We start from the raw sequence: 65,754 nt of genomic DNA, 5'->3' as shown, positions 1-65,754 counted from the left end.
TGGACAAGGTGGCGAGGAGCGGGGCTGTCAGCCTCTGCGCTCGGCTCCTGGCAGCCTGTTAGACCTGCATGACCCACGGCCTGTCGGTGAAACGCATCTAGGATTTTATCAGTCCTATGGAAATCCCGGTTCATCGAACTGAAGGGAAAGCGGTAGCCGCAAGCGTGTGACATGGGTTACACCCCTCGGGGCAGGTAGCACTTGCCGGCTTGAGGCTCAGCTCGGGGTTGAGCCCTGTTTCACGCACCCCTGTCTTAGGCGTGGCTGATTCTGCACAACATACCGCTGTTTGTACGTGTTTCCAAAGGAATAACAGGGTAAGGGTGAGGTGATGGAGCCATCCTGGAAAAAAGATGACTCAAGAAGCGTTGAAGGAATTCCAAGGTACTCTGGTTTCGTGATGCTTTGGATTTGTGACTTGTCTTGTTGCCTCTTGGCTTATCAATGGCTTCTGGAACAGTCTTTTCTCATTTTGCCTCTAGCTTTGCCCTCAGGGAAGGCACCAGTACAGGCTGGGGGTTGACCTGGTGGAAAGCAGCTCTGCAGAGAAGGACCTGGGAGTCCTGGTGGACAACAAGTTAAACATGAGCCAGCAATGTGCCGTTGTGGCCAAGAAGGCCAATGGTGTGCTGGGGTGCATTAGGCAGAGCGTTGCCAGCAGGTGGAGGGAGGTGATCCTGCCCCTCTCCTCAGCTCTGGTGAGGCCACATCTGGAGTACTGTGTCCAGTTCTGGGCTCCCCAGTACAAGAGAGACGTGGCACTCCTGGAGAGAGTCCAGCGGAGGGCTACCAAGATGATGAGGGGACTGGAGCATCTCTCCTCTGAAGAAAGGCCGAGAGAGCTGGGCCTGTTTAGCCTGGAGAAGAGAAGACTGAGAGGCGATCCCATCAATGTGTACAAGTATCTGAAGGGAGGGTGTCGAGAGGATGGGGCCGGACTCTTCTCCGTGGTGCCCAGCGACAGGACAAGAGGCAGTGGGCACAAACTGAACCACAGGCAGTTCCACCTGAACCTGAGGAAAAACTTCTTGACTGTGAGGGTGACAGAGCACTGGAACAGGTTGCCCAGAGAGGTGGTGGAGTCTCCTTCGCTGCAGATATTCAAAAGCTATCTGGACGCAATCCTGGATAACAGGCTCTAGAGGACCCTGCTGGAGCAAGGAGGTTGGACTAGATGATCTCCAGAGGTCCCTTCCAACCTCAACCATTCTGTGATTCTGTGAGTGAGGATAAAACAGCGTCAGTGGCCTTATTAAAGGATAGGTGCTTTGGGCCTTGTGCAGAAAACTCCCTTGGAAATGACGAGCGGGGAGCTCTCCTGTCTGAGGGCCACAGAATTATCCCGTCAATGGGAAGAATGGGGAAGAAGTAGCAATTACATCAGGTAGCATTTCAAGAGAGTGTAAAGCAACCCTGGAAAACTTTGGAGCAGGGCTCCATTTTAGCTTGAAAGTTTCTGACCACAGACTTGCCCTGGTCTTTGTTTCTTGTTATATTGGCTTTCACCTCTTTAGCAGGTGTGTACAAAGAGTCCTTTGTCTCTCGTTTCCTCTTGGTGTTACAGAAATCCTCTTGTTGTTGTTGTTACCATTTAAAACAAAGGGGCAGCTAAAAGGGAAAAAAAGAACACAACAGTCTGTGCCAGATTTCCCGAGTTTGTGTTTATAATATGTAGTAATAATACCTTGCATTTACACAGTGCTTGCACTTAGCAATCTAAATGTGCTTTACACACATGCTGAAATTAAACTTCACCTTTCCACTGAGAGATAATTGGGTGCATTACCTTCATTGTACAGGGGAGAAAACTGAGTCACTGAAATCAAAGTCTGTAGTGATCAGTCATTAACTAAGCAGCAGAGCAAAAAAACAACCCAGGTTTCTTGACTCCTCATTCTATATCATTGTATTTTTTCCACTGCCTTTCACCAACAGCTATTTTGAAATATATCCAAAATGTTTTCTTTTGGTTCTGGTACAACCTAACCTACTATAGATATGGTCAGACTACATGATAGAATATAATTTTTATGTTTTTGCAAGATCTGTAGGTAATGTGTTGTTATGAGACTGTACTTTCCATATGTCTATAAATAGAGTACTTGTGAAGGTTTGGGTGCCTTTGAATGTGATTAGGTTACATATATGCCCCCTTCAGTTAAGGAATTTCTTTAACAGGCTGTGCAATAGAAAGGGGGCAATGTCCACTTAACCATTTTTTTCCTCTGAGAAAAATGAGCACATTAGCCTGGGAGGAATCACTCTGCTGAACGGAATGCTTGCAAATAGCAGCCAAAATGAATTTTCAAATGAGATGGTATTTTATGTTCTTTCCGTTTCAATAGACGTATATGCAAGGGGCCTCAGTGCTTGCAATTTAACATGTCTGGTTTCCTGCATCTGCAAAGCTTTGGAGTAGAAGGTACAAATTGCAAGGAGGGAGATAAACAGTGTTCCACATGTTCAGCTTTGCATTTGCGGTGGGAGAGCGGAGGCTGCATACTTAAAACAGAAAGCCAAGCACTCTGGAGGCAGAAGTGGGGCATTGTCCCTCCATGCTCTCTGTACATACGCATACCGCTTGAGGTACATAACTTTCATCTTTAGGCACACAGGATTTTAGCTGAGAAAATGTGTCCCAATGTGGAAACTTATCTTTTTCTCTAATGAGCAGTGTAGGAATATTTGAGCTAATATTTCAACAATGATACTGTAGCTTCCATCTTATTTGCTCTATAACCTTGTTTCTCAGAGTTTCCGTTCAATCAAGGAATTACCGCTTATGCATTTTTAGAAGAACTTCATTAAAATTTTGACCTTGCGTGGCTTCGGCAGCACTGGCAATCATCTTTCAATTTTGCAGCATTTGCAGATTTGATTGCAGTAGCTGATTTATTCTGATCCTTTAAAGACTGTCCTTTTTTGCATTGTCCCTGGAGATGAATGAATAATTTAATTTTGCAGTCACTGCTTCTGTCCTTCTAGTTTTCATGTGGTATTTTCTGGCAAATCTTTCGGAAATGTTTTGGGCCAAATCATTAATTGGTGCATATTGTCATTATGAGATGAAAATCAGTAGAGCCATGCCACTTTATGTAATTGGAGATTTTAGGAGTTTTATACTATGCGTCTTAGTCTAAGAAATATCCCAATGTTCCAGTGATTCAGCCAAAATTAGTCAACTAGAAGCACTTGAAGGGTAATACAGCTGCAAAAAATGCCAGCTGAGAAAATACGTAAGCTACTGGTATATCTGAGGAGGGTATGCTATAGGAAAAAGCACCTACCCATGATATGTGTCTTACCCCTTTTCCCAAAGTAACTGATGCTACACACTGTAGATACTGTACTTACTGGACCTCAGTTTCTGATCCTGTATAGCAGTTTTTATATTCCAGTTCAAAAAAAAAAACAGCCCTCAAATTTTATGTGGAGCTACAGACCTTAACTGCTTTGATTTCCAAAGTACCTAGCAGTAAAATGTTCATGTGTGTTCAACTTCATTTGTGTAGGAATCTTAATGAGTTAGGGCTAAAATAAGAAACCAGGGAAATCAGATGCATCTGTATGTTTATGTCTGTACCTAGGATTTTGAAAAATTAAGAAAGAGTATTTGAAAATGATCTAAATCCAAAAGCGTAAGGCGTGTATTGTGACAGATTATAGGGGGTTTCCTGTGGTGAATGTAACTGCCATGGCTGATGGAAAGAAAATTGGTGGCACGAAAATTGCTGTAGCCATCCAACCTTCTTTCCAAATGGGCTTTAACAGTGCATTCTCGTTTATTACTCTCCTGCTGGGACAAGTACCAGCAACAGTCTGTGTCACTAATACATCTACACTCTGAGGACCTCATTTTTCAGTCTTGGCTCAAGTTGGCTTGTGTTTATGTGGGTGAATAATTCCTTAGATGTGAGGTTATCAAACAATATTGCTTAATGCAAGAGATGCAGAATCAAGCCCTTAGTTTGTCCTTGCTCTAGTATTTTTGTTAATTGAATGGGGGAATGGAAAGCATCCCTATTCCATTTGTAAGCGTTGCTGGAGGACGTGTTAGAGGACAAGCATAGAATTCAAGTGATCTTGACAAACTAGAGTTATAGTCCTGAAAAAAATCTAAATGAAGAGAAATAGGGACAAGTGTAAGACAAGACATTTAGGTAGGATAATTAGCTGCAGAAATACGGGACAGAGAACAGCTTGCTAAGCAGCAGATACAGCAGAAAAAACTTCTGGGACATTAGAAGCTGAGCATGAGTCAACAGTGTCATGGTATCATGAAAAGGGAAGCACCCTCCCCAAAAGCATGGGTAGCCTGTTAGACGTAGAGCAATCCTTCTGCTCAGCTCTGCAAGGATAAGGCACCAGCAGGACCGCTGTTAGGGCACTGCACTTGAAGATATAAACCAACTGGAGAGGGTCTAAAGGAAATCAAGAAGAAGAATGAGAAGATTAATGTGAGGAAAGAATGAAGAACTGGGATTTTTTAGCTTAAAGAAGAGACAACTGAAGGGTGATAATCTGCTTGCTCTGACTTCAGTAGACACCTAAGATCACTGGAACACTGGAGGTGTGTGGCTGATCTGAGCGTCTGATCACAGGGCAGGGGAAGGCAGTGCATGAAGTCTCTTCCAGCTCTGTGTTTCTGTAATTCAACGATTCTTGCTGGTGATTTTTGGGACTATTGGCCAAAACAAATGTTATTCAGTGCAAGGATTGCAAAATTGCCTTCTAAATTTAGATAGAGCATACTAAGCGGTGTCAAATGAGTTTGAGGGAAGGCCACGTGTGACCTTGGGTAGGAAAAGTTTGCTGCTTCAGTGCATGACACCAATGCCCTATCTTAGCTCCTCCTTCGCCATATAATAGTTTTTATAAGGACAGAAGTCCAATTTGTATGGAAAGGAGAAAAGTCAGAAAGAACAAGCCATTGCAAACACTGGATATGCAATGTGTGTCATAATGTAATCCGTGTGGAAAAAGTTCAACTCCTTTCCTGTCTGTAATCCTGTGCATGGAATTACCCACTGTTCTCATTTAATAGAATAACACCTAAATTTTACCTTAGTGTGCATATTCTCCATAACATCCAAATTTTAGTTATTACTGGGAGCAAAATAAGGGAGATAAGTCTGTTCTCGCCATATGTCATCTTTTCAGTGTTTATGTATCTACTTACTTGTTCTTTAGCTTTCCTTCATATGAGCAGAAGCTCTCTGAGGTGGAAACAGTGATTGTATTTGTGTGTGTCTGGTACATTAAGCACATTGAAGATGGTAAACAAATAATGATAAATAATAAAAATTAAGCTCTTTGGCCAAATTTGCAAAAGTGACTGCCTGAACAGCATGTGTAAAAGCTGCATCTGTGTATCTAGACTGAGGTGCTTTGTATTTAAGTGCTCACTGCACGTGTAAATGTCTAATGTTGTCACCATTAGTTATTTGTATTACCACAGTGCCCAGCGGCTAAACAGAGACAACAGTAAGAGCCTAAGAGCCTAAATCAAGGCCAAAATTTGTTGTGGGATTTGTGGAGTAGCTGGCTAGTTTTTAAAGTGGTTTTCTAGTATTTGCTTCTGTCTGATCTTGCTCTGATTTGAAGTAGTGCATCCCTTTCCCCCCTCCCCCCCAAAAGACTAAGGTGAATCAGCTTAATCAATTTTCTGAAGGTACAAATCCCATTACACTGAGTTATTGTATAAATGCTGCATTGGCTGCTCAGATTCTAGCATTTCCCTTTGCCTTACAGCACAACCTGGGAATTCTTACTGAATCGTTGCTAAACTATCCAGAATTTTGATGTGATTACTGACAATGGCACCAAGTAATACAAGTCCAACTAACTAAGTACTGATACAGTAATCCTTATCACTCCTAATACCAAACAATTTAATCTTATCATCATGTGTGATGAGATAATATATTCCAGCAGTGTCTTTTTATGAATATTGTATTGTTCCAAGTGGTGTTGGGATAAAACACCCTTGTGAAGAGATATGGTATTATGCTAACAGCACTGTGCATCTGACTGAGAGGACATTTTTTTGAAGACTCTTTTCTGATTAGCATATGACTTTACTCAAATCTATGTAATCTGAAAATCCTTCTGATGGTTCCCTGCCTGAAAGTGAGTGTTTATGGGAAATTTGAGAATGCAGAATAATTTTTCAGTTATCTGAGCATGATAATAATAACATTTCTCACTAATAACTTGACGCTGCTCAGACATTTTCCCCTCTAACAGCTCAAAGGTGACTTCTTTTGAAAGATCAGTTTTCAAAGACGTCTCCTTGGATGAAAAGGGAGAACAGACAGTCCTGCCATTTTGCATTATGTGCAAAGCTTCTCGTAAAGCAGAGGAGGATCTCTAATAACTGCCTTAATGCTTTTGGAAAAGCAGCCACAATAAAGAGCACGTTGTAGCTAGGATGAGGAAGGTTCTTAGTGCAAGAATAGAAGTGACTGAAATCTTTGCTTTCCTAAGTTGGTTTATGACGGTTGCTGGAGGTCAGGTAGAACCTCCTTCTACACCAAGAACAACATTTGTTAGGAACAACTCCTGCTTTCCAAGCTCCATGTGGACCTTTTGCTTCATATTGCCACCACCTTCTCCGAGATTTCTTGGCACACCGAGGCTTAATAACCTTGTTGCATTGTCTTTATTCCCTGTGCAGCTTCAGTGCATACAATGTGCTGCCTTTTGCCTGGCCATTCCCATGCCAAAGGAAAGTGAACTCCAGCCAGAGTGAACACTCACTGGCTGTTAAACTACCCCACTGACAAGGGCGGAAAGCAGGAAATTGCCAGTTTTTCAGCAGCAGCAGCAACAATCTGCCAAAACTCAAAAGTGCACTAATGATTTTATTAATGCAGTTAAGAGCTGGAATTACTTTAATCCAAATTTCAGCTTCCTGCAGTATTTTGGGGTTTACGTACCTGAAAACCTCTCCTTTATGCCAATGCCATCTTGCTGCAGTTCCAAGCAGCTTGTAAGGAGACCCTTCCGCTACACATGGGAGTGGGCACTAGCAAGGTGTGTTTTAGGACGGCTGCATAAGTAGCCGATTTCCTTTACTTTCTGTCAGAGGCCAAAGATGCTCTTGGTGTGATATGGATGCTGCTAGGTCTACGCAGTAAAAGACCATGTGTATCTGGCACAGATAGGTACTGACTGCATTCGTAGTGTCGAGAAACTACGGTTCCCTTTCTTGTATGGGAGCTACAATCTGTTTATTCTGTTGTTGAATCTGCCTCTCCCCATTCAACTAATCCAACCTAATCAAGTTCCATATGGGGGTAGAAGCTATGGGTCCTATTTGGTTGTATTAAGAAAGAATTTAGCTCATGGTTCCCTTTAGTCGCTTTTTAAAGAGCAATTACATACTGAAATAACACTTAGGCGAACATGGAGGAGTTCCTCTTTGTAAGAAAAAGTATTTAGAGACGAAGCTGAAGTGGTACGTCTACAGCGTTCCTTCCTGTTTTGGCTTGGAGTTTGCTGCTTTGGCAATTCCCAATAGCTTCTTACATGGCTTGGAAAGACCCATGTCTCACAGGCTGCTTTTCCATAGACCCTACCTTGTCCTCACATGAAATGGGCCCTCTACTCTCGGCCAGCTGAGCAGGCTGAAGCGGCACCCTGCAGATGAACTCAGCAAGGACAGAGGGAAGCCTCTTCCACAGTTTTAGACTGTAACACTGTGAAGCTCCTGTATTCCAGCATAAAAAGAGGGCAAGGATATAAATGACTCTGATGCTTGTTTGTTTTGCCTAAAGAAGCTTCTTTGTGAGTGTATTCCATACAAGTATTCTTTTCTCCACGTAAAATAGATCCCTTGTGTTCGAATTTAAGTCTCTATATATTTTGCTACTTGTGCAATAGCTTAAAAATACTTCAGAGGCATTATCTAGGAGCTTTTATAACTTCTATCACATATTTCCTCTGGCTCCCTGCACCCACACATCCATGCACACAAAGTGAGGGATGCAGGGTCAAATTCTGATCAGACCTATGCTTATTTTATACAAACAAAACTCCCTTTTTACATAGTTCCCCCCCCCCCCCCACCCAAAAAATTAAACCCAAAAGTCAGATTTGGACCCATCATACAGCAGTTAGTCAATACCGTAGCCCAGCAAAAGCTGTGCTACTGAGGAAGTCAGGACCTCAGATTCTAGAAGGAGTGGTAAGCAGCTAGATTTGGAGCCAAGAGAGTGTTAAAACACAAGCTTGAACCCATCTGTGGCTGATTTCCTGGCCTGGTAGGATTGTTTGGAGAATTCATTGTTACAGAATCACAGAAGTGCCATTTGTTCTTGAAACTGTGGACTGCATTGCAGGGGCAGCCATAACGAATCATTAGGACCCGTCATAAGCAGGTTTCATGGTTTCCCATTTGGACAGCTCTTCACTTAAGGGTCTGAATGGAGTTATGGAGCTGGAAGAGAAAGGCCAGATGTTTCTCCTTAGGCATTTTCTAATTGCCCCCAGAATTAGCCATCCCATGATTCCTTTGGCTTCACATCTGGTTTTAACTTCAGTTTTGGGAAGTCTTCAAGATTAACATGTAAAGAAAGCATTTAGGCTTCGAAGCAGTAATAGCAAGGAGTGCTTTGCTGTTTGACTTAGGAATCACTGTGCTCTGGGGAATGTGAATGCAGAGTTTTCCCAGCAGAGCACGTTTTCAAAATACTGCCGTGAGCTGCTACAGAATTGCAAATCTTGAAGTAGGCTTTCCACCACAGAGAGAGGACACGTGGTCCATTCACCAAAAAGGAAATTCTTTAATCAAAATTAATATTATAAAATGACCAGCTCTTAACAGGCAGGCAACAAGATGTCTCTGATGGAACCATGCGAGGGTAGCATCTGTGAAGCTGTCTACTGTAGCTAGAGTTTACTAGGCGAGAGATACAAACCACGCACACACTGAAAATATGCCAATTATATTTTGCATGCACAAGCAATCGGTTATCACACCCTCCTCTAATATAATCAATGGCATACTCTGCAATTAGGCCTGCAGCGTAGCTGTCTGTAATGAGCACTGGCTGAGTTCTTCATGGCATGTGAACGCAAAATAACAGGTAAGGGCATCACGACGCGTAAACCAATGCTGTAGGCAATGGTTTCACCACCATGGAGAATTGGAGCCCCTCAAGTAATCCACTCTGTCCAGTCTGTTACCTTCTAGCTTTGCACTTATTTACATCTTTGCCAAGGACAGCCAGATTTATTTCTTCTGGAAATTTAAGTGCCAAACCAGGAAGGCATTTAAATCTTTCTGAAATAAATGAGACATAGGAACAGCACGTGGAAATTCTTTAGAAGTATTTCATGGCAATACTAGGTGACGGTATAAATGACATCAACTCCAGAAGAACCCTCCAGAGCACCCACCGTTGTTCTCTTCCATACGCTCACTGTCATGGGTGGCATCAGCCACTGACCAGCCGAACACCCAGCAACTGATGAAACAACCTCAGTAAAGTGGTCGAGCACATGCTCTAGTGAGCTTTTGAGAACAACCTCTTCAGTTCTGGTACTCTCCAACCCTTGTACCCTGCCAATAGAAACCTCTAGGGCTCTTGTTTTCTGGGAGGTAAGGGCTTTCAGTATGACTGCTGCTAGCGCAGGTCATAGAGTTGCTAATAGAGTTTCTACTAGTTTATTTGCCAGGATTTCTGCTTTCACGTGTGAAAATTTGTGGCTCGAGTCAACAGTGGTGAGCCCTAAGTGGTTTGAAATCCTTCTGTGGTAAGCGGCCTAGTATAAATTACTGTGAACAGTGTGATAATACCCATATGCAAATAAACCCTGCTGCAAGCATGTTGTTGAGGTTGCATGGTTTAACCAGGGAAGAAGGAAAACGGAGAGAAATTTGAAAAGGTCTGAGGATTCTCCTTAGCCTTACTGTGGTGATGCAGCGCCTGCTTTGGTCTATGAGATTCCCTGTTTCAAGGCCTTTTAACACTGGATCAAAGCAGGCAACTCACAGAGAGGCCCTTTGAAGCTTGCTCTGCTACAGGAAATGAAAAAGAAAGAAGTGCCTAGTGCCCCAGTCTGAGATCTGAGTGCGTAGTGCTTTCACGCCACCAGACCTACTGGCTATTCTTCTTTTCATGAGAACAACCCATGCAGCCTGCCAGGTTTGGAGCGTTGTGTGCTTTCAGGGGATTCCCGGCGGCATGATTTTCAGACAGCCTGCACTTTGCTGACTCAAGCCAGTATCAGGGCTGCTCGATTCCTGTGAAAAGAAGTTGTGACATACACTGCAATAGCAGCACTTCGGCTGTGCAACTTTTGCTGGCGAGTGGGTGGAACAATGTATGGGGGTGGGGGGGGTTCCATTTACAATTTCAATTTAAATACTATTTAAATACTATTTGCCAGTTATTACTGCGCAGTGACATCTGAGCAAACTCAATTATTTTGCTATCCCACACCTGGAAAAATAGCTACTGTAGTTCAGACCTCAGGGTAAGAAGTGTTGTCTGCTATTTACTTTTTAGTGGCAATTCCTTATCTACTTAAAAGCAATGCTGTGCACTTCAGTTAGTTAGTGGTTATACAGTGCTTTGAATTTACAAAACACTGTCTACCTTCTAAGTATTACAGTCTTTCTATTACATATTGTAATGAGTTACATGCTTCAATATAAACCAGAACACTCAGCTGTAGGCCAGAAATGCGACATAAGTGAAATAATCCAGGACTTTATGTTCCAAACACACAAACCCTTTCCACAAATTCAAGGAAAATCTTCATTTATTCTAAACTTACTGTGAAAACCCAAGGTGCTGTATGTACTCTGAGTACATGGAAAGCTCAGCTAAGGTGGTCAAGCATAGTACAAACAGCTTTCAGATATTGCAGTGGTGAGTGTCTATACAATCTAGTCAGACAGCACAGTGCTCTGCTGGAGAGGGACCAGGAGGAGGATGGGACAGATATAGCATAATCTATTTCCATTTATTTCCATCAGTGTCCAGCCCTGGGGTTTATGGGTGCTCTTAGCATGACTGTGCAGCACTACTGTTGATGGGTTTGTTTCCTCTATTTTGAAACATGGGCGTCCGGGCTGAATCTTGCTTCCTTATTTTGCTCTTCAGCCAATGCTGCCAGCGGTGAATAAAATGTGTTGCTAAATTAATAAGTCATAACATTTTTGGGCCCAGGCCACGAGGCTGTCTCCCTCTCCTTTGCACGTGAGTATGGGAGATATGTTAGCCTGGGGATAGAGTAACAGCTCGAAAAGGCTGCACTGAAATGTAATCCTGGGTCTGACACAATGCAGTGAGTCAGGCCATCTGTGTGAAGGAGCACCCAAAAAGGTAACTGGCAAAGACCGATAATCCTCAGTTGAGCCTTGAAAACTTAAAGCCCTGGAGTTAACTGTGGGAGAATTTACCATTTGGAAATTTGAGAATTGTGACTGTGGCACTGAAGTGTTGCAGTGACTGCAAGTGGTTAGGAATGAGGATATTTTGTTTATAGTTCTTGACCAAGATCCACTTTAGCCCTGGGTCTCACTGGTTCACCAAGTTACTGTGGGCATGTAGGTTAGCCTAGAGCTGTGATGGAGCAGCACAGCCGCATCCGGCTCAGACCTCCGCTTGAAAAGGAAAGAGCGGCCTGGCCCTCTGTTCCCACTGCATCTCTCCTGCAAGTACCAGTGCTTTGCTGTCCTTGCGGTGAGCCAGACTGAATCGCCAGAAAACATACGCTGCAAAGAGGAATGTTTTCTTGAGGGTATAGCTTCCTGCAACAGCAGCCTGGGGCAAGGCTGGGCGAGTGGTGCAAGGTACCGGTGTGACTGCACGGGGTAGGGGACCGGCTAGCAACACCCCCTCCCTGCGCGCAGCAAGCCCTGAGCTTGGCTTAGCTGTAATCTCATACTCCTGCCGCTGGCTCCTGTACAGCCTGCCCCTGCCTGGGGCTATCGATGCCTCACACCTCCTCGAGGTGGCACGCCAGCTCCCACCACGACCCCTGCCACAGCAAGAGTTGATGGGGGAAGTGCTGACCAGCTGGGGCTGGTACTTGGGTCTTGGAGCTGGAGAGAGGCCATGTGCTGCGCAGACACTGAGGGTGTGCAGCTGAGCACGGTATTTAGCTATGAGAGGCTCTGTGCAGCACAGCACGACTGTCTTACCTCTGAATGTCCCTATAATGTGGTTTCCCTGGCTGTGTTTGTGTGCCTTATACTCCCTAGGTAGCTATCCAAGAGGGAAGACCGTGCAGTTTCATCGTTCCTTCCCCCTTAGTTCCTCCCCTTGGTTAATGTCAGTGTGAAGTTTTGATCCCCATCACTCTAGATGGAAAAGCTATTCAGAATAGGTTTCACCGTGAGACTTTTCCAACTGCTGGCTGACACATCCCAACCATGCAAGGCTGCAGGGTTCATCAGAGGGTACTCGTGGTGAACACCACACAGGAGCAGAGAAGAGGAACAAGGTCCAGGAAAAAGAATCTTGAAACGGGGAAAATATTAAGATTTTGTAAAATTAAATGAGGCACATGAGGTTGTAAAATGACCAGAAATCCTGTAAATAGGAGGGGGGAGTGGCACAGAACAGAGATGGGATCCAGTCTTCCTTCTGTTGGCATCAAAGACAAAATTCCCATTGCCTTCAGTAGTATGAGATAGTGGGCTTCACACTAGGGAAGGGAGGAAGAGTGGGAGAAATGGGGCTGTCTGCTGGCCCACAACATGAGACCCCTTGCAAGAAGAAGGAAATTCCTGTGCACAGGAGGAACTGGCTGAGCTAGGATCTCTGCTGTGGTCAGGATGGAAGGAGCAACTTCATTTCCCCTAGAAGGAATATTTAAAAGAATATGTATTTGCAGCTTGCCCTTAAAATACGTATTTTTTAGGGTCTTTAGCCAAGTTTGCCTATTTTCTGTTCCCATGTGAGGGAGAGGAAACTCCTGAAAATGTTATTGATGATCCTTAGATGCTAGTGGAAGAAGTGTTGCATCACCACTGTGAGCGGTGGCTAATGTTGCCGCCACTGTCCAGGGACTAGGATCAAAACAAACCCTATCGCTTTACCTATGCGCTGTTCTAGACTATAGCTTATGATATGGAGAGGGCTGGTAGAATAGCACAGAGAGCAACTTTTAGTTATTCCAAATAGCTTTAAAAAAACAAATATGTCTCAGAACTAAATGCTTGGAGCCACCTGCAGAAATAAAGAGAGAACTACTCGTGCCTGCTCACTGGCTTAAGACAAATAGCTCACTTCCACAGAGAAGTGGTACAAGCTTAAAGCAGTATTCCTCATTCAGATTTCATCCTGCTCTCATGGGACAATTTTCCTTAAAAACCTTGGAGGTAGTAGAGCCCGTTAAGATCCCGTTCATACGAACACACTGCATGGTTTGACACTAGAAGTGAAATAAGATGCATGCATGTGAGGAGTGACTAAATGTAGGACACAGCACAGAAGGATGCTTTGTAGCATTTGGTTTTATCTCCACTCCAGCAAGCTGTGGCAGAATAGAATAATTCAGGAATTATGATTGTGATGGAAGGTGCATCAACTGCAGACTTGGCTAAAGCTGATGATTCACTTACTGCTGCTCTTTGAAACTGAATCGAAAAAGCAGTTACAACCTATTTCTGTAATGACAGCTAAGAGTCAATATTTCGCTTTGGTTTCCTATCTAGAGCAGTGGGCTGTTTCCCAGCCAGAGCGATGGGCTGCATGTCAAAGCTTGTGCCTGCAAATGTAAAGGCTAGAGGACTTGAGGCAAGCCAGCGTGTCAGTGAGAGAAGCCGTCATCTAATGGGCTCACGAAATAACAGCACCGACTGTCTTGGGGATAGGCCTTGCTAATGGCCCTTATTTGGAAAAAGTGAACAGGGGAAAACCTGGTTCATTTTTTTCTACTGTGTTCAAGGAAACAAGACTATGTGCACGTTGTTATAAACATCTGACTTGTGTTTTCGGTCTCTTTTCCTAATGGGAATAACCCAGTGAGGCTCTGATTATTAACTATAATAAATCGGCTCAACACAGGCACTTCCGACTCAAGCAGAGTCACCTCCCATTCAATTATGACCCCTTCTAATGTAAAAATCTTAAAGCAAAATTGAATTAGAAATGAGCTGGGAGAACACAATTAAAAGCTGGCTCCGGCTCCCAGGTTCCCTGAACACTGGAGGCATAACGCTCTTCAGGCTTCCTTTGGTCCTCGCAAAGATAAATCCATTCAGCAGAAGTCAAATCTAGATGATTTAAATTTAAACATCTCTGGGATCTGTGAGGCTTAGATGCCCTTTTGGGCTGTGGCTCACTTTTACCCAGAGCAGTGCCAGGCTGTATGGGGCGTTCCTGGAAGAGACGCTTGCTTACAAGTACGGGAGGGTAGGTGAGACCCAGGGACTCAGCGCAGCCGGGGATTCTGCTGGCACCAATGGCTGTCCTTGAAATACCTGACTGTTTCCTGGTTTCAGAAAGCACATTTAACTGGACTTGCAGTGAAGTCTCAGATCTGAGCCTTATTCTGCATAGCCTGAGCGAGGCCCTTGCCCTGAAATGGGTACAGGATCACCTTTGGGAATGCAGACGATCGTCTGCTGTGTGTGGCAGAGGCTATATGTGATGTGAGTGTACAGCACCTTGCGCATCGGCTGACAGGCCAGGATCTCTGGGTAATGGTGAACATAATCATGATGACAAAAATAAATGATAATTCTCAGTGCCTTTTTTTTTTTTCCCCAAGCAATGCTACTGCAGCTAGTAAATCCTAAGCTCTTTACCTAAAACCAGGGCTAATATTTTGTTGAAATGATCTGGATTGGCACAGTACCGCATGTTCTACTGAGCAGGTATGGGGGTTTTGGCTTTAATGTATTTGAACTTTAGTACCTCTTTACAACACAAAATTAGTTCTGCATTAGGACAGTTCTGGGTGATAATTGATGTGAACTAGTACAGAAGACTGCATTAAAGATATATATATCCTCTAGGTATCTGGTGAAAATACATAGATGACAGTAAAGCCTTTGTCTCTAAAGTCTGTTTTTTCTCTTCTGGTGAGTTTGTTAATATCAGTACTACTTCAGAAATATTTGAAAACATCTACCTGACTTATACTGAAGAAGTTTACATGCTAATAAAGAAAAAAAATTTAGGAGCTACTAAAATGCATCCTTTTTCTTGCCTCAAGTCTTAACAGTAATCATACAACTGAAAATTGAGTGATTCTGAGAAAGAGCTTGAGAAGATCTCTGAGGTGGTAGTATTGATTTTATGGACACATACTGCAGTCCTGTTGCTATTTTTAACTGCCTCTCTCCGCTAAAAAAGGGAAAATATCAGAAGATGTAGAAAATGTGAGGAGGAAGTAATGCAGAGCGAACCCAGGGGATTGCTCGGAAAGGAAATGAGTCAGGCAGTTGCTAAGTAAAGAGAGTTGCCTATTTACAGAGGCATTAAAAGAGTTAAAGGGATGGCTTACAAAATTCCCAGCCACGGTTTTCTGAACAAAGTGCGGCTGCCATGAGGATGCACTCAGAATAAGCGTGTCTGGGTCAAACCACTGAATCACCTGAGGTTTGCCAAGTGCATGCACAGATAAAACAAGACAGTCAACCACAGTCATGGACAGGAGTCTGCAGCCGCAGCGAGAACCCTGCTTTGACCCTCAGCAGACCCCAGTGATGTGGGTGCTGTTGCCACTGTGCTCTGGCTGTTGTGCGGGGGAAGGAAGCCCTCGGGCTGACGAGCCCACAGCCCTGTGCCCCTCTCCACTGCACGACGGTGAGGGTGGGTTGAGATCTCAGTTAAGAACAACTGACCCCTCTGGCCTTCTCCATTGGTCCTGTAACAAGGCACCATTTTTTCTCCCTTTGCAGATCTCCCTTCACTCCAACCTGGAGGGACTTCTGGTGGGAAAAGAAAGGCACAACCCATTTTCTCAGCAGCGGAAAGGGGGAGTCCCTGAGGTCTGCGGGGAGAGTTTGTGTACGTGTGACATGAACTCCCGGTATGGGAGCTGCACCGAAACCACCAGCTTCTTCAAGGCAGGCCACAGAGCAACATTTCCATCCCCTACCAGCCTGACCGGGGTTTCCAGAGCGCTTTACCCCACATGACTGCTTTTCCTCCTCTCCTCACCAGGTTCGAGCAGTTAACTAGCTGAAAGGGAGAGAAAACAAAAGCTCATCCTCCCACTCACATCTAGCGCCCATAATTAATGACTAAAATACATTTCTATTTGGCAAACAAGAGACTAAGTAAAAAGACTCCTGGCTGTGCTTCGTAATAAAATAACATTAGTAATAAAATGTAGCCTATAAGAAATGGCTTCTGGATCAAAAAGACCTTTAAATATATCTAGACAGCAGAACTGGAGGCAATGGTAATATGGATGCTGGAGTTAGTTACACAACTGCTTCCCTGTTGTAGAGAAGGGGTATTGCTTGGTCTGCCTGTCTGTCCTGGGCAAACCAAAAGCCGATGTGACAAGCGTCGTGTGCTGTTAGCTAATAACAAGTCCCTGCATTTTGGGCCCCCAACCATACAACCTGGGCTAAATTAGAAGGAGAAATTCATGTCCGCTTACAAAAGAAGTGTATCTCGCTATGTTAAATTTAGCTCCAAAGCTTTTATAGGGTTTTGGTCATGTCTAGTGAAAAATGTTATTATCGCTTTAAGAAATTCCTCCGCCAAAGGAATGAGAAAAGCAGCAATGATATGACACACTGAATTCAGGCTTTGGAAAAAATCTTGGCTATGGCACTTGTCTATTTGAGTTTCCGTGTCATCTGTATTTTCCTAGCAGAATAGTTCACATACTTCAGGCAGTCCTAACTTCCCAGCTGGAAATAACGGCTACTGAGGAAACCCTACCACTGGTCAGAGACTTTTAGTGTTAGCCGTGATGTGCTCTCTCTTCCAGAGCTGCAGTCAGGTGTCCACCGGACTGTTGCGGAACAAGATTTCTTTCTATCGCTTCTGTCTGTTCCTGGCTCCAGCTGACTCTCTGAAATGTTTAGCCCACTGTGACTACTGAACTGTCCAATTTTAGTGGCTCTCAGAGTAACTGGCGCTTTCCTATTTTTGACCAGCATCATCATAACCACGTAGAAGTCCTCCAGTTATGAACATACAGTTTCCAGGCTACTTGGAAATAACAAGATTAGCAAAACCATAGGTAAACTCTTCTAAATGTAGATATATGTACCAGGAAACTTGTGACTGGGATTTTCCTCTGTTTGCATGCACTGAGGAAGGCTGCAAATGTGGGAGAATTTAAGGATTCCAGCATGAGCCCTGTTTGGAAATGTCACTGACCAAAAATGCCCTTCTAAATAATTCATTGGCTAGACTGAAAGAAAAGGGCAGGAGGGAAGGCCTGGTTGCAGGTGGGGAGGAATTGGCAAAGAGCGGTCCAATGCATGACTGGAAATTCAGAACAGAGGATCTTTTTACTGAAACCACAACCGTTAAGAATGAAGAAGCCAAAGAGAAGAATCAGACCTCAGTAACTTGGAGGAAGCTCCCTTTACGGGGTGTTACAGAGGTCCCTGTCTTCCTGAACTCCTGTCTGGATGGTTGTGTTCAGATGAGAACCGTTATTCCATCATATTTACAAGGATATAACTAAGATTTTACTAGGGAAGGGGGGACTTAAAGTGTAAATCGGCAAATGTGAAAGACACTTGGCTGAATTTCTGATTTGTAATTTTTGTGGTCTCATGCCAAAAAGGACTCTGTCTCGTTGGTACAAATGATTCCAGAGATAACTTTAAGAAAGAAATTTCTGAGGCCAGCTTACGTCAACGGTTGTTGCTCTTCTTCTAGAAGGTGTTTCCAGCTTCAGAAGAATGGCAGTGGAAATTATTAGCCACTGGAAGAGAGTCACTCTTGTTGTGGGTATTTTTCTGTTCTTGTTGCTGTAACATACACGTGCCCAGGAGGACCTGGAGAGGAGCATGTTTAAAAATGGGCTGAACCCAGTGGAGGAGATGAGGAGGGCTGTAGTGATGCTGCGGGGACCAAATGGGTTGATCGGCTCTCCTGCTCTGCAGATGGATTACAGTGCGCTGTGAGCCATGCTTAACAGCTTTTTCTGTCTCTCGGGTTCATACACGAAGCGCTAATGCGCCGCTAACAGGGATGCAATCCATGTCTCTCTCCAGCGCGTGTCAGCTTGGCACATTACGTTCGACAGGGCAGTACGTAAGTGTGTGGCTGGGCTCTGATCTCACACCGCCATAAGCCCCGAGGAAGTGAGCTTACGTCACTCTCAGTGGGCAGCGATGAGCTGTAAGCAAAATTCACTCCCTGTTTCTTGCAGTTCTGTTCTTTCTTTTAAATACCACTTGTGAAAAATAAGCAGCTTGCTTTTCCTTTTTATGCTGCATTTACTCTTCCTTCAATGCCAGCATTTTCTTTGCAAGAGCCATCTGCTGTGTGCCCATCAGCAAAACTTGCATGGGGCAACAGTGACATCCAGCGGTCCCAAGTCAGCCCATAATTCATAAACATGTGCACGCCTCAGTCTGCCAGGGTTCACCTCTATGTGGTGAGTAACCCGGGTCTCCAATGAAGTCAGTGGATGTTTGTCACTTGTTTACTAGAGTCAAGATTTCACCCAGTGTAATTACAGCCTGGCGTGCCTTGTCCTAGCTGTAACATGGTTACAGCTTTGACAAAGGAAAGATATGAAGTTGCTCAGAATAACACACAAATGAAATTCCACAAGCAATATTTCCTCCCACGTGGCCCGAATACCTTATTAAAAAAAAAGCCCTGTTCCCTTCGATCCGCTCCCAAGACTAATCTGTGCATGTGTGTCTACAAGCACCTCCTTTTACTGGGACAGCAGGGAAAGTAGCCAAAGCAAAGCTGGCTGCATCAAGGGCAGCTTAATGCGATTGAGCACTTCGTGGTGGTGCACACTGCTGAGAAAAGGGTGGTGGGATTTGATCACAGCAGATGTGTCCTATTAGGGACTCACATGAGTCTTTGGATAGGCTTGGGATTTTTAATGTTTTGTGCACCAGCAAGAGGTGTGGTGAATTCCTATGCGAAGCATCTGAGCTGACTCTTTCAGAACAAACCAGTTGCCTTTAATGGCACTGCACTATGGAGACAAGCCAGGTTTAAAGAGGTCGTTTGAGAATGTGATTTTTCATTTCACCCAAGTCTTGCTACAGCTCCATCGCCAAGGCTTTTTAACTCCTACCACAGCCGCTCATAGCCACCTCAGCTTTCTTTCTCTTTCCCTTTCATTACTTAAATGTCCCTCGAGGTGAGTCTAATACCATATTAACCACTCAAGCCATAAAGGTCTTGTTCCAAAGTCTCATAACAGCAAATTACTTTCAAGGCAATTTTCATAATCCGTAATTCCAGGAACCATGAAGAGACGCTACTAATAAAATCAGTTATGAGATTGACATTGTAATTCATGTAAGCCTCCATGCGGCAGTCACTCTGGGGCCATTAAGGCAGGGAGTGGAATGTAGGCGAGTTGCACGGAAGTAGCATTTTCTGTCCCAGCAATTAAGAGATTATGTGATGTGGTTGCAATAGCAGTAGCAGTGGATTGGATCAATGAACGACAAACTCCTGTTAGGCACTGCAGTTTTGAGAGACTCATGGGTTGCGTACAAGGTTGTCTGTTTAGTTTGCGGGAGAGAACTGCTGGTGAGGCTTGATCCTTAGGGCTAATGCACTGTTTATGAGAGGCAAAAGGCCAGGGCTGGACCACTCCAGCTGACAGGGAGCCATGGGGAATCTTCCACTAGATGCAGGGTGCCATGGCCATGCCCCTGGCACAACCCTCTGGAAACACGTTTGGACTGAGGGAGAGGAATAGCCCCGAGTTTGCTGCCTCGACACCAGCCGGAGATCCCACATGCTGGGGATCTATGAGGATTTCAGAGATGGAGCAAGATCAAGAATCTGGTCCTGATTGTTGTAAAAGAGAAGTCCAGGTGCACTTTCTGCAGCTATGCTTTTGTAGCCATAGAGGACGAAATTAAGGTTTTCCCAGGGCATGTGAACAGATAATGCTCTTGTGTGGTTACAGAGGCAGTATGTCCAGGCAGCTGCATGCTGGATCCAGTGCTCCAGCCACTATATCGGGTGAGTAGAGCGATAGCAGCATCTTAGCCGAATGCAAGTGAATAACCAAGAGGGGCAGATTTTACCCGGGGAGGGACGCACAGACACACACGTAGAAGCCCATGCCCAAGGAACCATGCCGAAACAGCAGCGCTGTGTAAAAAGAAAGCGGCAGTGACTCTGTTGAACATCGTGTTCTGGAAGCTGACCCAGTGCTTCTGCCATGTAGAAAGGCAATGCGAGGTGATGACACAGAAATCTGCAGTAAACGCGGTGCAGGATGTTTGCTGATAGCTAGTTTCTTTCAGGGGCCATTAGCAACTAGTCCAGGACAGGATTCTTATTTTATTAAAAATTCCTCTACTTCTGGTGCTGAAACATAACCAAGGGGAAAAAAAAAGGAAAATACAAATCATAACAAATTTGTTTGGGTCCCTCAAAAACGTTCATTCCAATTTTGGATTTAAAAAGTGTAATTTAAAAAAAATTAAGAATGAATGTAGAAAATGTGAAATTTTCCTTCTAAAAATAGATGCTTAGGTTATTTGACAGTATCAAAAAAGTATGTCATCCTAAAATCAGCCTGTAACAAATGACCCAAATAAATCTGAAGGTTTAGATGTATTCTTAAAGTTGTATTTCTTAAATTCCTAGAACTTCACAAGAATTTTACCCAGATCTCTAAAATAGGTACTACAGAATTCAAAAACTCTTAGCCAAAAAGATTTTCTCATAGCATTGAAATGAAAAAAGAATGAATAAATCTGTTTTGTGCTAAAAGCAATTTGTAACCTAAAAGTTTGTACAGCATTGCTGTTCACTGTCTCCAAAAAATACTTGTAATATTTACATCCTTCAGGGTTTTTGAGAAAGATTAACACACTGCTAATCTTTTCCTGCCTCCGCCCCACACTTCATTTAGTGAACTAATCTGATCTTTTACAATAGAAGTTGAAGGATAATGGTTTATGATCAAGTATGTTATTTATAGCCTGTATTTCTGCAGTCGTCAAACACTTTGAAGGTTAGTGTTCAGAGGTCAGTTCCAATTAGGCCTCTGCTCTGTGCACAGGCCCCGATCCAGCAAGGTGCTGAGCCACTTCCTCAAACACACGAGCACTCCCATCGCCCTGGGGAGAGAGATCTTTGGTCTGGGAATGAACGTTGCCTGCAGCTAAGCCGTTTCAGTCCTGCGGGTAATCGATCACCATTGCCGAGTATGGCATAGCTCTTGGAGTCAGGGTCTCCGACCTGTGGGAATGCCCGGAGCGGAGGATGTCTGGGTTTGGAGTGACTGTTGACTCTGCATACATGCAAGTTGGGGGAGGAACTTGAGCTCCGACTCATCTGAGCTGGGCCCTTCTCATTTCATTAGGCATTGACTGGAACAGCTCCCCAGCGAAGGATCTGAACTGGTGTCAGAAGAGAACAAAATATCTGGTGCGCAAGGAGTCTTCTGAGCTGGAGGTGGAGGGTGAGTGAGAGTATGGGGTCACGGAGCTCTCTAGGTCCTTGTAATGTGACCACACAAGCTCTTCTGATGCTTCTGTTCTGAAGAAAAACAGTATTAATAACAACTGTTTGTTGAAACTTAACACCAAATCCCCTTTCCGTTACTATTTTCTTGTCTTTATCTGAATGACAATGGTCGGAATGTTTCTGATTTAAGGGATATATATTTTATGCTTTAACTCTTGTTTAATGATGCATTTTCTCAGGGGAATTGTGTATAACTGTGCAGGTCGGTTGACTAGACAATACGGATAATATTTGCACAGCCCCCGTGCTTTCAGCATTCAATCAGTGACAGCTGAAGTAAATAACAGAAGAGGAGGAAATGTGAAAATACTTCTCCCATCATTATGCAGATTTTAATTTAGGAACCAAATGTAAATGTCCAGTGGTATAAAAGTGGTATAAAGAAAACTCAGTCCAACTGGGAGCTAAACATCCTCTGAATAACCTTAGCTGATGCATAACGCAGGACCAAAGCGTTCTGAAATGGGAGCCTTTTAGTTAAAAATCATTTAAGAAGGTCTTGGGAGGATGACGGTCAATGAGGCCAGAAGGTCTAATAGGAACTGTAAGCAGCTATAAAGGGCACAAGCACATGAATCTTTTTAGTTTGCATTATAATAAAAATGGCTGGCTGAAAAAGACCCTGAAAAGTCAGCCACCCACATTCTTCATCCAAAGAATCAAAGATTCCCAGCTCACAGACTTGAAGATGTAATTACAGTACACAGAGGGTTGGAATAGCTGAAAAGTCACCATAGCAACCTCCTGGCAAAAATCTTTGCGTATCCAAAGAAAAGCAAAATTCCTTTTTGTCTGAGCAGCCCTAGTGAGTCGAACATGTTCTGTGCTCGTGGTCATTTTCTCTTCATTTCACTGTACTATTTAATCACCAAGTTTTTCTCTGCCCTGAGTCTTAAGTATCCTCTTCTAAAACTTCCCAGGAAATTTTCAGCCAGAAAGCTTAAGGTTTTGCCAGTGACTTAACATTAAAAGAGGGTGCCCTCACATGGCATTCAAGGCCCTCTGCAATAATCTCTAGCAAAGTCACTCATGCAGGATATTTTTAAAAACTCAACTAAACTAGAGATAGGAAAACAGAGTAAGACAGAGGAAGGAGAGAAAGGGAACAGCTAGGCTTTCTCAGTAATTGCTCTGGTGTTGCAGTAAAAGCTCCTTCCACACCATGATGCCATAGTACTAGTTTGACAGATACAAAACATAGGTGACTTTTAAAACCTGCATACTTGCTAAGCCCAGTTCAGTCCCATGCTTGAGGAAAGCCAGAAACAGACTCTCCATAGAAGAGGGTATGGGAATTACTTGAAACTATGCAGTATGGAAACAAACTGCATGCCTAGAAATTTCAGTGAATATGCCCTGCCCAAACTGGAACAGGACAAAACCTCCTGGCTGAGGCGAGCGGATGGGTGCTGAGTTGTGCCGGAGAGGAGCAGGGTGCTTGGCAATGGCTGCTGGGCTGTGAGTGGGTCTGTGCTGGTGCACAGTGAGAAGCCTGGAGTTTGGGGGTGTTTATAGAGGGGTAGCCAAGAGGAGGAGACAGACGGGTCAGGAAAAAGGTGAAGATGGATGACTAAATTATTTAGGAGAGGGGAAGATACGGACACTTCAGTCCTGTTTAGAGACCAGCGTGTCTGTTTTGATGAGCAGGATGTCTGCAGTGTTTGACAGCCTTGTGAGGTTCAGGCTCTCTCCAGTTTCTCTGATGTCCCTAACCAGATTCAACTGAGGAGCTGAACTGCTGGGAGCCACTGCCAGAACATGCAGGGTCACACACACTCCTGCAGGAGACAGGAGCAAGCCCTCCAGGCCTCTGCGCAAACCATTTCCTTCCTCCAAAACGAACTTGCAAAATTCAGGACTTAACCTGCAGACAGCCAAAGTACAGTCATCCAGGACCCTCCTTTCATGGTGCCTCTCACTCCTTGGTCTCACTACACTAAAGTCTTTCTGAGTAGCTGGCAGTATTTAGCATTTTTAGAACTAGGCAGTGATTGATTAATGTAGTTGCAGGAGGGAAGAAAGATACAGGATGATCTCCCCATTACACAATTATCCACTACAAACAGAGGCTAGAAAGCTGTTGTGGGAAAATTAAAACTAAGGTTCATTACTGCAGTCACTTCTCAAACAGGAACAAGGAGAGCGGTTCAGCTATTTCTTTCTAATTTATGTTTTATAATGCTACGCGTTCTGAACTTTGCTCTGGACAAAACTTAATACAGCCCCATGACGTACCACAGGCTGCAAACATAATGGTTTGTTTCTTAAATGTCATTGCAAAAGTCAACAAATAATTGCAGAAGTAATACAGGAGAAGGTTGAGAGTAGAGATTTGTTGTCACAGCAGGTTTTCCAGTAAGCTAAGGAGTGAGACCTCAGAATGGAAATCACCTGCTCTTCATTACCTGACCCACTGAAAACATCACAACATGCCACCTGGTTTTCTCTTTGTCCCCAGGAGGTATTTTGCCATCTGACAGAAGGAACAGTGTAGTGCACATAGCAAAAACCTACCTTGACTTCTGTGCCACCCAGGGAGGTGAGTTTTTGAGCAGCACCTTTTAGCGACTGTGGTATTTTTAGAAGTGGATATGAATCACCTGACAAATAGAAGAATTCCTGTTTAGGTAAGACAGCACATGGAAAATTGGATGAAGCTTCCTAACTTTTTAATAAATTTTGTAAAGTGCACTTTTAAAAGGAAATGGAGAAAGTCTCCATTAGTTCAGGTTTTTAACATTTTTGCAATGTTTATTTTGTATGTCTGCATGCAAAGGGACAAATCCCATCTTGCCAGTGATCAGATAGCAGTACGCCTTAGTGGAGAGTCCCAGGCAAGGGCTGTGTTAGATGTGAAGCTGGGCAACTCCCCTGAAGGAGCTTGGCCCCCTTAGACAATTTGAGGATCTAGTCCATCCGTTGCAGTCAATCTAAATACATCGTTATTAATTGAAGACTTAATCCCTTGTGGTCCAAGACCCTGATATGCACATGCATTTGCTTCCCAGTAAAGTGAATAGTGAAAACCACCTCAGGGGAGTATGCAGGACACCAGGACTAAGTCCTGGACTCTTGGGAATCTAGGCTGTTTGTCCACTCACTTGCTTTAGTTTAACTGAGTCCTCTTTTAAAGCAATTTAGTGAAAACTGAAGCACAAAACTGGATGAACTTCTTCCAATGTAGAGTGGCATAATCTAATTTTGCTTTAAGTGCTGAACGTATGTTGACAGCCCATGACTATTTGTTCTCCAGTGAAGTGCCTGTCTCCAGGAATTAATTAAACTGATGAAAGTTTGTAGGTAGACAAAGCCCAACAGTGAGAAAAAACATCTTGTTTGACTGTGTTGTCCGTGAGCTGTGGGTCTGAGGCAGCCCTGCTTCTCCGTGCGCCTCTTGCCCTGTCTGCTGCCCTCCTGTCTCCCTTCCTGCAGGGAGATAGGCATATATGTCAATAAATATGTCAATATTCTGTGACATAAAACAGCGGGTGAGCACATTAGACTTTATCTCCCCGATAGGGTTTTCTCTTTCTGGCCACTTGTTTTTCCCGCGTTTGTAGGAACTTCACTACCTCAGACATTGACTCCTTTGTCAAAGTGGATTGAAATTTGCCGACAGGTTTGAAGTTCAGTGACAGACAGACAAACATACACAGTGTGACTGCATAAACCTCATCTCTTTCAGAGACTACACCAAAAAACCCTCAAAAAGACTGTATATTTTTAACCTTTCTAGAGACTGCTGATCTAGTGACTCAGCTTGGTCACAGTGAGTGAGACTCCTGGCTTCCTCCGCTGTGAATGCCATTTCAGCAATCTCTGCTTCATTTTTTTCCAAAGTGAATGGAAGGCTTCTTTTCCTCCCCCGGCTGCACAAAGCAATTTAAATTTCTCAGCTGAGTGTGTGGTGAATGGGTGATTGTAATTTTTTTTTTCTTTTTTTTTTCCCCAGAACATGCCTAGAGAATGAAGAAGTCCATGTGGAGCCCTGGACAGCGATCTCCTGACAAGGCTCTTTGCATCTTGATGGCCGCTGCTGGCCTTTTCCTCCTTGCCGGTACAGTAATTCCCCTCAGGAATAACCACAGGGATGGTGCTGTCAGGTGCCCCTGGCTGCCAGTGGGCTCTGGGCATGCCCTGCAGCCCAGAGGATATCTACGGGTTTCCTGGATTGTGAATGCCCAGTACCTCTAGGAACCCGTTTTCCTCCTGCTCTGCCACGGTGTGGATATTCCTCTTGCTCTGAACCTTGCCCTTCTCACTGCAACTGGTGCTGGGCTCCTTGTGTATCCTGCATCCTTGAGTATATGATGGCCTGCAGTCCTACAGGTCTGTGCACCCTGCTCTGGGGTGCTGGTTGTTCTGGTACACAGTTGGGCTAGCACAGACAAGAAAACATGGCAAGGAGTAAAATGCCAGGCTTTTGTTGCATCACAGCTGTTGTCCAGGTTTGGAGGTTAAAAAGCCTCTTGGTTTTGTCATTATTCATTGGTTTCCTTGCTGGGTGTCTCTCTGCATTTCTATATGGTTTTTTTTCTAGTTTTGTTTTGTTCACCATAAAACATGAATAGGGCATTTACTTGCTTCATGGTGTCCTGGGAAAAGCACTAAACTACTGGAAAAAACAAATTCCCCAGCAATAATGAGGTGCTGAATCAACTGCAATAGGTTTTGTTTCATGAACACATTCAGCACCCTTTCCCTCCACCCTATATTAGCACTACCTTGTTTTATGGTATTTATTTCTTTTGACTTCTCCTCAAGAGCAATTCAGGGCATAGGGATGATCCATGTTTCTAAAATGCATCCTATTGTACTGGAGTTACTTCCAGCAGTACAGTACAGTAGAGGAAGAAATGAGCTTCTCTTTCCACATAAAACTGTAATAAAAAGACTGTATTCATGTCTTGCCAAATTTGTCCACCACCTCTCAGGTCTGACACAGGTACAGCAGGAGTTCCTGATGTACCTGTTACAAGACGCTGGAAGGTCTGACCCCTGAAAGGATGTTTTGTCAGTTTGTCTTTGCCAGAGTGCAATTGTGATCTGGTCATTTGTGGGATGGATGCCAGTTCTGCTAGTCATACATGCCCTGGGAATTCTCCTCTCTCGGAAGAAAACCTGGAAACTGGCTTCTTACCCCTTCTGGGCCCTGGAAGCCCTGGAAAGCATGGCCTAAGATGGCTGCTGCATCTTCTTATGTTGTAATGAACTCCATGACGTACTCTTGGGTTCAGCGGAGTTGATTTTTTAGAGCTTGCAGACAGACATGAAAGATAGCTGAATGTTACTACGTGTAATAGAAATATTCTGTTTATGCCGTGAGTGCACAAAGCTACACCAGGAGAGCAATATACCACTTGTAATTACCTACCGAGAATTACACTCTGTAGATGGATTGTTTCCTACTTGCCACTGATTTGAAGTATGTGAAGCAGATGGGAAAAGTGTCTGATACTTTTGCAGTCCATGACATGCATAACCTTTATTAGGAGTGCAAATAGTCATTGGAGACTTATAGGTCGGGTTGGACTTCAGGGATTTATAATATCTGAATTGCATGGTTAGCTATCAGGTTTTGGAAGAACTTACTTCATTTGAGGAAAATGCTGTAAAACCAGCCCTAAGATATGGTTATAAAGGACTCAGCATAGTGGCAGTTCTTATCTAGAAGAAATATAGCCTGAATTAGAGAAGCATGTAAACATGTGACCACAATGGAAAGTTTAAAAACGCAAATCTCCTGTACAAGAGCAGCCTGGGTTATGCTTTGGGTCTGACTAAATCTCACCATTCTGATGGTGCATGTGGGGCCACCCCAACGCAGACGGAAGCATTTTGTGGGGGGTGGATGGGGTGAGTGAAAGCTTGGCTCCTGCCTTCTCTTGGGAGACACCAGGAAACAGAAAATAGTGGCTGTGCTGCTGTCAGAACATGTTGCCTATGGGCTGGTTCTGTTGTGTGGCTTTATGCAGATTCACAGAGATTCATGTCTGGTGAAAGGACTTTGTTGCGGCTGCCTGTGACTGCAGCGGGACTCTCTGGGCATGTCACCATGGTGAATTCAGAGCCCCAGAATAGAGATACATGTCTTAGCATTACACGAGGCTGCCTCCTGGCCGTATGTACGGCAGACACTTCATGTGGAGCGCCGTACCCAGAGAAGCAGGGTGAAAGACCTACACGGAGCTCCCCGGTGCGTCTGCCAGACTGCTCCAGGGATCTAGGTTAGCTGGTTTATAGCCGTAGCAGCGACTGCTCTGCTACTCTGCAGTCAGGGCTGCATCACTAAAGCTGCAAGGTGGCCGCATGTGGGCAAGCTACTCATGGCGAGCGTAGGTCTGCAGTTAGTATTAGTCAGTGAGGTTCTGGCCTCTGTTAGGAAAACCTGTGTGAGTAAAGATACAAGGAGATGATTAAAAATAATGAAGAAAAAAGATACCTAAAAAAGCCCTCCAGAGCACTGGAAAAGGGATAGTCCTTATGATATTTATTATCAGCAGAAACCTTGACCTATACACTGAAGATAAGGCAAGGGTGACATTTCATCCAGGAGCCAAACCTGCAAACAGCTCTTCTCTCCAAGTGGGCTGAACCGAGACCTTTGCAGTGATCGCCCGTAGTGATATTGAGCCATGTGGACTTCAGACCTGAATTCTGTAAGGTTTCCCATTTGGCAGGTCTTCTGACCTTCCAGTTTTCCTTTGCACAATGAAACTTATCTGGGCTTTAATGGTAGCGTAGGAGGTCTCAGCACTAAACTTCAGAGAAAGCAATAAATAGAAAAAACTTTTATTTTTTTAAATCATCTTGTGATATTATTGAAAAGAATGATCTGAAAAATAAGCTACTCCCTCACGATAGGTATACTTTAGTTATTCACAGCAATTACTGTGACACAAAAGTACCTGAATGAGGTCATATTGCAGCTTTCTCTTTGAAAAGTGATACTTTATTTCCCTTCTTCCCCCCCCCCCCTCCTAATATTTTGTTTTCTTACAGAAACACGTTATCTGCAGGGAGAAAGACTGGCTTTACTGGGAAGGATTGATAAGTACGTGTCTCTGGCCAGCTACAGCATCCCTCAGCTATGTCAGTTTACTGTGTGCATCGATCTAAACCGGACTGCCAATATAAGTTCTTGGGCAGCATTTTCCTACGACACTAACAACACCTCCACTGACATAAATGACATAGAGCTTGGACTCTCTGGGGAAAACAAGCACCTGAGAGTGTATCTTTTTGGGACGAGAAGAGACATTGAGATTGACTTAGCCATTTTTGTCTGGTATAGTGTGTGCTGCCTTTGGGACACCAGAACACAACTGCTGCAGGTCTACTGCAATGGTAACCTACTGTATAACGAAACCATTGACCATGCTGAGTGCCTGAAACCCAACGGAAGCCTGGTGCTGGGGCATCTGCATAAAAATCAGGATGGCCTAATAGTGCGGGTAAGCAACAGCTTCATTGGCAGCTTGTACTATTTTCAAATGTGGGACCACACCATGGAGCAGGAAGAGTTACTGGACTGTGCCATGGGCAATATTGTTAGCTGGAAGGAAGAGTACTGGGAATTTAGCAGCATAGTTCCAGTCGCTGACCGTCACCTGCGCTGTGGTGAGTCTCTGCAATGTTTTCTCTCGGGGCTCGTGTGTCTCTGGGAATTGCGCGCCCAGGGAACGGGGAAGCCTCTGCTGCTCAAGCAGGGACAGTCTAATAGCCTCAGAGTCCCTGCTACAGTGCTTGGAAACCAGGAATGCCCACGGCTGTAGCCACGCAGCCGGCACTGCCTGCTCGCTCTATGTGGGCTCTTCTTGAGGTAGATGTAGAGGTTATGGATGGGGGAAAGCTGACAGAGCCAGGCTCTGGCAATTCCTATTGCCACTAAAATCCCTTGGAGGCTGCTGGCCTCCTAGGATAAACCTTCCTCTGAGGATTTGGATGAACCTTCTACTGGCTGTGAAACCTGCTGGGGTATTAATCTGCTGCTCAGCTGGCCTGGCACTGAGGGAGGCAAAATGGACTCAGAAACTCTTTTCCAATGTGTTAAACAACATTTAACTACTGCAATTAGTTAAATGAGAGTAGTCACTTTTCCACAGGACTCCTGTGTATTCTGTGCTGTGGATGGATAATGCTTCGTTGAAAAGCACTGTTAGCAGTGTTTTGTGTTATCTCATCATTCAAGCCTCAATTTGTACATACTACATGGTATTTGAACTCTGCTGTGAAGACTGAGATTGTAGTTTACTTAAAGCTAATGATACACTGTGATATTTAGGAGCTTCACAACAATAGGGAGTGAACCTTTACCAGTCCTCTGAAAGAAGATGGAGTGCCCCCATTTTTCACAGGCAAAGCAGAGGCATAGTCAGAAGTAATTGCTCGTTTCTGGTGTCCAGTTTGAGAATCCAAGGAGCTTCCATCAGATAGCGCTTCCCTGTCGAGAAGCACCTTCTGTCAAGGGCAGCACCTCCTGGCCTCAGCTCAGATGGTAGTGCACTTCCATATCTCCTGCTCCTGATTTCATTGAACGGGGGCCCAAGGAAATGAGAAGAACAACAGGAAATAAACGGTTGCTTCTGAAACATTTGCTCTGAGGGATTTCCCCTGCCTCTCTCATTACACTCCCCCTCGCTCTGCAACAAAGAAAACGGACACTAATAACAATTGCTGTATATCACAGCCTTCCCATCTGTCTCCTGGCTCCTCGCCCCATTGCGTTCCTCCGGGCAGTCCTGTTTCTGCACTCCTTACTGCCTGAGCTATTTCCTCTCTCGTGTCACAGACTGGGAAGGGTGGTCGTGATCTGATGAGGAGGGAGGGGGGAAAGCTCAGCCCATTCCCTTTTTCCAATTAACACTGTTGCTGCCTTTGCCCTTGGGCCCGTTCACACTGTGGGAAAGGTGTGTACTTGATTTGGCAAGGAGTTATGAGAAGCTCAGTTACATTCAGTGATGGAAACTTCAGGGAGTTTGGCACCTAAAATCAAAACCCCCACTCAGCATTCTTGAACTTTGATTTTTCAACAATGATAACTTGGGTAAATTTGAGAAAACTTTTAATGAGACAAATCACATCATTGACTCCAAGCTATCTGTTCAGAAGTATGAAAAAGCTAGATCTGTCCAAAAAAAGGCACACCAAAGAGGTTTTCAATGTGGACAAAGCATTTTTTTCCCCTCTAAGATGGTCCCCAGGAACAGGAGACTTGCTCTAGTTACAATTCTCCAATTCCGCCTGAATTGGATATTCAATCTGGAAAATGTTGGCTTAAATATTTGAAGGTTATCTTCAAGGGGAAACGGCAGTTTGTCTCAGAAGTGATGGGCCGCATTAACAGGCAGTGAGACTAGTCTTGCCCGTGGTGCTATGAACCTGTGGATGGCCGTTCCACGCTGGGGCAAGGGTTGTGGAGTCTAACTTTCCCAAGAACAATTAGCAGGATAACTGTTGTGAAGCCTTAATTACAGAGATGTTCATAAAATTTAATCATACTTGACAACTTGTCACACGTCATATCTCGTCAAGACCTTTCCTTCCCCTGTAAATCTACTGCCTAATTTAATTAACTGAAATTTATGAGCTAGATATCGCACATGGAGATACAGACAAGAAACTAAATACAGATAGGAGTGAGTGGTATAAATATCTGTGAGTGTTACAAACATACTGAGATTTCTGTCCTACTTTTCAGATAGGAGAAGCTGTACTTGGCACTCATCTATATTCATTGTGCATAGGTGGTCGTGGACGCTCTGTGAAAACATCTGAAGCAAACGTATAAAAATAATTGTGCAGAAGTGTTGCTACATAATGAAATGTCATGTTGCAGTGCCGTTTTATTGCTAAGGACATAACTGAAATTATCACTTATGCCCTATGACAATTACTGGCTTCAAGTTTGCTTTTTTTCCCATTTAGATATGTTGTTTACATATCTGGGTACTGCTTCAGTTTGCAGTGCTTGTTTCACCCTAACAGTAGTTTAGGCAACTGTGCAGGGAAGCTGTGCAGCATTTTGTGTTTTAGAAATTCTATGTTAATTTTGAAAAGCCAACTCTCATTTATGTACAGTGAGTGAAATTTTTCATATGAATATAGCAGGAAGCAGCTTTAAAAAAGTGTGTTGACTTTTTATGAGTCATTATGATAGCAATTGCACTGACTGTGCAGGATAGGAAGAGTAAAGTTACTATTTTACTTTTTCCTTAAAAGTTCCTTGAGTTTCCTTGAGTTCTTGAAGGTGATTCCTTACTTTTCCAGTTTAGCTGGGCCTTTTCTAGAAAGTGCAAAAGTAGAAGCGTGTGTGTTCTTATTCTCTCAGTGAGTCACAGTTTCATCTCCTCCCCCCCATCTCGCCCACACACTGATTTCTGATTTTCTTCTTAATTTTAAATAATCTGAGAGAGGGGATGTAAAATCTGGAGATGACTACTAAAAACATAAAATATATTTATTACAATCCTATTATTAGTTGGTCTAATTTCTACTGTTCTTCTGTTGGAAATCATGGTTATTTGCAGAATGCCAAACAAACCAGCTATTAAATTATCATGTCAAAATCCATGACTGGGCCTTTCCAAATGTCAGCGTCCAGTATTTTTCTAGCTTCAGAGCTCATCTGTCATCACCCTTTAGCCCACATTTCTTAAAGGGAATTACGGGCATGTTAATTAAAGCAAATGAAGTTACAGGATGCAGGTGGCTAGTCCCACACCTGCTTGCTGGTAATGATCCTTGGCATGTGAGAATAAACATTTCTTTTTTTTCTTCAGGTGATAATGAGAAAGAGAGAAAGAAAGAGATTAGAATCTGTGAAGCTGTAATTATGCTTGATTTGTCAGGAGATGAAAACTGCATTGTGAGTTACATTCCTAATTAGAATAGGATTGGTTTGGTTTGTCCATTCCTGTAATTTTTTTTTTTTCCCCTAGCGGATTTTTCTGATTCATCCTGGCTGACACTGGGTGATATCATACATCACCCCCAAGGCAATGCTTTTTGAAACGTTATGCTGTTAACAATAAGAACAGAGAGCCCATAATTACCCAGCTATATGCAGACTTCTCCTGTTTGGAGAAAATCTGTAGCACTGACAATCAAGAGAACAAGTTAAGCCCTCGATTTACAAATGGTTTGGCTTATAACTTGGTAGATCTTAGCCTAAAATCATGTCTGTATTTCTAAGAGGTAAGGAAAAAATATTCTAATAGTAGGGCATGTCTGCACAGCATTTGCCCTTCTGTGTTCTCATCGTGCTTCCTGTATGACAGTAACTGTCAGAGGCGGCTTAAGTTAAATGAAGGCTCGAGCTCCCTAATGTGAAGGACTCATGCATTTCCTGATTTCTCTTTGTTGTGTCCTTCAAATAGATATGTCCTTCCTGCTCCAGCACTGCCTGCTGTTGCCCATCGCCTGTTTTATCCTGTGTCCTTAGATGTGTGTGGGAAACTTGTATTGATGCAGTGAGCTGAAGGGACCGGTGGCAGCTTGTTATGGAATAAGAGCTAGGTTCTTGGATCCGTCCGTTGCTGTTCAGAGAATGGTCTTACACTGAAAAATCACTAGTGAACTTTAAAAATATTGTTTATTTTGGAGACCAAAGAACAACTGCCATGGAAGTATTGATTACCAGTGCCCGTGGTTACCATTACAGACTCAGGGTAAAGTTCCACACTAAATCATGCTGCTATCCTTAACTTAAAATCATCCAGTGATTTCAATTTTGGTATTATTATTAGTAAAATCAGTGGAATTACTTTGGATTTACACAGCTGAAGATACCAGAATTTGGCTTATCCCTATGAGGTTTTATAAGCCAGTAGACTCTAGAAGAAACTTACAGTGAGACGTTCATTTTCTTCCACTGTTTCTGTCGGCCTGAAACCAGGGAGTAATTATGTGTTTTATCATCCAGCGGGGCTCAAAGAACTCGTGGGTGCAGCTTCACGTCACAGGAAAACATGTGGGTTTCCCCTAGAAGGTTAGGCTGTGGAGTTTAAAAAAAGTCACTAGGAAGGCTGAAATATCAGGTTCCCCCCAGCACTTGGGGACAGATAGTCAATGTTTTGCTCTTTGCATTCTCACTGTAGTGTGTGTGTGCGCTGTGAGGACAGAGAGGGCTTGGTTTGCATGGGTGCTGGAGGAAGAAGCACAGCCCAATAGCTTAATCTATTCGTGTTGTTTAGTGGAGCTATTTTCCTCTGTCTCTAGAGTTTTGTTTTTAATTTGGTGGGCATTTCTGACTTCCTGGCTTCTGCATACTATACCCATGTGTATGTCAAATGCTGTTAGTGGCTATCAGTGGGAGCTTTGTATACTGAATGTCTGGGTCTGTCTTGCAGCTAGATGATTCAAGCCTGCGGCTCCTTTCCAAATAAAGAATCAGCAAATAACCATTATGTCAGGTCATGTTTCTGACCTATTGCAGGCAAATGATTTGAAATGGCCATGTGACAGCCTGCTCCTGGAGTTGCTACGTTTTAGTAGAAGAGAAGAGTGAGGCAGAGTAAATTAGTCCTCTTATTTCCAGCAGTTCCGTGCTACCTCAGAAGCAGAAGGTCTGAGTAAAGAGAAGAACCACCCAAATTATAACCTAAGATTCATCAAGCATCTTAGGAAAAAATGGCTTGCTATTTTTACAGCTTTCTGGACACCTGGGGGGAAAGAGGGACTACGCTACAAGAACACTACTCTACAAAAGCACAGCAGATCCCTCTGACATCTCACAGGCATAGGGACAAGAGCAGCGATTTACTAGTAGACTAGTTTGGTCTTTGGAAGAACCTGAACATCTTTCCCACTTCTCATTCCACTGTCCGACTGTCTTCTGGTGGGCAAAGCTGTCCTGGCTCAGCACACTGTCAGTTCTGAATGTGTTGCCTGTGCTGTTGATACTACTGGTACTGAAAGTTTGCTGTCCCTCAGATCACACAATGACAGCAAAACAGACTGGCACCTCGGAAGAGCATTTGGAGGCTTAGGAAGCAGACTGAAAGGTCTGAGCTTAGTCTGCAACAGCCAACCTTGAAGACACAGCTTGGGTCTGGAGTTCAGATAGCTTTCTTGTTCTCTTGTTCATGAAGTGAGAACTTCGAAATTGCTCCAGTTCAACTTTATGCTGAGTGCACAGCCTGTGACTTAATGCAGTTGGTAAAATTGCCTGTTCATCCAGGAAGCAGAAAGACTGTGTATCATAATGTGCCTGTTCAGAAGGGTCTTTTGACTTCGGGTGTCCTTTCTGCTTCACAAAGTAATCTGAAGCTATTTAGGATAAAAATAGGAGACTATTGCTTCAAATTGTTAACAGATCCTGTTTCTGTTCTTGTCTGTAGATGTGCTGCCCTTGATTTGAATGGGTCAGAGATGGGCCATTATATTTTCAGCATGGGTGATTCCTCTTACTTTGAACTACAATAGAGAAAACCAGGTTTTATGAAGCATGGCAATACCCAACTTATTTCTGACCACACTCCTTATTCACAGATATTTGGCTTTGTATGTGGAAAACATATTTTCACGTGTTAAATTTATTTCTGTTAGGCAGAGCTAGTTTGTCAAGTCTCTGACATTCATATGAGTGAAGAGAAACACAAATTACCAGCATAGCAAGGAAACTGCACCTCAAGAGCAAAATGTTGTGATCATGCTCTTCTTTCATCATTGAGGCCTGTAATGTTATACACTGATTCGGTTCATTGCAATTTTCTGTAGTACATGTGAACAAGCATTACCTGTTGTGTCCTCATCTGCCTGATGATGTGGCAGATTGCATGTGAAATGCAAAAATCGTATCTGATTTGACAAGGTGATTCAGTTCAAGGAAAATTAGCCAAGAACTAATTCTCAGAATTCTTTACTTGGAAAATGACAGGAAGGATGGCTGGGTGTTTGTAATGGGAATTCTTATGCCAGGTTATCATTAAACCAAAGACTGTGAATATCAATGTGCATTTTACAATCATGACTGCCTGTTAACCCGTTAGCATGATGTGTCTGACAAATGCCTTTTCCTGAAAACTGGCACAGATTACACAAGCAAGAAACAGTTAACAGACAGTTAACAGCTTTTCACCATAAGCAACATGAAAAGATAATGTTGCACAGGCTCTGGTCTTCCCTGTGACCTAAACTCCGCAAATCCAATTTTCTCCCTTGTTAGACTCTAGTTACCGCTGGAGAAATCCACAAAACCAGTGCACAGATCTGTGTCCCCTCCTTTGCCTTTACTCTGTGGAAGTCCATGGAATAAGAACTGTTCTTTGTTACAATGACCTTTGCTCAAGGACTGTCTCTCTCATATGAACTATGTTCTTGCTTACACTTTTTGCCACTGTCGATTTTTAGGCCTTTTAATATTCTTTTCAGCAGGCTCAAATGAAGCGTTGTCAACAAGCGCTCCTACAGTGCTTCTGTTATCTCCGACGAGTAATACCAATGTTACCATTCCACGTAAGTGCCTTTCTAGAGGAGACTGTTTTAAATGGGGACACAATCATCGCTGACACTGATTGATGCCATACCCATGAAAGTTTAAGGCTCAGTCACATGCTTAAGCTATTACTGCTTAGCAAGCTATTGTATGTCAGCAGGTCGTCCTATCTGACCCTACGCATTCTTAGCACACAGTAGAAGCAAAGTCAGTGCACCCACAACTATTAACCCTAGTTCAGCTGATACATCTTTGTTTGTTAAGCTGTGATAAATTGACCGTTAGACCCTTTTAACTTCCCTATATTTTAGTTTTATTTTAAAAGCCTTACAGTTCCAGATATGAGGAAAAGGAAAAAAAGAAACATTGAGGCTATGTATATACAGTGCTACAAAATTAGAGTAATATGGTTATTTGCCTTGAACCGGTAGGTGTTCCAGATGGTTGCAAGACTCCCGAGTAACTTTTTACCATCAAATGAATCTTCTATATCCTTGAATAGAAGGTAGCAAGAGTGTATTCCGCAAGTCCTAGGAAAATTTTTAAAGTATATGCTGAAAGACCCCTGACAAAAATACTGAGCCAGACTCAGTGTTCCCATTTTCTTGTATCCATCACCCTTAGGGCATGGGAATCTCATCGGATTATTCCAACATTATACCGTTATTATTTCTTTTAAAGCAGTTGAATTGTACAGAAGGAGGACTGGACTGATGCAGTCCCAGAAGAGCAAGTAGATCAGAATTGGTAGATCGGATTAGAGAAGTATTAACAAGATACTCACCAAAACTATATTGATTTTGGCCAAATGGGGTGAACAGGAGACTGATAGACATGTGGTAGAAATAACAGCAATGGTTCCCCATGATGCTTAAAAAGCAGACCTTAAGCACTCAATATTCTTCATGAGCCCAAATGTTAGTGAGACTTCGTTTGTCCTGTTAGGATTTGTTAGTTACCAAGGCCTGTTCCTGCAAGCAGTGCAGTAAGGTGCTCAGTTCCAAGCAGGATGGACAGGCAAAGCTCCTTCTGACAGCTGAGCTATTGCTGCATTTGAACGTTGCTAGAACTGGAACAAGGTGTATTTCAGCATGTTGAGTTTTGACAATTTGCACTGGAGATTGAATTACTACTGGAGAAAAGGCCATACCTCTCCCTGGGACCTCTATGGATGTGACAACATCTGATTTCTTTGAGATGGTGGCTGTGCGTACCAGCCAGCCTGGGGACACAGCACAGCCCTTCCCCCTGCTCTCTGCCATGTGCCAGACAGAGCTAGTCAGGGCCCCGCAAACTTGGTGTGTGAAGCTGCAGAGTAAGAGAGTTCACGCAACTACACAGTGACTGTGTGAACCACGAGCCTCGTGCCAAGCAGGAGGGAAATGTGTGAAGCTGATGTTCACTGTGAACCTTGCCCTGACTGAGGCAGAAAAATGGTAAGTCCTGTCCCAAATACTCCTATCCTGAGGAGTTTAAGGCTCCCTTCCCAAGTGGTAGTTTTCCTCAGTAGTAATCCAGAGTTAAACACTTCAAGCGTAGGGTTGCCTGAAGAGCCCCAGTGAGTGTGGGAATGGGAAACACAACCGTGGCTAACCCAAGGGGTGAAAAGAAGGGAAGGGGTGCAAGTAGCCTTCTATGCGAACTGCAGGATGCATCTCCCTTATGTTCTCTTATTACAGTTAGATTCTATAACGTGGACATGAACTTTTCTCTTTTCTACGAAACTGAGAGAACTCCTGATTACTATGATGCAACGAGGCTTGTTAAAAATTGGGTGAGTTACTTTTCAGAAATAAATAAGGATGAGGAAAGAATCAGATGATGAGGACAGCTGGTATAAAATGCAACCTTATGGGACAACACAGAAATACGTGACTGTGTAATAATATGATGGCATTTCATAATTATGTTATCCAGCACATTTTTAACAAGATAAATTCATAAGGAAGGGGAAAGTGTAACTTTTGCAAATATTTCTAGCCTTTTGCACTGGGATTTAGAATTTTGATGACAATTTCAAATTTACAAGCAGCTCTTGTTAACATATCAATATACCAAGTTAATAAAGATGTTACTGTTTTCTTTCCAGTTTAATACCTTATTTTCTGGAGATGAATTTGTCATGACAAATTTCAAAGTCAGGTAAGCCTCTGGCTGTATTGTGATATTACCTCAGTACTGTCCTTTGAGAAAAATTGCAGTCAGGTTCTATATGCTCATTTCGCAAATGCTCAGTCCTGTGACAACGGTGTAAACCAGATCCCCAGATCTATGCAAATGTGATCATCTGGAACATCCACATTTTATTTATCGGATTCACTTCATCTGAAAATATGTATCCTGCCTAATGCATGGCAAGTACCTGCAGCCAAACCGAGAACTCATCTCTGCCCGTAGAATTTGGTTTATACAGGAAAGTTCAGGATGATGAAAGTGAAGACCTTTGCTACTTCTGTGGAGGTGTGAGCAAGGAGTCACATGTGCTGGTATGTTCTGATATGCCATCCTGGCAATTCAGGAAGTGCATCAATTGCAGAAGATGGAAAGTAAGGCAGAGCAACAGTACCTGCAACATTCACGTTAATACTGCTGAACACCTATTTCACAGAAGCACAGAATGGTTGAGGTTGGAAGGGACCTCTGGAGATCATCTAGTCCAACCCCCCTGCTCAAGCAGGGTCACCTAGAGCCTGTTATCCAGGATTGTGTCCAGATGGCTTTTGAACATCTGCAGCGAAGGAGACTCCACAACCTCTCTGGGCAACCTGTTCCAGTGCTCTGTCACCCTCACAGTCAAGAAGTTTTTCCTCAGATGCAGATGGACCTTCCTGTGTTTCAACCATTGCACCTGAATGCAGAGGAAGTTAGGGGTCACATGCACTCACAAAGTGAAGGTCATAGATGGGCTGTCTGGTTTGTCTAAGTAAGTAAACATTGGCTCTAATCATGACAACATCTAAGGAAAGAATACTGCAGTCCCAAGTCCCTTTTCAGAAGCAATGGTATTTTGCACAAGAACTCGCATGTGGTATCTTTCAGCCTAACCCACCTATATATGTATCTGACCAGAGAGGGATTTTAGCAATTCTTGGACTGATAAAAGTGCCACTTGTACAGACTTAGAGACAGTTGTATCATTTTATGCATATTTTGACTTCCTACCCTCTTCTCTGACTTCCCCAGTTACTGCTTGCTCTATAAATGACAACAATACAATAAAATATTGTACTGTTTACATGAAGTGAATCAGATTCTGAAAACTTTAAGAAAAGAAATGGAATGGGAAATAAAGATTGGCTAACAATTGATTCACCCTTGAATCTTCAGCCCCCGTATAAAAATTATAATGCTTAAATGTCTCCAAGGCGTTAACAGATGAAACATTTTTTTAAAGTGTGAGGCAGTGTTGCTCATCAGAAGAACAGGAAACATCGTACAGACAATTCGTACACTGATAGAGTCTTTTATTGTTGAATAATTGATCTTTTAATGTAAGATGTTGTAGGGAGATGGAATACACTTAGAATATGCTTTCAAAGGTACTTTGCATCCCTCCTGCTCCTGCTGGGCTGGATGGGACTAGCTGGACCGTATTAGAGATACCATGGTCCTGTGACAAGGGGAGCAAGATGGGAGTTGTAACGCCACTGTCACGGGTCCTGTTCTGGAAGAAGAGGCTTCTATCTGGCCACCAATCTGTTACAGCACTTGTTTTTGGAGATTTATGTAGATATATATGTGCTGAATTCATGATGACTTCTCTGCTGCAAGGTCTGCCCCATAGTGGTCACAAGACATTTTCTTTAGGTGATAATGAAATGTGACATGGTCTATTTATATGCTTATTATGAAATAATTAATCTAGTCTGTTTTTCTTGCAGCGGTAATTCTCAACAAAGGACTGTCCATAGGAGGACTCGTGTATGTAATTTATTATTTTCTGATTTTAAAACTTACTTTTTCTTATCTTTGCATAGGGGATATAATAGTTCTGGTTGCATCTCAGGAACTCTGAGATGCTGTAGTTTTGAGTCATTTTGTGATCAAGGAATGAGACCAAGTTTGACTGTAGCCGACCCGGCTGGCTGGTCTGGTAGTTTGTGGAGAAAGAAAGATTCTCGTACCAAATTAACTCATAAATGAATTCAAAGTCTCTGGAGAAAGCCCTTTGGATCTCATGCTCCTGACTTTTGGTTTTCATTTGAAGGCAAAGGCTCTGTGTGCTTACAGAGGAGATGACTGGGGGGAGGGCTGGAGAAACCAGGTTTGTAGCTGAGTTCTCCAGATATGTTGTTTGGAGGTACGCACAGAAGACCACAGAACAGAGTAGCAGCTGTCCAGCGTTGCTGAATTATTTGCATGCCAAAGACCATGGCTAGCAGAGGTCCATCAGCTGCAAATGCTTTACAAAGCTGTGAAAGTTAATGATTTTTCAGTTTAGCGTCTGCATTGGAAAGTACACACCCATACAAGGAAAAGCGTCCCTCCCCACAACAATCTCCCAGCTGATCTTTGGCATCTATCAGATTGAATGACAATATTCCAAGGTAGTAGTGGGGTGGGAGGGTTTCTCCTTAAAATAGAAAAACAAAAACTGGTTTTCATTAGATGTGACATATTCTACTTGACTGAACAGTGATTTTCTTCTTTTTAAGATACTCAAGTAAAGCAAAGGAAAAGAGAGAACAGATTTGTAAAACTGCTGCAGTAAAATACTGATTTTAGCTGGTCTTTTTTAGCCACGTGGGAGATTGGAGTTTAGTTCTTCTATCTGCTGATGTTACTGGGTTCTGTAGAAATTATTACATATCGACCTTCAATCTGGTGGGTCTACCCCCATGTAAATAATTGGGCTGGAGAGTCACTGAGTCTCAATAGATATTGAAATGTTCTGTGTAAGACAGAGGAATACCAGATGTGCCGGGCACTATTTGCAAGAAGTCCACTTCGGAATAGCGTGCTGGTGAACATACTCGCTGAGCAACATTAGATCTACTCTGCTGTCGGCATGACTCAGCATCAACGTGCTATGTTTTATCTTGACTTAATTTACCTCTGGAAGTACTGTGAAACAAAGGCTACTCTAGGTGGTCAAGTCCTAATAGTATTTAGAGCAATAAGCTGTATTTTAATGAGCATATTGAGCTTCTGTTGTTTGCTTTCCTTAAAATCCAATTACCTTCGAGATATTTGATTCTAACCAGCTTCTAACTTTTTGTGTCCTGTTACGTGAACTGAAGATGAAGATAAAGCAGCAGTCACAAAGGTAGGACCCATGGTTATGAACTGGATTCTCATAGTTCATATTGATTGATCAGATTGATTGCCCTGCTAGCAGCCTGCTCATAAATCAGCTGAGGAGGGATTATGCCCCTCCTTGATTGTTTTTGTTTCGGGGTAATTGGGGAGCCTTTAGCTGTCTAAATAGGAAAGCGCATGAGGAATCAGACCCACAGTAATGCCTCACTCAAGGAAACTTATTTGAGTATCTGAGGTTTCCCATTTGTACCCCATCTCTTGGGAACCTCAAAATGCTACCATGACGAGCCAGGAGGCTTTGTGCCGCCCCATAAGAGCTGGCTGTGAGCAATGTCCTGCACTGGAGCTAGAACAGGGAGTGGGAGAGTGTATTGCTTGAGAGTGACCAACTAGTCTGCCAGGATGAATCCTGCACCTCTTCTGAAGGAAATCCTGATTGACTTCTGACTGTGCAATCCCCTGAGCCAGAAAAGGAAGAGGAGCTTCACCTTCAGAGGGATGTTAATGCTTTACCCCAAAAGCCATACTGAGCGGGCAACAACTACGTAAAAACATGAGGGAGTTGGAACTACTTGAAACATCCCGGTCCTGACGAAGTCTCCTGCATCACCCCTCAGTTAAATTAGAGGTCCATTAAGGTGATCCACCCACAACTGAGAGGGGGTTTCTTGCTTGTTCCATCTGCCATATCTGAAGCCACTTAAAGAGAGATGCAGCCTTTCCAAACCTCCTTAGGTCAACAAACATAGCTGTCCAAGAGATTAGCTCTTTTGAGGAGAAAAATCCGGAAGCCCGTGGAGACACTGAAAGACAGTTAGCTAAATCTTTGTTTTCCAGGGAGCCTTGGAGTCTGCCACCTCTCTTTGGACACAGAGGTACTGTAAGTACCTCGTTGTTTTATGAATAGCTCACTCCAAAATTTAAAACATGGTTGAAAAAAGGCTTACTTGTGACAAAGATATTCCTTTGCCAAGACAACAGGATTAGGAAAGTTTTTGAAGTGTTTACCACGAAACAGTAAATAGACTCTTGTACCTGTATTTCCAATAAGTTGCACTTCATTAAGCATTTCCAGTGGTAAGGTATTGGTGCCTATAAAAAGTGGTATTTGCCATAGGATCACACTTATTGTGAACAAAATATATATTTAAATTATGCAATTCAATATAACTTTCTGGGTTACTCCTTAATTTTGTAGTCACTTCAAGTGTTACTAATACTGTGGTCTTGTTTGTTATTATACTTGTAGCTATGTCTGTAAGGCCATTATAAAGGCCACATCGCTTGAAACACAAGAACAGCAGAGTTTCAAGATAAAGCAGCTGTTGAATGCCGCTTATGAGGAAGGATTGTTATCATTATATGTGAAATCTGAAGACGTGACTGTCAAGCCAATAGGTAATACCTAATTAAAATCTCATTGGAAATTAACATGCTTTGTAACTCTGGCTGCAAGCGTTTTATCAAATTCGAACTTTGTGGAGAGATTAGGGCTAGAAAACATCCCTCCGAGTAGCTAGGCTGACCTCATCTGTGCACAAGCTATAGAATGTTATGGAACAACATCAAGGTCAAAAACTTGAGTTCTAGACAAATGGGGGTAGGCTTAAACTTGAATCCAGTACAGAGGCAGGTCTGAGCACCTTTGCAATGCAGGGAAGGTCAGGCTGATACAGCTGCAAGTCCACGAGCCCCTTATTGTCAGTGCCCCAGATCCCGGCTATTGAGAGAGATTTGAGCCAAACACTCCAACCAAACCTGCTGCAGGCATTCTCTTGGATCAAGTCTCAGATTGCAAATGATCTCCTTGTTGGTCTGGATGCAATCCTTATCACTCCTTAAAATACAGAAGTAAGCCAGACATAAAGGAGGGCAGACTGTACGTGAAATTCAGAAATACATTTGATGCCAAAGACTTACAGAAGATCAGCTGTAGAGAACAAAACTACAAGCCTGAGAGAAGAGACATTGTCTGGATAATGAAGGGCAGTCTGAGAGCATGTTCAGTTAGATTAGCGAAGCCAACCATATCTACAGTCATTAAATACAGTTTGTGTTGCTGGGAAAACTGCACTTTTCCTGAGAGCTGACCTTATCAAACAAAAGGGAAACAGGTCTTAAAATAGCAAGCAAAATATGTAGGCAAAATATTTTCTTGCAGCCAGTAAACTTGTAAAATACTCCTATCCAGCCTGCAAAAGAGGTACAGATTACAGCTCAGCCTCAGCAGGAAGAGATATTCAGGACATAGCTGGGTCCCTTGATGTCAGGGAGGTCTCCTTTTCACTATTAAATCTTTACAAAGATTTTCTGTGTCTTGTCCTCAGCTCTAATGGATTGTCCAGCAAGCTTTTCACAAACAGCATACAAGGGGAATTATTCCTGGCCACTGACAAATCCAGCTGCCAAAGCTGAGGTCAGCTGCAGCAAAAACCCTCTGCAGTCTGCTACAAGGAGTTGGTGAGTTAAGAGATTATCTCCTTTTGGTCCCTGCATGGGAAGCAGCAGGGAGTGCAAGGTTTTGTGTGGTAGGAATTCAGACGGTAATTTGCATTGGCACACAACAGTGCCATGATAAGGAAGACGGAAAATATACAGGGCCAAACCACCATGGGCTGCAGGAAAAGGCAATATTGCATCATTTTCATCACCTGCAGCAAGTGCAAGCCAGGTTACTAGGAAGCTGGCTTTTTGCTCAGGAAGAGAGGGGAAGCAAATACACTGTAGCATGTTGTGCCATCCATCCATGGCTCTCTGCCCTGCAATGGCAGAATGTCACTACTTTTCGATGCATCTTCAATTGCTTTCGTATTTAAGCTCTGCTCCCGCTATGCTAAATGAGTGCTACGTCAGAATTGACTTGCAAGTCAGTTTTCAAAATTAGGCTAATTAATTACATTTTTAGCTTATTAAATGGGAAATACAGGAAATATCAATCAATAGCTTTTTAAAATGTAACAATGCACACACTGCTTTCATTTTTCAGTGCAATTGATATAGAGCTTGAACAAGCTATTTGGAAGAAACCAAGCCTGACTGAATGTAAATTACTGAAAGAACTTCCAAATAATATTTTAGATCTTCAGGATGTCATCATAACAGATGGTAAGGTACCAGAAACTTCAGTAATACAGTGAATCAAAGTAAAATTAGTTATGCTCAGATCATGTACATGTCGGACATCTGAAGAACTGAAGTGATAAGGTTGTGTTATGTGCATCCTACTTACTTGCTCATTGTAAATGGTTTTAATATAAATGAATTTTGCAGCTGTTTCAGAATTCTCTATCATTTTGAAGAATTAGTGCTTCAAATCCTACACTTAGATTTAGAACTAAGTAAATAACCGATGAATAACGTGACAATTTTTGCTTGTCTGTACGCTGTGGTTTGTCTGTTACCACATGAAAATAATGCTTGGTCTGTAGATCTTCTACAAAGAAGCACAAACTAGTGTATGGAATTTAAAAGTTCATGCTCTGATTCATGTAACTTTTAAGATGACAGTTATTACCTGATTATATCTTTTTAAAAACTGTGCTGAACAGTGCAAGTTGTTTGAATGGTAAACAAAAACTATATTGTTGTTTATCTACCTATTCAGCAATGGCATTAGTTATAGATCATTAAAAGATATCTGCACTTACATACAGTCCCTTTGATTCCCAGGGTGTAAAGTTCTGCTTGCATGAAAAACTTATGGAAGGATCATGAGACCATGAATGGCAAATACCAAATTTTTGAACTATAACATTTATAACTTGCCTTTGCTTCTTTGCCTTGCCGGTTAAGCAGCCTTTGGGGAGAGAGGGTGCTTGTGTAATTTTGAACACTCGGATATTCATACAAGTGCTTGTGAAAATGATTAAAATTGAGTATATATTCACAGATAATCTTTATAATATAAAGGCAGGTGTTAATGGTCTTATGAAAACTGCATTGTGTTCTGTTAAAATACAAAGTGAGCTATCCAAATTTTGCTTTGAAGTTTTTGCAATTTTCGTTGACTTGTTGAGGCTTTTTTTTTTTTTTTGGTTAGGTAATGATTTTGTAATTGATCAATAGCATTATGACCATATGAGAAGAGAAGCAAACTCCGACTCATTGCTCTATACAGAGACATGTAGCTATATAGCTAGACATATAGCTATGTCACATAAATCATCTTTTTTTTTTTTTCCAGAGAACGCGGAAGATGTTGTACAGCATATTTTATATCTTTTGCCAGATGCAAAACTGGATATGGAAGAAATAGAAATCATTGCAGATAAAACTTCTGACATCGCAAGGACTGCCGATATAAGTGGCACACTTGCAGAGGCTATATTAAATGTATTCAACTATATTTTGCTGCAAGAAATAGAAAATCAGAGCATTAGAAAAATGACCAATAGGTAAGTAAGATAACTGTGCGGACGTGGCTTCCTAATCTAAAATGGCACCATGGCGTATTCATGCTTTTTGGCTGTTACACAGGCATTGCAAGAGTTAGTAATTTCCCTGCTTGTATCTTACACACGATTGTGATTCTTAGCAATAGAAAGTGGTTACTGTGTTCTCAAAGCTGCTTTCACTAGAATCAGTTCTGTAGAAGTTACCTTCGCAAAGGTTGTTCTCTATGGTGATCTCAGCCTGGAGGCAGATCAGGGAGACTGAGCTAGCTACCATCTTACATTAGAGGTGATCTTTCCAGCTCAGCAATGAGGTCTGTTGGCAGATCAGCTTGGAGACACACATCTGTTCTACCAGCACACCTGACTGGAGTGCTGTACCTGTGCCGATAAAGATTTTTTAAAAATAGATAAACTCCAAATGTTAGATTCCAAGGTCCAATGTTAAGACTCCAAAGTCTCATTTAGGATCCTAAGGCCATCATGTGTTTTTTCATACGTACTAAAATCAAAGTTGCTGTGTACCTTTGAAAAACATTTTTCTCACTTGACTCAACTTCATCTACTTACTTTTGAGAAGTCTGGCTTCTGTTGATGAGCAGAGCACTGCTCAGAAAACTAGTGCCAACCTTTACAAAGGCAAATGCATGTAAACAGAGTTTACCCATTTCTAATTTGGGCAAGGCAGCTTACCCACTTCTCACTGCATAGCCTTTACCTCCAAATAAGGGAGGTTACCCTCCTTTGCACAGACCAGCTCAACACTTTCTCACAGGATTAGAGATGCAGTGTTCATCATTTTAAAAAATGTTGCAACATCTTCTGCTCTCTTTAATTTTAAAGATTGTGCCTATCTGCAATTCTCTATTTCAGTTAACATAAAACAATGTTTTAATAAAAAATATTAAAAGCAAGAAAAATGAACTTTCCACTCAGTTCTAGGTGGGAGATTGAATATGCAACAGCCCAGCCATTTGTACTGGACAAGTATGCATTACTTTTTCAAACCTGGGAGCCTGCGAGGAAGAGAAGCCAAAAATAGCTCATAAAATCTGCCAGAGAAAAAGCATTGAGTAGCATTGTGATCCTTTTGGCTGTATTCTCTCTCTTCAAAGTCTACCACACTGCAGTGTGTGGAGTGGGGGCTGTGATGGCTGCCAGCACTCAACACCTCTGCTTTCTCAAATAGGCTATAGGTTGTTTTTTTTTTTTTTTCTTTTTAAGTGAAATACCCATTTGGGATGAGGATGATATTCCAGTGCAAATATAGACATTGGATTCCTGATCCTTTATGGAGATGCTGTTGCTACCTACAAATGGTAATAAAAATGACTTTAAGGTTTTTATGGACAGGGGACTCTTGGACATTTTAATTTTTCTGTAAATTAGACTTTACTAAAAACAAAAAAACCCAGCACGAGCAAGCACCGTGATGATACCTGACAAGCGGTAGCATGATACCCTGACAACAGCTATGATTCTGCTTCTCTCAGGCCTCAGTAGAAATTGTAGATTCCCAGATGATTTGGGGAAGTTGAACTTGAGACTTTGCAGCTCTAGGGCAATTGTGGCTGAAAGGATCTTAGGGGAGTCCCCGTCCATCTGGGACTGACTATGCATGAAGGTAACACCATAAATTAACACCAGACCAAAGAAGGACAGGAAGGTTTTCTTTTACACTATCAGGGCCAGCTCTCTTACACATTTTCCACCGAGTATTTTCCCTTCTTGCATAGCGCTGAACAGCCTTGAGGGCTGCCAAACAAGAAGTGAATCTGTCTCTGACTCTTAATACCCAGAAGGAATTAAACAACTCTAACTTGCTGCTTCCTTTGGATTTCAGCCCCTACTCTCTACTTAAGAAAAACACACAGAGAGAAGGGCCCCAAAAGGCTGAGAAATCTCTGCCTTCGGAGATATTCAGAGCTTGATGGGACAAGACTCTGAGCAACCTGACCTATCTTTAAAATATGCCCTCCTGGGAGGGTTGGAGGGGGCACGGGAGGGCTGGGCTACAGACCTCCAGAGGAGGTATCTTCCAGTCTAAATTATTCTGTAACACTGATGTTTTACCTGAAGATACAATTAGATGATTGCAAACAATCAAATTAACATGTTCTGCAAGTTACTGCCTTTCAGATGAAATGTGGTGTTTGATTATGTGAATTTTGACTCAAGTCTTCCCAGAACTGCTTCATGTTGCCCCCTAGATGCTCCAGAGATGATTTAGTCTAACCTGTTTTACTTTGACTTGCAATGGACCAGGACTGGCTCTCCATCAGAGGGAGAGCATCTTCCACCTGACAGAGTTTAAACTTATTGAGATGTGCTAACTCAATCACTTGTGATCATCTGACCCTATGGCAAACAGAAAGCTACGTAGCCCAAACTGGGCCCCATTCTACTTCAGCGAATGCTCTTTGTGATCATAAATCAGAGCAGAGAATTTTAGCTGATTTTCTCCTGACTGTACATTATGAAGCTAGGAGAACATTTCAAGAGATTTATCTTTTTTTTTTTTTTTTTTTTTTTTTGCTGTTACTCTTGGTAAAGTATCCTGAAGACAATTGAGGAGATAGGCTATAAGATGACTTACACAGAAAGAAATGCGTCGATTGTAACTACTTCCCTGGCTTTGGCGGTGATGCGTCCAGATCCCAGTGTTTTTGAAGGACTGGCCTTTGGCGTTACCTCATATGAGAGGGGCCTGAATCTCAAGGTGAGAGCAAAGGATATTACCTCAGGTACTGATGACTAAAACAGACGATGCCTGCTGCGGTTTTGTACTGTTGTGTATTTAACCTGAGGAGAACAGTCCTGAGCCTGTCATCTCTTTCCTGCAGATCAATATTCAAGAAAACCCTTTCAAAAAGGCCTTGGCCTCTGTGTTTTTGCCAAAATCACTGAAGAAATTCTTAGGAATCGAGTACTCTGACCCAGAAAAGCAGTCAAAGATCCAGTTTAATTTTTTTGGCACAACTTCACTTTTTGTGGTAACTATGATTCTTAACAAATACTAACATAGTAGTAATCGGTTCAGCTGTTCTTCTTAATGTATACAGAAGAAAGATCCCAGTAGTGTAATCTGTTCTGGCCACACTTAACATCAGACTGATGGAGCACTAACAAACCTGCAGGGAAAATGTACTCAAGCAGCAAAACCTTCTCTGTAGTAATGATGTTCTTGAGAGGTGTCTGTAGACCTGAGACTTGTTTTCATTTTCTGTAGCTGGTGTTATTCCACTACTTCTGTTCTGTGGGAAAACAGCACACCCTAATCTTCCTCTGTTAGTAAGCTCTTGCTTCAGGAACATGCATAGTACACGTCAAATATCATGAAACAAACTGCAAGACTAACCTCTCCATTAACATAATAGCAACACTGATAACGCAGCATTTAGGTCTATTCCAGTATTTGCTAGGTCCTCTTGCTCAGGGGGAGGGGAGAGTTAACGTAATTTGAAAAGGGAGGTGATTCTTCTTCTCTATGGTATGATGAAGATAGAATATGCTGAGCAACGCTTTTTCACACAGAAGAAGTATTCACATATTCACAATTGCATCTACTGTCTTATGAGCTAAATGGCATACAACTGCATGTGTAATGTACTGAAATGGTTACACAGCTTTCACAATCCAGATGATGCACCTACAAGTGAGTTCTACTTTAGCTAATGTGAAGACTGTCCCTGAATTTCCTACAATCTACACTTTCTAATGAAGTAGCAAATAGCTAACTTACATCAGGCATCCCATGATGTTTAGCTGATCTCCGTTTCCAAGAAATACAATTTAAAGAAAGAAACAGCAATCCAGCTCTCTGCTGTTAACTTAAATGTCTTGCAATCTTTTGCATGTGTGTATTTCTCTATTACAGGATGATAGTTTAAAGAGGAAGAAGTTGAATACTTACGTTGTGAGTGCCAGCATTGAAAATGCATCCATTCAGAACCTCAGTGAGCCTGTGAATATTACTCTTCAGCACATAGACCAAAATACGGTAGGATGTGTTCATTTAATCAGAGGTGTGTTGAAACAGAACCTATTTCACTTAGCCTTAAAATAAACTGATAACAGGACAGATAAGCTTAAGATGTTTTGCTGACTGACCTCCCCATCATATACCAACCAAAAGATTGACAGGCCACACACATCTTTGTGGGCTGTTTAATTCCTGCAAGTTGGTAAAGTTTGTGTCTCCATTCTAAAGCCACGCTTAGAAGTGAGGGACAGTTTCATTGTTTCCTTGTTTGATCTGGGCAGTTTTTTCTAGGAATAGTTTATTTGCTGAAAATGGCAGTTTGCATTTGACTGAAATGATTTACAATTGCTCCAACAGGAATAAATTTCAGAAAAATTCAAATCATTGTAAACATGTTTTCAAAATTATATTTGTTTTGTTCCAAAACAGTGTTTCAAGACTAAAGTCTATCTTAAATTATTTTTAAATGGGCCCAACTTGTTGAGTGGGTTCTGCCTTAACACTTCTGTGTTGCAAATGTTTATGATGCAGTCTCCACACAAATATATTGCCCAGGGCAGAACACAATTATTTAATAAGGTGAATTTGATTAGAGTTCAAGTTAATGAGAGCTTGAAAATTCTGCTTTTATAGCAATACGTTTTTTCCAGTCAGTTCTTGCAAATAATACATGCCCAGAAGTTTTGTCTAGATAGTCCTCTCTTTTCCATCATTCTTACTCTACCAGACCATCTGGCACTTCTCAGATTTATTCCTCAACCTTTTAAAACACCCTAATTAAATATTTAATGAGATATCTTCCTAATCTGCATCTTTGGCTTTCTGCCTAATTATTTTTGCCAGTCTACAGATCACAAGTCTTAACAGCGTATCTGTTAAGGTCATTTCCTGTAAACTCTGCCTTCTCAGACTTCATTAAATAATAAAAGAAAATGAATCTGTGCCTTGGGAAAGTTTGCCGTAGCAATATGAGTAATAAACTAGAATGTCCCCAATAGCAAACATTGCAATGAATACCCACTAAGTCTATTCTGCTGTTTGAAACTTACAGGCAAGCTCTATCTTCTCCTACATTTCTGCCTTATCTGGTTTCAGAATGGTAATTAGCAGAAATACTGAAATTCTGAAATAAAGGTTTTTTTTTTTTTTTGTGGTGCAAAATGTCAGGTTGTTACTGTAAGTCCTAGTGATAATTTTTGAATTTCCCAATAATTAGGTATGACATCTCAGGTACCACATGAAACTGATGAGATCAGCTACAGGAATCAGTCTAGGCTGGACAGCTTGTCAGTTTTTTTGCATTAACAGATAATAAATGAAGTATAGAAAGACTGGTAAAAATGGAAAAATCATTGGCCCCCAGGATATCCATTGGGAAGTGGTAGGCAAAAATTGGGATCCTCTGCAAGTTTTCAGAGCTGTGGATGAGATCGCTGGTATTTCAGTAGGTTCTCAAAGACCAAGTGTCCAACTGCCCCTACACGGCTCCATCTTCAGTAACCTACGACCCTCTGCAGCACCACCAAACAAACAGTCACAGAGGCCATCCTTGGTGGGCTTTCTTGCCAAGCAATACAGGGGAAGTTAACTCCAGCTGCCTTAACTATAAATCCTGATTAGATTTGAAGTGCAGACAGTGTACAAGCATATGGAATAAATGTCACAGTATCCCTTTTCTCTGCTTTCAGGGTAATAGAGCAGTGCACTGCGTCTTTTGGGACTTTCTGAAGAACAGTAAGTGTTGTTTACAGAGCTGCCACACTTGCTCTGTCATCAGTTTTGCAGAGCCTTTGGCTCCTTGACATACAGTTTGAAACTCTGGGTCTCTCCTATTCAGACTGGGCTGCTCTGTATTGCTGGTTTGCATTGATATCGATACTCAGTAATCAGTAATTAATATAATAATCAGTATTATTACTAAGGGATGCTTGTCTGGCATTATGTGTAATGGTGCATCAACATGAATACAGAAGTCAGTCTAAGAAAAAAGTAGAATGCAAAGAAACATCAGATGACTTCTCAGAGTTACTTCGGAGAAGCCAATGAGGACTTTTGCTGTCATCAAGCCTTGAATAGGTCTCAGATAGTGAACAGATACACAAAGACAATTGTCTGTTAGGTTAACTCAGCTCACGAGGGAAAGGTTTTCTCTGCAATTATCAATGTTAGAAATTTATTAAAAAAAAAAAAAAACAGAAGTTTAGCTTCTGAGTATGCCATTCAGGCCGCATAAATAGGGTTATAAATTTAAACTCACTGGGGAAGATCTGGATTCTTCAATGCTGGACTCTGCCTGTCCTCTGCTCTGTAAACATTTCTTGTTCTCTGTGCAGTTTCCACATCCTACAGTGTAATCTAGTCAAGCACACTTCTGCTTACCTTCTTGCTTTCTTTGGGCAGGCATGTAAACTACTTTAAATATTTCTTCATTCCTCCAAAGGCTTTCATCCAAGTTCTGAGGTTCTCAGGCAACTATATAAGATGTGTTCCTATGTCAAATCTCACTTGCGTATTGCTAAATGCCCCTGCAATCTGTACTAACTTCAGCTCGTATTCACACTTTCTGCATGCTGCAGAACTATAAATGACTGAGCATGACTAACTCTGCTTAAAAATCCCTTTTTCTCTATTACACAGATGGACTGGGTGGTTGGAATACATCAGGGTGTGAAATGGAATATACAGATATGAATTACACAATCTGTTTTTGTAAGCACCTTACCCATTTTGGAGTCCTACTGGTAAGTACTTCATGAATCATCTCCGAAAAAGTCCCTTGGCACTAGGCAATCTCTAGTTTTGGAGAGAGAAGGGAGATTTATATCCATGCTGTTAGATATCTGTGATTTTGTTAAAATAAGTAACAACAAACAAAGCAGTTATAATAATTTTTAAGGTATAAAGTCCTCTAAATATCACTGGCTTTAATGCAAGTTCACTTTACAGATATAGTTTGTACCTCTTGCAGTATAACTTAATCAACGTTAATGTGTTATTTGCTGTTTTGGAAATACTGTGATACATTTAATTACCTGCCAGTAGCAACTAATGATATTACATCTCTCTGAAAATTTTATGAACGTTCCATCAGAAATGGAAGTTTAAAAGAAAAGCAGCAATTATTTTAATACACAGAAACCTGACTCTAAAACTTTATGTCCAAAAAAGAGAGTGCAGAGATAACTGCTTGGGAATGGGCTGCAACAAAAACCAAGTGATAGGTAAATTCAAAGTAAATTGAGGAGCAGATAGTTGAAAATTGCCTAATCCCAGCAGTATACAACGTACCCTTTGCCTTCAATATATGCCCAGCTTCCCCTAGAGGTCAGCATTACTCTACTCAAAGAGAGGCACAAAAGCCTTCTCTGGTGGTAAAAATGAGACTCCTACAGGAAGGAGTTTAGAAGTTATAGATTTTAGACTTAATAAATTTTCAATTGCAGCAAATAGAATTCAGTCTGAGTTTAAGGTCACATTTCTTTTATACCTTCACTTCAGTAATAAGCCTATTTACAAATATTAAACAGTACAAATTCTACTGTATCCCAGAGAGGAAGGCTTCTAGTTTGAGGTTCAAAGTCTCACAAAATAGGAGAGAAACTGTGTCAGGAAACACAAAAATTTTGTCAATAACATTATTGGGAACAACTGTGGAGAAGCAGGGCCCAGTCTATCTGATGGTTTTTGCAGGGTGACACTTTCTGGATTTTTGACTTGGAGAATTCTCCTACCCTCCAAGACATTTAACATGTTTGTGCAGTCCTCAAGCTTGGCAACTGCCATTGAAACAAACTCCTGCAAAGCAAGTTCCCAGCTGAATAATTCTGGTGAGATACTGGAATGCTCACTGTGAGCATTTCTGGACTGCAGCTTTTCTAACTTCACAACTAAGTACTGGATATTTTAAATACTACATATTTTGACTCGTTTGGATATTCTATAGGACTGTACAGTAAGAAGCATATGAAAATAGTCATAGAAACCCTCCAAAACTAACCATAAGCAGAATAGAAATTGGTTTCTTTAACAATGTGAAAATATGGAAAGCAATTTTCTTTATCTGTTATGGCTAAAAATTGTGATTCTTTATTTTGTAACTTAGGACTTGTCCCGGACAGAGATAGATACCACAAATGATTATATATTAACTTTGGTAAGCTATGCAGGATGTGGTGCTTCTTCCCTTTTTTTGGGTATCACACTGGTGACGTATCTAGCCCTTGAGTAAGTCTGATGCTCTTTCTTGTATTGTTTTTAATGTTTTAGTGATAATGAATTTGCAATACCTATCAGAATGTTCAGTAATGCTTGGTGCTGTGATGCACAGGAAGCAAGAGTGAGATCTGAAATAAAAATGTTGCTTTGTTTTTACCTGTGACTATAGCAAAATAAGAGAGATTCATATCCTCACGCTTTAGGACGTGCAGTAGTCAGAACTGTTCAGCAATTTTTATTTTCCTAAATTTCTGTCGTTTCATGAACTTACCCCTGCATATGGGTAAGATATCATATCAGGAGTCTGCAATATTCCCTGTATATAGACTGTACGTAGGATGATATGAACAGTAAAATAGGGATACTTATGTTCCTGTTCTGTCGCTCTTGGTCTTTCTTGTGTTTCGTCCTTTTGTTCCGTACTGTGTGTACTAATAGTTCCGGGCATGATGGGGCCCTAGTCCTAGGTAAACTCTAGGTGCTTGCATAATACAATAATATTGCAGTAACAAATAATATTTAAAGGACTAGTGAAAAGACAATGCTAAGTCTGCCTTCTCTACCTAGCAGTTCTTCCAGGTAATATGCAAGGTCTTCTTTTTCAGTGCACAAGATTTGCTTCAAAAATATACTAGTGATTTGATCTAAAACACTAATGTAGACACACCTTACACTACAGGAAGCCCATTTAAAACACGCTGAGTGCACATTTGTCTTATCTTGTGTTAGAGAATGTACCCACTGCAACTCGTTCAATGACAACCTTGTTGCTTTCCACTTTTTTTAGAAAGCTGCGGAGAGACAATCCTTCAAAAATTCTGCTAAATCTTTGTGCTGCAATGCTGATGGTGAACTTGGTCTTCCTGGTCAATTCCTGGCTGTCTTCATTCAACAAGCCTGGTCTCTGTATCACTGTGGCTGCACTCCTTCACTACTTCCTGCTTGCAGCTTTCACATGGATGTGCCTGGAGTCTGTTCACATGTACTTGGCTCTTGTCAAAGTTTTCAATGTTTACATCCCAAAGTACATCCTAAAATTCTGCATTGCTGGGTGGGGTAAGTAAGTGGATTTTTTTCTTGACTTCTGTGCTCATCATCTTCTCTAAAATAGGTTCATATTGGCAAAAGTAAGCTAGGACACTGAGCCTGTGGAAACGTGGTGCACGCTGCAAGCCTTAAGGATGGATTCTTTCCTCAAATAGGTCCAGCTTAAGCTTCTTCTGCTAAGGGAGACATTAGCAGAAAGCGCATGCTGCTCCCTGTAGAGTTATGTGCAAGGAAAAGTGGGTTTAAGGAACTGCTTTCCCTACTCCAGTTTATGATGGCAGTTCTCATTAGTGGGTGAGCCTGAGAGAGCACGAAGCTCTGACCACAGCCTTTGTCTGTATACCGCTGATACTCAGCGAGAATTCTGATCTTCCCCTCCAGGCTCAATGTCCTTAGCTGCCATACTATGCATAATTTCCCTGCAGGGGGGAATTTGGCTTTCATGCATAGCTCACGTGGGGACTTCACTGGCAGCAGACCCCATTCACCTTTACTCTGAGCGCTGGGCATCAGAGACTTATTAGGGAGAAACATAGCAAAAAGGACCCAATATGCTGGCTCAGCTGTTAGAAAAGGTATTGGAGGCAGTGACCCAGAGCAGAATTTGGCCTGTATTGTTTGGGTAGTGTTAGATGTTGGTTTAAAATGTTGTTTGCTTGTGTTTGATTACTGTGCAGCAAATGATCTCTCTCCTTAGATTTAATATTGCACGTAATTGTTCTCAGGTGCAGCCATCTGCAATGGCATTATTGGTGGCAGTCATTCTAAACAGAAAAGCCAGAACTGAAAGATATATGGCAAACAGGAAATGAGTGGAAGGGGAGAATGATCAGACATTGGCTGGAAAATGTCTGTCTCTATCAGAGCTTAATGGAAAATGCTGCAATCTGCTTATCTTTTGCACCCTGCTTTTCCTAATAATCAGTTGGGTTTATTTTACCAGCTTGGAGCCCTTCTGGAGATGTTTGAACACTCACAGACGTTTTGCAAACACAGATATTTTTATGCCTACTCATCTGTAATTTACATAAATAAGCACATTGATCCTGCTATGCCACATATTTAATTACACTCATTTCAAAAGAAGCTTTAAGGGTAGAGTTTGATCCCAAGATGTACGTGACTGCTGTAATTATTCATCAGAGATTATCTGACAGCATTTCATATTCTCCATTTTATCTTTTTAACCTAAATATCTCTCTTCTCTTGCCTTCCATGTTAGGAATACCAGCTATTGTAATTAGTATTGTACTCATTATAAATAAAGACTTCTATGGCAATGGATCACTTTCTAAGAACAATCCATTCAGCTCTTTGTGAGTATATTTTAAGCTTTTTGATGGTCACCATAGTATCTTACAGATAGAAGAAATAATTAGAATTAATATCTTCTCTCTTGCTTTTGTCTTTTTTCCCGCCATCTTAACCCTCTCCTTACGGTTCAGTGGATCTTTTTGGACTATATGTCTACCACATGGAATAACTCTCACTTCAGAGACTGGATTTGAGGACAGAAAGGGGCTCCTCCAGTGTTATGTCCCTACATACTTTGTCACCGAGTGTGTCAACTCCATTTTTCCTTTCTGGAAAATTTCTCTTGCGTTACGTGAGATTAATTCAGTTTGATGCAACATTTGTATATACTCCGCCATGTTCTAGATTTCCAGTAGAACCTAGAGGCAGAATAATTGTTCTAGTATTTTGCATGTTTGCTTGTTGTTTTTTTTTTTAACTTTAATTCACATCGCTCTGTCTCTTTAATCATTAAGAAGTCACTCATCATTTTAAATTCTTCATTTTAATCATCTCAACCTCATCTCTTTTCCAGTGGGAAAACATTGAGCTCTTTCATCCTTTTCTTAAAGCACTTTATAGCACAGAACACTTCCATTTACTTTTTTTTCCCTGCTCTTTAGCACAATATGATCCCTTGTCAGTAAAGACTACCTGGACGATTTGAATTTTAGACCATCAGATAGTATGATGTCATAGCCATGACACCTCAGAGGGAAAATTGTTATAACTCTCTAGCAAAAAGGCAGCAAAACTCACTAACTGCTGTCTGAGGAAAAGTTAACCAGTGCCTGTCTTTGTGCTCTACTATTAATTAGGCTCTTGATTAGGTCATATTTAACTTGGTTTTCCTAAGGCAGTGTGTCTTTGCGTGTGTGCGTCTGTGTGCGTGTGTGTGTGTGTGTGTGTGTGTTATTAATTTGGGAAACAATGACCAGTTTCATCGGAATTCAGCAGAAATGTTGAAGTCTTGAAGACATTAAATTTCTAAAGCATGCATGAAAAAAAAGGCAGCCAAGTGGAGAGACTCTATGAATGTCCTTAGTGGGGGAAAGTAACGGGCATTAAGGGAAAGTCCCTTACTAGGTATCACAGAACCATATATGAGAGTTATTTTGGAAACCAGGCCTCATTAGTTTCAGCGCTCACAGAGCTCCTTATTAAATGCATACTTCCCTTTTTTGCAGTTGTTGGATTCAAGAGAACACGGTGTTTTACATCTCCGTTGTGGCCTATTTCTTCTTAATGTTTTTGATGAATACGGTCATGTTCATCACTGTTCTTCTCCAAATCCACTCCATGAAATCAAAGACACAAAATAGATCCAGATTCTGGAAACAGGGTTTTCTCCGTGACCTCAAAAGTGCTTTCAGCTTGATGTTCCTTCTGGGATTAACATGGGGCTTTGTGTTTTTTGCCTGGGGAGCAGTGAGGATATTTTTCTTGTACCTCTTCAGCATTTTTAACACCTTGCAAGGTAATTTATGAATAGGATACTGCTACAAATACAACCATCTTGCACTATGGAATAGAAATACATTTGTAATGCCATGTAATTAAGCATGGGGGAAGAGGAGAGCTCATATAGCTTTTTGCATTCTACTGTAGCTATTTTAATAGGAAAGCTCAGCTGAAGTGGAATGATAGTGGTGTTAGTTAGCATTGCTGTGTTAGATATTACCATTAAAAGCATGAATTCATGCTTTTGAAATATGGGCCCCAATAAATGATTTTCCAGGAGCTGGGACAATCCTTTTCATTTGGTCATAAACATGATTTTGAGAATCTCCAGTGACTTGCAGATTATTCTCACACCAAGTCTGCAAAAAGCTCTTTCCATTACCTTTTCATGTGCACAAATGGCTCTCAGTGCAATTCTGGGCCAACTTGATACCGGCTCAGGGACCACCTCTCTGCCCATACATAACATACAGGGGACTGAATGGCATACAAGGAGTTTAGAAAAGGGGCAACAGTTTAGAGAATCAATCTCAAAACATGTGAATTTCTCTTCTTACTTCTTTAGGGTTCTTTATCTTTGTGTTTCATTGCCTAATGAAGGAAGATGTACTGAAGCAGAGCCGAATACAGTTTTGCTGGGGGAGACTTCGTCCGAATAATTATTCTGGTAAGCCTTACAGGGTTTTGCTTAGCTTTACTCATAAGTCCTGGCCTGCTGCTGATGTCACTTTCATTCTACATGAAAAGGTATGGGGCTTCCCTCAATATTTTTCTACTGTTTCTACCGTGCATTGGAAAAATGTTAGGCCCTTATACTCTTCCATTAACTGCCTATATGATATGATGGAGGGATGACAGAGCGCAGTACAAAAATGTAGATTTCTCAAAGAGATTTCAGTCTGCTCTCTAATTCTGTACATGCAACTCAGTGTTCCCTTATGTGAGCTACACTTTCGGTGGCCTTCCAATCTTAATAGACATACACAGAGCTAAGATTCAGAAACCTGTGCAGACTCTCTGACATAATGATGTTAGCTGATTCTTCTATGCGAGGGAGCTGCGTTTGCTCAGCCTGGGGAAGAGAAGGCTAAGGGGGATTTAATTGTTGTCTTCAGCTACCTACGGGGTAGTTATAGAGGAGAGACAGACTCTTCTCAGAGGTGCACAGCAGGAAGACCAGAGGCGATGGACATACATTGCAGCTAGGGAAATTCTCATTAGACACAAGGAAAAATTGTTCAAATGAGGGTAGTTAAATACTGTGACAGTGACCCAGAGAGTCTGTGAAGAGAGCCTTTCTCCTTAGAGAGAGTCAAAAGTCAGCTGGACAGGTGCTTGAGTAACCTGATCCAACTCTGAGCCAGGGGTTGGACTTCCAGAAAGAGACTTCCAAGGGTCCCTTCCAACCTAAATTATTCTAAGATGCTGCTATTTACTGGCTGGGCAAGAAGCAACATGTGCTGTGGTTCATTCTGGGCTGTCCCTGTGATGACTGGCCAACGCCAGGGAAAATGAAAGGTAGAATTGGTAAGCTCATACTGAAGCCTTTCACCAGAGCAAGCCCATATTTGAGTCTCTCCTGTAATTGAATGTTGATTTTTTTTTCTTTTTTTTACAGAAATGTGGAAAAACTGAATGACTTCAGGCCTTTATGCCTCTACAAATTAGTCAAAATAAAAAGTGGGTCTCACAAAGGAGAAGCTAGTCCAGTTGGCTGAGTCTTTTCTCTTCAGGAAACCAGACTAAAAATCCTGCATTAACACATATGTACTACACATAGCAATCCTGTGCCTTGTGTGCTCCTGAGAAATACATAGTTTTCCATCTGCTCTAGGGGAATTCAGCAAGAGCAATCTAAGTAGCACACAGAGTGTTCTCCCCTAAGCATCAGCCAGCTTTATGCCATATGATGCAAAAAGGGAAAGGCTGTGATTCCTCTCCCTTCTGTACCTCCTGTCTTCTTTGGTGTGACCTTATAGAAAGCAATATTACTGGCCTTGGTCCCTAAGGGGAAAGAGAGGACTGAATTGCTGGAAATCCAGCCCACCTGCACAAGTGTGACAGAGCCGGTAAAAAAAAAAAAAAAAAAATTTAACAGCAGGAATTGTGCTAAGGTTCACCTGGGCAGCATGCTGTGCAGAGACCCACTGCTTCAGGGCAGGTACAATGATGGCACAAGAAGCAAGCACAAAACTTTCTTCTCCCTGATCTCTACTAGATTGAGATGTGATTTCTTCCTAATGCACCAGGAAGAATTTCCTGTACAGAGTTCTGTTTGTAAGCCTCCCACTCTCTGATTTCAGATTGGAGCGCATCAGGTGCAACAGTTAGATCTACACCAAGGCATTTAGACCACATATTACCACCCCGGAATCTGAAGTATCTAAATTCTAATGGAACAAGCTCAACTTCCAATTGTTCAGATTTCCTCCCTGGGATTTCTCTGGACAGGAATTTTAGAATCGGTAAGAAAAACAGTGTGCACTGGATAGAGTAAAATTCAATAGGTTCCATATGGTGACTGTCAAATTCCAAACAACAGAAATAAGTAGGAAACCTTTTACTGCTTTTTCCATGCCAGACTTCAGCTGGGGGTTAATGTCTGTGTTACAGATGGCTTTTGCTGTACTAAAGAAAATACGAAAGCCCTTAAGATACCAGTACGGCTTTTTCCAAAAGGAAGGGAAATCTCTGCTTAGCTTTCATATTAGGCACCTAAAAGATACTCCACCCTGTGTCAGCTGGCTGTCACTCTCACAGGACCTACTTCTAGCTAAGAAACACTACAGTGCATTCTCTCTCCTGCATTCCCAAAAGAGCAAAGATATTGGAGGTTATAGAAAACCTAACAGGACCAGCTGTGAGCATATTTATTCCAGAATAATTTCAGCGGGAAATTTCGCCGTCCAAGAAGGAGAAACTGTTGAAGGCCCATATTCTGCAAAAGGGATAGCTTTGTAAGGGTTCTGACCTAACCATCCAACATTCCTAGTTGTTTTTGGAAACATGCTGATTTTTGTCAGTTCTCCAAGGAAGTTAAAGCATAGCTGAATTCACTGAGATTAACTGTGAGTTGTGCATAGACAGGTTTCTTTATAAATAAGTAAAACCAAATTATAATCACTGAAAACTTTCCCTAATTATTTTCCTTAGCCGAAGTTCATTTCAACCCGCGTCCTGTAACTCCAGCAGATGATGAGGCCAAACATCCTTGTTCACGAAGAATACTATCCATGGATACAGAGCTGCACTATCCACAGAAAGCAAGAGTTTTCCATTGATATCAAATTTGTTTTCCTCTGATTATCTAATGGTGTTTCTCTTTTGTGGCATGTAGAAATAAACATTCATCTAAATAATTACTTTTAATGTACAATTATCACTCTGAAGACAATTACAGAGCTAAAGCCTCCTGTGATTCAACTCTGGGCCTCATTGGAGCAGCATTACTCACCACATAAGAACTTACTTGGTCCCCAAGTAAGGGGGTTTCCAAGATCAGCCCTCATGTTAAACAGGAGCATTTTCTTCCTCATCATTAGCCCTTCTTGTAGCGTATCTTTTTTTATTTTTCTTCTTTTTTACCCTTCTGTCATCCCTCTGCTTCATTTTTCATCCGATACTTATCTTCAGAACCTTTTTCCCTTTTTGAAATGTGGGACAAAACCGTAGTATCTGTAATACTCTGTTTTGAGTCATAATTTTGAGCCTGTTAGCTGACCATTCAGGAATGGGTGTCTAGATTTCTCAATTAGTATCTCTACTTCTTTAAAATGGACTTTGATCAGCTTATGTATTGAGAAAATTGACTTCTCAGGAGATTTCTTTCAGTTTTATGTTTTTATTTTCAGATGCGCTGGCACTGCTGACTTGGATTTAGAATTCTAAAGAGAGATGTAGATGCCTAATTAAATGTTCGAAAATGTTGCTCTATACCTTCAAATGGAATATGGAATCAAAAAAAATTAAGTTCTCGTCTCTAATGGGTATCCATGTGTACAGTAAAGGTTTGAGATTACATTGCCTGCAAAAACCCAGAACAAACCCACCAAACCAAATCCCACCATCTTTGGAGGTGGGGATTAAAAAAATTGCTCTTTAGCAATACTTTGCTGTGAATACAGCACTCGGTAAACTCTGTTTCGTAAGAAAGATCACAAATCCACAGTGCTACAGGTTGGAATAGTACTGCTCGACATATGCTGGCTGGTGTATTAAACCCCTTCCTCCTTTTGTTTGTGACCTGATCACAGCTCATAGGCAATATTAGCAGGAGTCTTTTGAGTAACTACAGTGCGAGTTGGATAAGTTCCATAGTTGTGAAGGATGGATTTTGATCACATTCAAAAGAAACGCACTATCCTAAGGAATGGGAGACTTAACTTTCCTCTCTCACTGAAGAGGGGCTTTTTTTTCAACAAATGTGTTTGAATCAATAACTTGCCTGCTCAACAAATCCTAGTTTCAATGTTGAATGCCTTTCTCTGTATCATTCAGGTAAAGATTCTTGATGATTGCTAATATAGTAAAATACTAACCTGTATTTATGATAGAGAAGTAAAAAAATATAATGGAACAATGTTTTAGAGCTCGTATGTGCAATACAAGGTTCATTCATTCTGTGAATGACTCCCACACGATAATTAGTAGAAGATGAATGTTTCAGAGTACTGTAGCTACAGCCAGCCTCCTTGAAATTAGTCAGATAGCCTTCAGGTCCTTGGCTTTATGGGAGAAACGTTAGCAATAAAAACAGGCAAACGAGTTTCACCTAGTACTCATTGGTTTGTAATTTGAAATTGCTTTTAATAAAGAAGAAATTTAGTATGAAATGTAGTTCAACATGTCAGATTCTTGACCTATCATCCTCTGCTTGAGTATTTTATTTTCAGTAGCACTGAGAATACTGATTCTTTGCTCCACAGTCTGCTACGGAGTACAAGTTTTCCCTGCTTTGACATGAGATGCTGGGTCATGGTGCTGGAGTGCCCATGGCCATGCGAGAGGCTCAGCAGCACAGTGTTGCCGCATAGTTCTGCGTGCTAAAGCTTCACCTGACTCCCCTTGCACGTCTAACCTGGCTGCTACGCACCCCAGTGGTGTGCTGTGAGGGTAAGGAAGAGGGCTACGCTGGGAGGCCTTTGGAAGAACTGGAGCTTTATTCTCCCTGGGTCCCTTATACATCAGTTTGTCTCTGATATGATGTCAATAAGCCTCTGTGGATTGACAATCTCATCCAGTTTCTTTCTGTACTACCCTGGTGTGACTCTCACCGCTCTGCTTCTTTGTGCAGTTGGACAAAAGGTAATATGGTTGACCTCTGCAAATGAGATTTGGATTAGACATTAGGCAATGACTTCTAATTTTAAGGACAAATAGCACTGGAATAAGTGGTCTAGGGAGCACACAGAATTGCCATCAAGGCAGGTCTTAAAGAACACTTAGGCAAATATCTACCAGAATTGGTTTAGATAGAGTTGATTTTGCCTTTGGGCAAAGGATAGACTGGAAGACCTGTTGAAGGTCCTTCCAACTCTATTTTCTAAGACTCTAATTTAAAATAAAATGACAGCAAAGTGGAATCAATATGAGAATAACATGAGACTGGCCTAGTCTCCTGCATATTGTGACTATTTTATTTCACTCCTGATAAAACACAAAAGTATACTCTGGTTTTCTAAAGTTTTTGCTAAACATCCTCATAATATGCTTAAATGATTAGGAGGAACAAAGATTTCGATCAAAGCTGGACAAGCAGCAAGAAAGATGGTGGAATACTTATGACTTATCAGGTTGCTGAGAAATGACTGGAGATGACTGGAAGATCACTCAGGCTGTTTCCCATCTTGGAGGTGTAACAGTGGGAAGAAGAGCAAGCCGCATGGCATGCAGATATGTCAAATCTCAGCTGTTGCTATTGATTTTTTTCTATTTGAAAAGCAAAATCTGGAAGTAAATTTTTAAAAACCTGTCAACTCGCTTATGCAAAATGCAAAGCACTATTTGTTCCAAGAAGGCAGTTAGCTCACTTCCACTATCCATCATATGTCTAATGGCTTTTCCAGCTAAACAGTGTATCATTTACGTTTGAGGCATGGCATTGTTTAGGTTGTCAGCTGGAATGAAGACGTGTAATTTTCTTTGGGCTGAAATAATATCTCCTGTGCTGGCACCATTACATTTGCTCTTCTCCAACATATCTATGCTGACATTCTGTCACAGAATTGTGCATTGATGTTTTTCACAGGGTGAGGACATTCACAAAGACAAATCTAATAAAAAATTGCTCTGCACTTGTGATTCACATCCTATTAATTTTAAGTGACAGGAATAGTTCCACTGTTCTGGCTTGGAATGTGACCTGAAGGCTTGAGGTGTGTTGTCAATACAACTGAATCCTCTTTACTGTGTTTTTGGTTGTATCAGTTGATTTTGTTCACTCTCTGAGAAACAGCAATCTAAAAGCTCCTTTGATTTCTAGGTCATTCTCAGTTACTCCTAAATTGCTTATTTAAGAAAACACTTGCTCTATTTTGAACTGATGAAAGAAGATTTTCTGAAAGTATATATATTTATGAAGACAATTATTTGATGTCAAATATCAGTGGGTTGTTAGCAATAGCTTAGACAACGCTTATGGGCAAAAGAAACAAAAGACGATAGTAAAATTGCATCACTGCTGCAGCTGCGAAGAATCAGAGGGACAGAGCCCTCCCCACTCCTGCATTGTTATTTAGACCAACCAGCACAAAACTGTACTAGCCTTTGTACCAGGTAAGTCAGTGCATGCAGATCCAAGGTCTAGGCAGCTCACATAAGGGTCTAGAGAGGTTTCTTATTCCCTGCACGGACAAATGGCCTAGAGTCGCATTCCAGCTCAATATATTTACAGCACTTTAATAACCATGTGATGGATAAATATTGCACTGGATGACAGTTAAAGGTCAGTAAAGCTTGTTTAAATTTTCTTCTCACAGTTTATGAATATACAGTAATGGTTACCCATACATGTAAAGATGTAAAATTCTTTCTAAATTTAGAAGGCAATTATTACTGAGATACTGCAAAAAATGTCATTCTGGGAAACTATTTGAGATTAATAATCAAAATACTGGGGAAGATAATTACCTATTGCGTAAGATGATTGTTCAGTCTTAATGCACAATACTCTGTGCTTTTAAGTATCAGAAAGTATTTAGCATATAATCGCAATCTAATGGTTCTAAATTAAATGTATCACTGAGAGTTTCAAGGATGCCCAGAGGAATTATTCTTGCTCTATTATTTCATTCCCTTATCGTTTCTATTATAGGAGAAGTTCAAGGATGTGTTTTAATATTCATTTTTCTCTTTTTTATAAGAAATGATACCAGTATTTCATTCTGAATTCTCATACTGAAACTGGCACAGGAAACTTGGAAAAGGAGGCTGGAATGGGATGCAAGAATGGAAAAATAGGATAAAAGGAATTTGTAACCAGTGATCAGTGAACACATTTGAGATCCTGTCACATAATTACACTAAGTGCCACTAACTCCTTTGAATAATCTGGGTTTAGACTTTGTAAAAAAATCAGAGACTTTTTCTCAGGCTTTAACCAACAAGATAGCAGCCTTGCTGCTAAATCAGGGATCGCTGCATCTGACAGCTCATCCAAACTGGCCTTCCACCTCATCTTCATAACACTCAAGGAGTAGGCTGGCATTATTTTTGCTCCTAGATATGCTGGTGACTCTTGCGGCATTTGAAAGTTTAGCTGGATAACTCATCTTCGGGTCCAAGTACAGGGACACAGTTCTAATCAAACATTACTGCAGGACACTATATCCCCAGTCTCAGTGTCTGTACGACTCCATCTGCCATTGGTTTAGAATCAAGCTCTGCACAGGTGAGAGTGAGATAAATTTGATAGTAATACAATGTATTTTTCTCATAAACAGGTGGTCTTTGACAATAAGTGGTTAGACTCTGCTGTGAATGTCACATAGCCAAGTAAATCGTTGCTGAAGTGTCCTCTCCTATTTAATAGCTCAATAACTT

General features: G+C 41.9%; 1 protein-coding gene across 13 annotated transcripts; it reads left to right on the top strand.

Moving 5' to 3' along the window:
* Positions 1-20,030: 20,030 nt before the first annotated feature.
* ADGRG4 (adhesion G protein-coupled receptor G4) lies at positions 20,031-62,549 on the top strand. Of its 13 annotated transcripts, none has more exons than XM_068957255.1 (25): positions 20,031-20,111; positions 21,466-21,564; positions 25,582-25,686; positions 28,632-29,249; positions 36,003-36,086; positions 37,746-37,840; positions 38,156-38,208; positions 39,948-39,987; positions 41,307-41,332; positions 42,575-42,723; positions 43,653-43,785; positions 44,312-44,430; positions 45,509-45,719; positions 48,270-48,435; positions 48,560-48,709; positions 49,594-49,716; positions 51,387-51,432; positions 52,336-52,439; positions 53,801-53,922; positions 54,701-54,969; positions 56,183-56,276; positions 57,441-57,730; positions 58,280-58,381; positions 60,018-60,179; positions 60,868-62,549. In XM_068957255.1, the coding sequence occupies exons 3-25, from the start codon at positions 25,596-25,598 to the stop codon at positions 60,993-60,995; spliced, it is 3,375 nt and encodes a 1,124-aa protein (XP_068813356.1). In that variant the 5' UTR covers positions 20,031-20,111; positions 21,466-21,564; positions 25,582-25,595; the 3' UTR covers positions 60,996-62,549. The 13 variants fall into 13 exon arrangements, 12 of the variants coding, with proteins under 12 accessions (XP_068813356.1, XP_068813355.1, XP_068813361.1 ...); XM_068957254.1 differs by lacking the exon at positions 20,031-20,111 and adding an exon at positions 21,118-21,286; XM_068957258.1 differs by lacking the exon at positions 20,031-20,111 and adding an exon at positions 21,215-21,286 and having other exon boundaries at positions 36,006-36,086.
* Positions 62,550-65,754: the final 3,205 nt, after the last annotated feature.

This window comes from Struthio camelus, chromosome 11 (assembly GCF_040807025.1).
Source record: "Struthio camelus isolate bStrCam1 chromosome 11, bStrCam1.hap1, whole genome shotgun sequence".
In the NCBI taxonomy this organism is placed as follows: domain Eukaryota; kingdom Metazoa; phylum Chordata; class Aves; order Struthioniformes; family Struthionidae; genus Struthio; species Struthio camelus.
Note: the sequence above shows the minus strand (reverse complement) of the source record. Positions and strands in the feature narration are given on the sequence as shown.

What these genes read in the sequence shown, in the direction of transcription:
- ADGRG4 (XM_068957255.1), top strand. Translation starts at nt 25,596, where the DNA reads ATGAAGAAGTCCATGTGGAGCCCTGGACAGCGATCTCCTGACAAGGCT. An exon ending in TGACCGTCACCTGCGCTGTG is followed by an intron (nt 29,250 to 36,002) that starts GTGAGTCTCTGC and finishes TATTCTTTTCAG; the next exon opens with CAGGCTCAAATGAAGCGTTG. An exon ending in GGATGTCATCATAACAGATG is followed by an intron (nt 44,431 to 45,508) that starts GTAAGGTACCAG and finishes TTTTTTTTCCAG; the next exon opens with AGAACGCGGAAGATGTTGTA.